The sequence below is a fragment of the Panthera pardus genome, unplaced genomic scaffold (genome assembly GCF_024362965.1).
Source record: "Panthera pardus isolate Hobbes unplaced genomic scaffold, ASM2436296v1 HiC_scaffold_27, whole genome shotgun sequence".
Classification (NCBI taxonomy): domain Eukaryota; kingdom Metazoa; phylum Chordata; class Mammalia; order Carnivora; family Felidae; genus Panthera; species Panthera pardus.
This window is the reverse complement of record NW_026526843.1, coordinates 61,122,561-61,194,649: the sequence shown is the minus strand read 5'-3', so window position 1 is coordinate 61,194,649 and position 72,089 is coordinate 61,122,561.

Below are 72,089 nucleotides of genomic sequence, written 5' to 3'. Positions count from 1 at the left end.
CAGTTGCAAGTTATGCCTCCACCACATCCAGGCATCAAGGACTCTCACTGAGGTGTATGAGGGAGAGCTAATCAGCATTAGGCTTTACCAGTTCCCTCCATGTGGACAGTCTATTGCAAGGACAACTTCCACTTCCATCTAGCATCAGTCAGACTAAATAAAAAGGTGTGTTACTCTACTTTTTCCCCACCTCTGGTGTCAATGGGGTCCAGTAGGAAGTTGAATTTTATTAAACAAGAAGCAATGAATCATACTTAGCATTCTTGTTTCCTCCTTTCCACTGTCAGTGGAATCCAATGTAGACCCAAACTTTGATTCTAACCTGTCATCAATGAGTTGAAATAAAGTGGTGGGAAGTGAATTAGTTGACAATCGATTTGCACTCTTTTATTATTAATGACAGCTCTTAGTGGAGAGCTGAGCTTCTGCACAACTGGGTAGCAACAAGCAGTGGGAATAAGCACTGCACTTCCTCCTCCACTTTAGATGCAATTGGATCTATTGAGATGCTGAGCTTATACCCTTATTCTGAGGCAATAAAACAGTGTAAGCCACAGTCGTCATTCAACAGAAAGGTCATCAGGTTTGAGGAGAGTAGAACTTTCACCCCACCCATCTCTAATGAGGCAGTATGACACTTTTGTTGAGGTGATATGAGCAGAACAAAGCAGAAAGATGATCATGACAATTACTTGATTCTTGTGATACACCCCAACAGGGAGGCGGACTACTAAAAACAGAAGAGCAAATAGAATACGTAGTCTCATAATACAATATTCAAATGCTGAGAATAAAATTCAAAATGACTAGCCAAAACTAAATTCAGGAAAATCACAATGTGATGGAGGAAAAACAATCAACACTTGTCAACATAGTAATTAATCATATTTTGGAACTCTCTGACAAAGACTTTAAAGAGGACATCATAAAAAATCTTCAGTAAGAAAATATAAATTTTCTTTAAATAAATACATAAAAATAGAAAAATATAAAGGAAATAGAGGTTATTAAAAACAGACAGAAATTATATAAGTAAAAAATAAGTGAAATTTAAGCAGATTTCAATGGGTTCAGGGGAACCTGCGCGGCTCAATATGTTTTGTGTTGGACTCAATTTCAGCCCAGGTCATGATGTCATGATTTGTGGGATGGAGCTCTGCACCAGGCTCTGTGCTGACAGCACATAGCCTGTTTGGGATTCTCTCTCTCCCTCGCTTGCTGTCCCTCCCCAGCTCATTCTCCTTCTCTCTCTCTCTCTCTCTCTCTTTCTCTCTCTCTCAAAATAAATAAACACACAAAAATTTTTAAAAATTCAAGGGGCTCAATACAATAATGCATGTGACAGAAGATAGAGTTATTGAATTTGAATAAATATAAATAAAATATAATAATGTGAGGAAGAGAAATAAAATAGAGTATAAAAACAGAAAAGAATCTTATGGGCCAGTGGAATAATAAGAAGCAACCAAATTTTCATTTTCTCAGAATCCTAGAAAGACAGTAGAAAGTGTGACTGAAAAAATATTGAAGGGATAATAATAAAATATTTTGATATATGGCAAAAAATATAAACTAAAGACTCAAAGCAAATTCCAAGTACAAAAAACCCAAATAATCTATGCCAATACACATATTAATAAAAATTTTAAGAGTAAAGACAGAGAAGAAATTTTGGAAGTATCCAAAGAGAAACCATGTGGCTTTAGGGTTATATCAGTTAGAATGACAGAGGACTTCTCATCTGAAACTAATGAGATCAGAAGAAGGTATTCTTAAATAACAAAGTGGAATATAAAGATATTCTCAGACAAAAGAAAATTGAGATAATTTGCTGCTAGCACAACTATTCTTTAAGAACAGCTAAAGAGATGGGATCCTGGGAAGATGGCAGCGTGGGAGGACGCTGGGCTCACCGCGCGACCTGCTGATCACTTAGATTCCACCTACACCTGCGTAAATAACAGAGAAAACTGCCAGAAGACTAGCAGAACGGAGTCTCTGGAGCCAAGCACAGACTAGAGGCCCACAGAAGAGGATCCATCCCTAAGGCGGGTCTGACTCCCGCCCGGTTCTGTAGGGCCCCTCCCAGAGTGGATCTCTGAAGGAAAAGCAAGCTGAGCCTGCCCCTCCAGCCCCTGTGCACACTGTCAATCCGCCCCAGCTAATACACCAGATCCCCAGCACCACAAGTCTGGCAGTGTGAAAGTAGCCCAGACGGGCCACACCACCCCACAGTGAACCCCGCCCCTAGGAGAGGGGAAGAGAAGGCACACACCAGTCTGACTGTGGCCCCAGTGGTCGGCTGGGGGCAGACATCAGATCTGACTGCGGCCCCGCCCACCAATGCAAGTTATTCAAGACAGCACTGGGGAAGTGCCCCGCAGTCCCTCACCACTCCAGGGACAATCCAAAATGACGAATGGAAGAATTCCCCTCAGAAAAACGTCCAGGAAAAAACAACAGCTAACAAACTGATCAAAAGTGATTTAAACAATATAACAGAAAGTGAATTTAGAATAATAGTCATAAAATTAATCGCTGGGCTTGAAAACAGTATAAAGGACAGCAGAGAATCTCTTGCTACAGATATCAAGGGACTAAGGAACAGCCAGGAGGAGCTAAAAAATGCTATCAACGAATTGCAAAATAAAATGGAGACAACTACGACGCAGATTGAAGAGGCAGAAGAGAGAATAGGTGAACTAGAAGATAAAATTATGGAAAAAGAAGAAGCTGAGAAAAAGAGAGATAAAAAAACCCAGGAGTATGAGGGGAAAATTAGAGAACTAAGTGATGCACTAAGTAGAAATAATATATGCATAATTGGTATTCCAGAGGAGGAATAGAGAGGGAAAGGTGCTGAAGGGGTACTTGAAGAAATCATAGCTGAGAACTTCCCAGATCTGGGGAAGGAAAAAGGCATTGAAATCCAAGAGGCACAGAGAACTCCCTTCAGACGTAACTTGAATTGATCTTCTGCATGACATATCATAGTGAAACTGGCAAAATACAAGGATAAAGAGAAAATTCTGAAAGCAGCTAGAGATAAACGTGCTCTAACATACAAAGGGAGACCTATAAGACTTGTGACCGATCTCTCTACTGAAACCTGACAGGGCAGAAAGGCATGGCAGGAGATCTTCAATGTGATGAACAGAAAAAAATATGCAGCCGAGAATCCTTTATCCAGCAAGTCTGTCATTTAGAATAGAAGGAGAGATAAAGGTCTTCCCAAACAAACAAAAACTGAAGGAATTTGTCACCACTAAACCAGCCCTACAAGAGATCCTAAGGGGGATCCTGTGAGACAAAGTACCAGAGACATCGCTACAAGCATGAAACCTATGGACATCACAATGACTCTAAACCCATATCTTTCTATAATAACACTCAATATAAATGGAATAATGCGCCAACCCTAAGACATAGAGTATCAGAATGGATAAAAAAACAAGACCCATCTATTTGCTGTCTACAAGAGACTCATTTTAGACCTGAGGACACCATCAGATTGAGAGTGACGGGATGGAGTACTATTTATCATGCCACTGGAAGTCAAAAGAAAGTTAGAGTAGCCATACTTATATCAAACAAACTAGACTTTAAATTAAAGGCTGTAACAAGAGGTGAAGAAGGGCATTATATAATAATTACAGGGTCTATCCATCAGGAAGAGCTAACAATTATAAATGTCTATGTGCCGAATACAGGAGCCTCCAAATATATAAAACAATTACTCACAAACATAAGCAACCTTATTGATAAGAATGTTGTCATTGCAGGGGACTTTAACACTCCACTTACAGAAATGGATAGATCATCTAGACACACAGTCAATAAAGAAACAAGGGCCCTGAATGATACATTGGATCAGATGGACTTGACAGATCTATTTAGAACGCTGCATACCAAAGCAACAGAATATACTTTCTTCTTGAGTGCACATGGAACATTCTCCAAGATAGATCATATACTGGGTCACAAAACAGCCCTTCATAAGTTTACAAGAATTGAAATCATACCATGCATACTTTCAGACCACAATTCTATGAAGCTTGAAATCAACCACAGGAAAAAGTCTGGAAAACTTCCAAAAGCATGGAGGTTAAAGAACACCCTACTAAAGAATGAGTGGGTCAACCAGGCAATTAGAGAAGGAATTAAAAAATATATGGAAACAAATGAAAATTAAAAGACAACAATCCAAACACTTTGGGATGCAGCAAAGGCAGTCCAGAGAGGAAAATACATTGCAATCCAAGACTATCTCAAGGAACAAGACAAATCCCAAATACAAAATCTAACAGCACACCTAAAGGAAATAGAAGCAGAACAGCAAAGACAGCCTAAAACCAGCAGAAGAAGAGAAATAATAAAGATCAGAGCAGAAATAAACGATATAGGATTTAAAACAATCTGTAGAGCAAATCAACGAAACAAAGAGTTGGTTTTTTGAAAAAATAAAAAAAAAATTGATACACCTCTAGCCAGGCTTCTCAAAAAGAAAAGGGAGATGACCCAAATAGATAAAATCATGAATGAAAATGGAATTATTACAACCAATCCCTCAGAGATACAAACAATTAGCAGGGAATTCTATGAAAATTTATATGCCAGCAAACTGGACAACCTGGAAGAAATGGACAAATTCCTAAACACCCACACTCTTCCAAAACTCAATCAGGAGGAAATAGAAAGCTTGAACAGACCCATAACCAGCGAATAAATTGAATTGGTTATCAAAAATCTCCCAACAAATAAGAGTCCAGAACCAGATGGCTTCCCAGGGGAGTTCTACCAGACATTTAAAGCAGAGATAATACCTATCCTTCTCAAGCTATTCCAAAAAATAAGGAAGGAAAACTTCCAGACTCATTCTATGAAGCCAGTATTCCTTTGATTCCTAAACCAGACAGAGACCCAGTAAAAAGAGAACTACAGGCCAATATCCCTAATGAATGTGGATGCAAAAATTCTCAACAAGATACTAGCAAATCGAATTCAACAGCATATAAAAAAATTATTCACCATGATCAAGTGGGATTCATTCCTGGGCTGCAGGGCTGGTTCAACATTCCCAAATCAATCAACGTGATACATCACATTAATAAAAGAAAAGATAAAAACCATATGATCCTGTCAATCAATGCAGAAAAGGCCTTTGACAAAATCCAGCACCCTTTCTTAATAAAAACCCTTGAGAAAGTCGGGATAGAAGGAACATACTTAAAGATCATAAAAGCCATTTATGAAAAGCCCACAGCTAACATCATCCTCAATGGGGAAAAACTGAGAGCTTTTTCCCTGAGATCAGGAACACGACAGGGATGCCCACTCTCACCGCTGTTGTTTAACATAGTGTTGGAAGTTCTAGCATCAGCAATCAGACAACAAAAGGAAATCAAAGGCATCAAAATTGGCAAAGATGAAGTCAAGCTTTCGCTTTTTGCAGATGACATAATATTATACATGGAAAATCCGATAGACTCCACCAGAAGTCTGCTAGAACTGATACATGAATTCAGCAAAGTTGCAGGATACAAAATCAATGTAAAGAAATCAGTTGCATTCTTATACACTAACAATGAAGCAACAGAAAGACAAATGAAGAAACTGATCCCATTCACAATTGCACCAAGAAGCATAAAATACCTAGGAATAAATCTAACCAAAGATGTAAAAGATCTGTATGCTGAAAAGTATAGAAAGCTTTTAAAGGAAATTGAAGAAGATATAAAGAAAAGGAAAGACATTCCCTGCTCATGGGTTGGAAGAATAAATATTGTCAAAATGTCAATACTACCCAAAGCTATCTACACATTCAATGCAATCCCAATCAAAATTGCACCAGCATTCATCTCAAAACTAGAATAAGCAATCCTAAAATTCATATGGAACCACAAAAGGCCCCGAATAGCCAAAGTAATTTTGAAGAAGAAGACCAAAGCAGGAGGCATCACAATCTCAGACTTTAGCCTCTACTACAAAGCTGTCATCATCAAGACAGCATGGTATTGGCAAAAAAACAGACACATAGACCAAGGGACTAGAATAGAAACCCCGAACTAGACCCACAAACGTATGGCCAACTAATCTTTGACAAAGCAGGAAAGGACAACCAATGGAAAAAAGACAGTCTCTTTCACAAATGGTGCTGGGAGAACTGGACAGCAACATGCAGAAGATTAAAACTAGACCACCTTCTCACACCATTCACAAAAATAAACTCAAAATGGATACAGGACCTGAATGTGAGACAGGAAACCATCAAAACCCTAGAGGAGAAAGCAGGAAAAGACCTCTCTGACCTCAGCCGTAGCAATCTCTTACTCGACACATCCCCAAAGGCAAGGGAATTAAAAGCAAAAGTGAATTACTGGGACCTTATGAAGATAAAAAGCTTCTGCACAGCAAAGGAAACAACCAACAAACCTAAAAGGCAACCAACGGAATGGGAAAAGATATTTGCAAATGACATATCGGACAAAGGGCTAGTATCCAAAATTTATAAAGAGCTTACCAAACTCCACACCCTAAAAACAAATAACCCAGTGAAGAAATGGGCAGAAAACGTGAATAGACACTTCTCTAAAGAAGACATCCGGATGGCCAACAGGCACATGAAAAGATGCTCAAAGTCGCTCCTCATCAGGGAAATACAAATCAAAACTACACTCAGATATCACCTCACGCCAGTCAGAGTGGCCAAAATGAACAAATCAGGAGACTATAAATGCTGGCGAGGATGTGGAGAAACGGGAACCCTCTTGCACTGTTGGTGGGAATGCAAACTGGTGCAGCCACTCTGGAAATCAGTGTGGAGGTTCCTCAGAAAATTAAAAATAGACCTACCCTATGACCCAGCAATAGCACTGCTAGGAATTTACCCAAGGGATACAGGAGCACTGATGCATAGTGGCACTTGTACCCCAATATTTATAGCAGCACTCTCAACAATAGCCAGATTATGGAAAGAGCCTAAATGTCCATCAACTGATGAATGGATAAAGAAATTGTGGTTTATATACACAATGGAGTACTATATGGCAATGAGAAAGAACGAAATATGGCCCTTTGTAGCAACATGGATGGAACTGAAGAGTGTAATGCTAAGTGAAATAAGCCATACAGAGAAAGACAGATAACATATGTTTTCACTCTTATGTGGATCCTGAGAAACTTAACAGAAACCCATGGGGGAGGGGAAGGAAAAAAAAAGAGGTTAGAGTGGGAGAGAGCCAAAGCATAAGAGACTCTTAAAAACTGAGAACATACTGAGGTTTGATGGGGGGTGGGAGGGAGGGGAGGGTGGGTGATGGGTATTGAGGAGGGCACCTTTTGGGATGAGCACTGGGTGTTGTATGGAAACCAATTTGACAATAAATTTCATATATTGAAAAAAAAGAAAAAAAAAGAAATTGTGGTTTATATACACAACGGAGTACTACATGACAATAAGAGTGAATGAAATATGGCCCTTTTATCAACATGGATGGAACTGGAGAGTGTTATGCTAAGTGAAATAAGCCATACAGAGAAAGACAGATACCATATGTTTTCACTCTTATGTGGATCCTGAGAAACTAACAGAAACCCATGGGGGAGAGGAAGAAAAAAAAAGAGGTTAGAGTGGAAGAGAGCCAAACATAAGAGACTCTTAAAAACTGAGAACAAACTGAGGGTTGATGGGGGGTGGGAGGGAAGATAGGGTGGGTGATGGGTATTGAGGAGGTCACCTTTTGGGATGAGCACTGGGTGTTGTATGGAAACCAATTTGACAATAAACTTCATATATTGAAAAAAAATAAAAAATAGAAAAAATTAAAAAAAACATAAAAAAAGAACAGCTAAAGAAATTTATCTAAAAAGAGAAAATTATAACAGAAAAAGGCTTAGAATTTCAGAAAAGACACATGTCAGAATGCATAAAATAGGAATAAACAGACCATCTTACTTTTTATGAATTTCTTAATTCTTGGTGATTGGAAAAAATGTATACTACCATCTGATGTGGTACTCCGTGTATGTAGAGTGAATATTTGACACAGTTGCAGTTACAAAGTAGGAAAGACAAAGAAACTTAAATGCAAATAATATTTCTACACTTGAAGTGGTAAAATACTGATACCAGTAAACTGTGATAGACTATGCATGTGTATTATAACATGAATAACCACTAAGAAACTATGCAAAACAAGATAAAAAATATGATAATTAAATCAAAATAGAATTCAAAGAAATCCTCAAATAATGTACACAGGATAAGAAAGAAAGAGAGAAAGAGGAGAAGATATCAAGGGACACAAACAAAAACAAAATAATAAACTGGCATACTTAAGCACTAGTATATGTATAAATACCTTAAACAAATGGCATAAATACATCAATTAAAGAAAAATTAATAGAATGGGTAAAAGCATTACCCAACGTTATCTGTATTTAAGAAATCCATTTTAGATATAAAAACATAGGTGTAAATTAAAATAATTAAAACTCACATCATGTATTCCTCAATTTAAAAAAGAAAACATGATTATATTAATATTAGATAAAGTATACAGAAGAGCAGATGAAAATACTAAGACACAGAAGATGATTAAATAATAATAATAATAATATTAATAATAATAATTATAATAAACAATTCACTATGAAGACAAAACAATCCTAAATATGTATACATCAAACAACAGAACCTCAAAAACATTAAGGAAAACCTAATAGAACTGAAAGGAAATAAATAGGATAATCCATAATTATAGTTGGGTACTTCAATGCACTCTCAGCAATTGATACATTTATTAAACAGGCAACGAGCAAAGATATAGAACTTAGCAAAATAATCAACCAGCAGGATCACATTAACATATATAGAACATTCCAAAAAAATGTTCAAAATATACATGTTTTTTCAAACATCTATGGAACATTCAAAAAGACAAATCATATAATGAGCCACAAAAAATCTTGATAAGTTTAAAATAATTTAATAATGCAGACTATGTTTTATTATCATAATACAATAAAATTATAAAAAGATAAATACAAAAATCTCTAAATACTTTTAAACTTAACAATACACTTCTATTGGAAGAAAAATTTGTATGTATCAAATCTTGTGGAACATAACTAAAGCAGTGGTGAGAGGTCAATTTATACTATTGATGCAAGCAAAAGGAAAGAAATAGCATCAAGAATAAAACAGGTTTGTCACTGCAGATTCTACAGTTATTTAAATGACATAATATCAATAACTTTGCATTCATAAGTTTGAAAACTTAGAAGAAATGGACCAAAGCTCATCCAAGATAAAACTGAAAACCTGAATACTTCTATAAGGATATAAAATTAGATTTGTAATTACAAATTTCTCTCCCCAAAATATCCAATCCCCAGTGATTTCACTGAATAATTCTACAAAATATTTACAGAAGAAGAAACATAAATTTAACACATGTATTCAAGAAAATATAAAAGCAGAGAGCAGCCAAGATAGCGGAACAGCATGGAAGTTTTTTGTGTGTCTCGTGTACATGAAATACAGCCAGACCAACACTAAACCATCCTACACACCTAGAAAACTGATTGGAGGATTAACACAATGATCTGCACAACCTGAACCAGTGTGGAGAGGTCAACTTGGGGAGCAAGAAGCCGCAGGAAGGGAGGTGCTTTTGTGGGTGGAGAGAGGACGGAGACAGGAAGGGGGGCGATATGGGAAAAGGATCCCTTACCCAAAGCAACTGGAGAGAAAGTGGAAAATTGGAAATAGCCAAAGAGACTAAACTAAAAAGGGAGAAAGGAGAAAGGAGACAGTTTAAATTCCATTAAGACTGTAAACAAGGGGAGCACAAAGGTTGCAACTTCGCAGCTCGATATCTGGTGGTGCTCTGGTAGTAAGGGTGAATCCCCAGGAACAGAGTGGGGTCTGGGAGGTTTTTGGGCCACAAGGGGAAAAGCGGTTCCACTGCTGGAAGGACAGTAGAGACTGTTGAATCCACCTGGTCCCAGCAGACCCCAGAAAATGGCCACATTCGCTGGTGCTGGAACAAGGTCCTTAAGGGGGAAGCCTGCTGACAGATGTGTGTTGTGATTTTCCATAATCCATGAAATGCTGCTGCTACACTATCTTGTGAACTTTTTCTGGGGAGGGCTGGCACCTGGCTGCAGTATCAGGGCACTGGCAGCAGCAGGGTCCAGCAAGCCTTCCCGGGTGCAGCCGGCATTCAGCCATTGCTCATTCAGCCATTGCTCAGTGAGACCCTCAATCAGAGGGGCGGAATGGGTCAAAGCTGCAGTCCTTCAGAAGTAAGGAGCCGGGGAAAACAGCCGCATCTAAGACAAAACTTGGGAGAGCAGTACTGCCTGGGGCTTGGTCATGGAGAGTGAAAAAGCAGGTAGTGGATGAGAGCTGAAGCCAGAGGACGGGTGCCCGACTGCTTATCCAGGAAAATAGACTGGGTAGCTGGGTAGCGCCATTTTCACTTCTCCCGCCCATGCTCATGGACACCAAAAAGCACCTCAACAATCCACCCCAGTAGGATAGCAGCACGATATAGTGGAGAGCAGAGCTGTTGCACTGAGCCCCACCCAACTGGGCCAACTTTGCTCTTCAAGAACACAGGTCTCACCTCCAGCTATAGTTTATGCACTATAAAGTGCTACATAGACTGACTTCTAGGGGAAAACGAAGAAATTTCAGTCTTACTTCAATCTATTAGCAGGTTCATCTATTCAATTTCCTTTCTTTTTTTTTTCTTTTACACTTCTTTTTCTTGAATACAGAAAGAGAAAAACTTCATTTTTATTTTCAATTTTTATTAAAAATATTTTTCTTTAATTTTTATTACTATATTTTTTACTTTTGTGTAAATTTTTCAAATTCTATTTCACTTCCATCATTTTTTTTAGTCTACTTCAGTGTATTCACCTTTTCAAATTTTAAAACAGTTTCCTTTTTTTCTTTATTTTTCTTTTTTTCTCTATTTTGTTTCGTTTCTTTTTCTTGAATGCAGAAAGAGAAAAACTTCATTTTTACTTTCAATTTATATCAAAAATACTTTTACTTAATTTTTTATTATATTTTTTGCTTTTATGTAAATTTTTTCAAATTCTATTTTACTTCCATCATTTTATTTTGGTCTACTACAGTGTATTCATTTTTTTTCAAATTTTCAAACAATTTCTTTTTTTTTCTTTTTTAAATCTTTTTTTATTTCTTTTCTCTTTTCCAGAATACAAAAAAGAAAAAAAATCATATTTATGTTTAACTTTTATTAAAAATATTTTTCTTTAATTTTTCTACTATTTTCTTTACTTTTGTGTATATTTGTTCAAATTTTAGTTTACACCCATCATCTCATTTTAGTCTATTTCAGTGTATTCGTTTTTTCAAATTCTCAAACAATTTCCTTTTTTGCTTTACCCCTCCCTTTTTTCTCTAATCAGTCAAACTACTTTCAACACCCAGACCAAAACACACCTAGCATCTAGCATCATCTATTCAATTTGTGTGTGTGTGTTTAATTTTTAATTTTAGTATTTTTTTAATTTTAATTTTTTTATTTCAATTTTTATACCTCATTAATTCCTTTTCTCCCTTCAAAATGACAAAACGAAAGAATTCACCCCAAAAGAAAGAGCATGAAGAAGCGAGAGCCAGGGATTTAACCAACACAGACACAAGCAAGATGTCTGAACCAGAATTTAGAATCACGATAATAAGAATACTAACTGGAGTCAAAAATAGATTAGAATCCCTTTCTGCAGAGATAAAAGAAGTAAAAAATAGCCAGAATGAAATTTAAAATGCTATAACTGAGCTGCAATGATGGATGGATGCAGCAGTGGCAAGGATGGATGAAGCAGAACACAGAACCAGTGATATATAGGAAAAACTAATAGAGAATAATGAAGCAGAATAAAAGAGGGAGATTAAGGCAGAAGAGCACTAATTAAGAATTAGAAAATTCAGTGACTCGTTAAAAAGGAACAACATCAGAATCATAGGGGTCCCAGAAGAGGAAGAGAGGGAAATAGGGGTAGAAGGGTTATGTAAGAAAATCATAGTGGAAAAGTTTCCTAACCTGGGGAAAGACACAGACATCAAAATCCAGGAAGCTCAGAGGACCCCCATTAGATTCAACGAAAACTGACCATCAAAAAGGCATACCATAATCAAATTAACAAAATATTCAGGCAAGGAGAGAATCATGAAAGCAGCAGGGAAAAAAAGTTTCTAACCTACAAGGGAAGACAGATCAGGTTTGCAGCAGGCGATTCCACAGAAACTTGGCAGGCCACAAAGGAGTGAGAGGATATATTCAGTTTGCTGAATCAGAAAAATATGCAGCCAATAATTCTTTATCCAGCAAGGTTGTCATTCAAAATAGAAGGAGAGATAAAGTTTCCCAGACATACAAAAATTAAAGAGTTTGTGACCACTAAACCAGCCCTGCAAGAAATTTTAAGGGGGACTCTCTGAGCGGAGAAAAGATGAAAAAATAAAAAGCAACAAAGCAAAAAAGCAACAAAGATTAGAACGGACAAGAGAACACCACCAGAAACTCCAACTCTACAAGCGTCATAATGGCAATAAATTCATATCTTTCAGTATTCCCTCTAAATGTCAATGGAATCAATCAAAAGACATAGGGTAAAAGAATGGATAAGAAAACAAGATCCATCTATATGCTGTTTACAAGAGACCCACTTTAGACATAAAGACACCTACAGATTGAAAATAAGGGATGGAGAACAATATATCATGCTAATGGTCAACAAAAAAAGCTGGAGTAGCCATACTTATATCAGACAATATAGAATTTAAAATAAATACCATAACAAGAGATGCAGAAGGGCATTATATCATAATCAAGGGGTCTATCCAACAAGAATACCTAACAATTGTAAACATTTATTTGCAAATGTGATAGAACCCAAATATATGAATCAATTAATCACAAACATAAAGAAACTCATTGATAGTAATACCATAATAGGAGGAGATTTCAACACCCCACTTACAACAATGGGCAGATCATCTAACCAAAAAATCAACAAGGAAATAATGGATGACACACTGGACCAGATGGACTTATCAGATATATTAGAATATTTCATCCTAAAGCACCAGAATATACATTCTTCTCCAGTGCACATGGAACGTTGTCCAGAATAGATCATATACTGGGACACAAATGAGCCCTATGTAAGTACAAAATGATCGAGATCATACTGTGCCTATCTTCAGACCACAATGCTATTAAACTCGAAATCAACCGCAAGAAAAAATGTGGAAAAGTAACAAATACTTGGAAACTGAAGAACATCCTACTAAAAAATGAATGGGCTAACCAAGCAGTTAAAGAGGAAGTTAAAAAGTATCTAGAAGTAAATGAAAATGATAACACCACAACCCAAAACCTCTGGGACGCAGCAAAGGCAGTCATAAGAGGAACATATATAGCAATCCAGGCCTTCCTAAAGGAGGAAGAAAGATCTCAGACACACAACCTAACCTTACACCTTAAGGAGCTGGAAAAAGAACAGCAAATAAAACCCAAAACCAGCAGAAGACAGGAAATAATAAATATTAGAGCAGAAATTAATGCTATGGAAACCAAAATAACAGTAGAAGAGATCAATGAAACCAGAAGCTGATTCTTTGAAAGAATTAACAAACTTGATAAACCACTAGCCAGTTTGATCAAAAAGAAAAAGGAAAGGACCCAAATGAATAAAATCAAGAATGAAAGAGGAGAGAACACAACCAACACAATAGAAATAAAAATAATAAAAATATTATGAGCAATTATATGCAATAAAATGGGCAAAATGGAATAAATGGACAAATTCCTAGAAATATATACACTACCAAAACAGAAACAGGAAGAAATAGAAAATTTGAACAAACACATAACCAGTAAGGAAATCGAATCAGTAATCAAAAATCTGCAAAAAACAAGAGTCCTGGGCCAGATGGCTTTCCAGGGGAATTCTACCAAACATTTAAGGAGAGTTAACACATATAATCTTGAAATTGTTCCAAAATATAGAAATGGAAGGAAAATTTCCAAACTCTTTCTATGAATCCAGCATTACCTTGATTCCAAAACTAGACAGAGACCACACTAAAAAGGAGAACTATAGAACAATTTCCCTGATGAACATGGATGCAAAAATCCTCAATAAGATATTACCCAACTGGATCCAACAATACATTAAAAAAATCATTCACCACGACCAAGCAGGATTTATACCTGTGATGCAGGGCTGGTTCAATATCCGCAAAACAATTAACTTGATTCATCACATCAATAAAAGAAATATGATCCTGTCAATAGATGCAGAGGAAGCATTTGACAAATACAGCATCATTTCTTGTCAAAAACCCTCAAGAAAGTAGGGATAGAAAGAGCATAACTCGAGATCATAAAAGCCATATATAAACGACCCAACGTTAATATCCTCAATGGGGAAAAACTGACAGCTTTTCCCCTAAGGTCAGGAACAAGACAGGGATGTCCACTCTCCCATCTGTTATTCAACATAGAATTGGAAGTCTTAGCCTCTGCATTCAGACAAAGGGAAAAAATCATCCAAATTGGCGAGAAGGAGGTCAAACGTTCACTCTTCGCAGATGACATGATACTCTATATGGAAAACCCAAAAGATTGCACCAAAAAACTGCTAGAATTGATTCATTAATTCAGCAAAGTTGTAGGATATAAAATCAACACACAGAAATTGGTTGCATTCGTATACACCAATAATGAGGTGACAGAGAGAGAAATCAAGGAATCCATCCATTTACAGTTGCACAAAAAACCATAAAATACTTAGGAATAAATCTAACCAACAAGGTGAAAAATCTGTACACTGAAAACTATGGAAAGCTTATGAAAGAAATTGAAGAAGACACAAAAAAATGGAAAAAGATTCCATGCTCCTGGATAGTTAGAACAAATATTATTAAAATGTCGATACTACCCAAAGCAATCTACATATTCAAAGCAATCCCTACCAAAGTAACACCAGCATTCTTCACAGAGCTAGAACAAATAATCCTAAATTTTGTATGGAACCAGAAAAGACCCTGAATAGCCAAAGCGATCTCGAAACAGTAAAACAAACAGGAAGCATCACAATCCCAGACTTCAAGCTATACTACAAAGCTGTAATCATCAAGACAATATGGTACTGGCACAGGAACAGACACTCAGATCAATGGAACAGAATAGAGATACCAGAAATGGACCCACAAACGTATGGCCAACTAATCTTTCACAAATCAGGAAAGAATATCCAATGGAATAAAGACAGTCTCTTCAGCAAGTGGTGTTGGCAATACTGGACAGCAACATGCAGAAGAATGAACCTGGACCACTTTCTTACACGATACACAAAAATAAACTCAAAATGGATGAAAGACTTCAATGTAATACAGGAAGCCATCAAAATCCTAGAGGAGAAAATAGGTACCAACCTGTTTGATCTTGGCTACACTATCAACAATGGCCAAAGTATGGAAAGAGCCCAAATATCTGTTGGTGGATGAATGTATAAAGAAGATGTGGTATATATATATATATATATGTGGTATATATATATATATATATATATATATATATATACACAATGGAGTATTATTCAGCAATGAAAAAGAATGAAATCTTGCCATTTGCAACTACGTTGATGGAAATGGAAGATATTATACTAAGTGAAATTAGTCAGTCAGAGAAACACAAAAATCATATGACTTCACATATATGAGGACTTTAAGAGATAAAACAGATGAATATAAGGGAAGGGAAACAAAATAATATAAAAACAGAGAGGGGGACAAAACATAAGAGACTCTTAAATATGGAGAGCAAATATAGGATTAAGGGAGGGGTTATGGGAGGGTGGATGTGCTAAATGGGTAAGGGGCACTATAGAATCTACTCCTGAAATCATTGTTGCACTATATGCTAATTTGGATGTAATTAAAAAAAAAAACTAAAATTAAATAAATAAATAAATAAATAAATTTAAAAAGTAAAAAAAAGCAAGAAAGTATAAAAGCAGAAATCACTCTTCAGCTCATTTGTGAGCCTGGTATTACCTACAAACCAAAATAAGGATAGTAGAAAAAAAAAGACCACTATATTTCATTAAATTAGACATAAGTATGCTGGAGAAAATTTTAAAACAAAAAATCCAAGAAAATGTAAAAATTAGGAACTGTGATCAAGTATAATTTATTCCAGATTTGCAATGATGACTTAACATTTGCAAATTAGTCATTACAGTGCACTATATCAATGAGGTAAAGTAGAAGAAAATCATGTTTGTTTGTTTGTTTTTTTGCATTAAGCATCATTAGCTTATTTTTAAATTGAAAAACATTTGAAACACAAAATTTTATGAATTTATGCTGTACAACATGTTGATTTAATACATTTATATATTATAATATGGTTGCCTTTGTAGCAACAATTAGTGCCTATTTTATATCACATAAGTATACTTTTTCCTTTTTGCTTCTTTATCCATCTAATTTTTAATTTTTTAAACTGTAATGTTCATTGATTTTATGAAAGTTAGAGCATGAGTGTGGGAGGGGCAGAGAAAGAAAGAGGGAGACACAGATTCTGAAGCAGGCTCCAGGCTATGAGCGGTCAGAACAGATTCTGAGGCTGGGCTTGAACCTGTGAACTGTGAGATCACGACCTGAGCCAAAGTTGGATGGTTAATGGACTAAGCCACCCAGGCACCCCTATTTTTAAATTTTAATCCTTGTGCACTTAAAATACACTGTTATAATATTTTCAGCTGTGCAACATAGTGATTGGACTACTCCAGATATTACTCAGTGCTCATCAAGATAAGCGCAAGATAATTCCCTTCACCGATTTCACCCATCCCCCTTCCAACAATCACCCTATCCAGCAATCATCTGTACTCTATAGTTAAGGGGCTGTTTTTTGGTTTGTCTCTCTTTTCTTTTCCTTTATTCATTTGTTTTGTTTCTTAAATTCCAAATATGAGTGAAGTCTTAAGGTATTTGGCTTTTTCTGACTGAATTATTTTGTTTAGCATTATACTCTATGGATCAATCTATGGTGTCACAAATGGCAATAGTTCACTTTTTATGGATGAATAAAATTTCATTGTATATATACACCATATCATTTTTTAACCATTCATCTATTGATGGACATGTGGGTTGCTTACACAGTTTTTTGGGTTTTTTTTTAAGTTTTTGTTTAAATTCCAGTTAGTTAACATACAGTGTAATATTAGTTTCAGGTGTACAATAGAGTGATTCAATGCTTCCATACAGCATGCTCTGCTCATCACAAGAGCACTCCTTAATCCTCATTACCTATTTAATCAATTCCCCACCTGCCTTCCCTCCGGTAATCATCGGTTTGTTATCTATAGTTAAGGGTCTGTTTCTTGGTTTGCCTCTCTCTCTCTCTCTCTCTCTCTCTCTCTCTCTCTCTCTCTCTCTCTCTCCATTCCCCCCCATGCTCATTTGTTTTATTTCTTAAATACAGCTTCTTAAATACAGCATATGAGTAAAACTGTACGGTATTTTTCTTTCTTTGACTTATTTCCCTTAGCATAATGTTCTCTAGGTCCAATCATGTCCTTGCAAATGGCAATATTTCAGTCTTTTTTAATATTTGAATAATATTCCATCATATATATATTCTATTATATATATCTATATCGATATAGATAGAGATAGAGATAGAGATGATATAGATATAGATATAGATGATATAGATATAGATATAGATATAGATATAGATATAGATATAGATATAGATATAGATATAGATATAGATATAGATTAGATATAGATATAGATATAGATACAGGACACTTGGGCTGTTTCCATAATTTGGATATTATAGATAAGGCTGCTATAAATATCAGGGTGCTTGTATCCCTTTGAGTTAGTATTTTTGTATTTGACAAAGTACAACACATAGTCATGATAAAAACCCTCTAAAGCAGGTTTAGAGGGAAGATACCTCAATATAAAGGCCATAGATGAAAACCCACAGCTAATATCATACACAAGGGGGAACAACTGAGAGATTTTCTTCTACAGTCAGTTTAATTTTTTTGTTTTTATTTATTTTTGAGACAGAGAGAGCATGAACAGGGGAGGGGCAGAGAGAGAGGGAGACACAGAATCTGAAGAAGACTCCAGGCTCTGAGCTGTCAGCACAGAGCCCGATGTGGGGTTCAAACTCACCGTGAGATCATGACCTGAGCTGAAGTCGGACACTTAACCTACTGAGCCACCCAGGCACCCCTAGATTTTCTTCTACAGTCAGGAAGAAGACAGAGATGTCCAATCTCATCGCTGTTATTTAACATAGTATTTAACATAAGTACTACCCACAGCAAACACAACAACAACAATAACAAAAAGCATACAAATCTGTAAGGAAGAAGTAAGTTTCACTGATTGCAGAAGACATGGAAACCCAAAAGACTCCACCAAAAAATGCTAGAACTTACACATGAACTTTATAAGTCACAGGATATAAAATACACCTACAGAAATCTGTGGCATTTCTGTACACCAATAATGAAGTAGCAGAAAGGGAAATTGATGAATCAATTCCATTTACAATTGCACAAAAATAATACCTAGCAATAAACCTAATCAAAAAGTGAAGGATCTGTATTCTAAAAACTACAGAACACTGATGAAAGAAATTAAAGACACAAAGTAATGGAAACATTTCTATGCTTATGAATTGGAAGAACAAATATTGATAAAATGTCTATATTACTTAAAGAAAAATACACATTTAGGGCAATCTGTATCAAAATACCAACAGCATTTATCAAAATACCAACAGCATTTTTCACAGAGCTAGAAAAACAATTCTAAAATTTGTATGGAACCACAAAAGACCCTGCATACCCAAAGCAATCTTGAAAAAGAAAAGCAAAATATGAGGCATCACGATTCTGGACTTCAAGATCTATTACAAAGCTGTAGCCAAGATAACAGTATGGTACTGGCACAAAAATAGATACATGAATCAATAGAAAGAATAGAAACCCAAGAAACAAGCCAACAACTACATGGTGAATTAATTTTTGACAAAGAAGGAAAGGATATCCAATGGAAAAAGACACTCTCTTCAACAAATGATGTTGGAAAAACTGGGCAGCAACATGCAAAAGGATGAAACTGGACCACTTTCTTATGCCATACACAAAAATAAACTCAAAGGGATAAAGGGCTTAATATCAGGCAGTAAATCATCAAAATCCTAGGGGAGAACACAGACAGTAACATTTTGATATCAGCCTTAGCAACTTCCTACAAGGTACGTCTCCTGAGACAAGAGAAACAAAAGCAAAAATGAAGTATTTGGACTTCATCAAAATAAAAAGCTTCTGAACAGTGGAGGAAAAAAATCAACAAAACTAAAAGGCAACCTACAGGGACACCCAGGCGGTTCAGTCGGTTAAACGTCTGACTTTGACTCAGATCATGATCTCATGGTTCATGAGATGGAGCCTGCATTGGGCTCTGTGCTGACAACTCAGAGCATGGAGCCTACTTTGGATTCTGTGTCTCCCTCTCTCTCTCTCCCCCTCCCCTGCTCTCTTTCTGTCTCTGTCTCTCAAGAATAAATAAACATTAAAAAAATTAAAAGGCAACCTACAAAATTGGAAATGATATTTGCAAATGACATCTGAAAAATCGTTAGTATCCAGAATATATAAATAACTTTTATAGCTCAACACCTATAAAACAAATAATCCAATTAAAATCAGAAAATGGACATTTGGGCTCTTTCCTTAGAGTGGTTATAGTTTATAATGTTGCTATAAACTTCAGGGTGCATGTGCCCCTTCTAATCAGTATTTTTGCATCCTTTGGGTAAATACCGAGTAGTGCAATTGCTGGTTCATAGGGTAGTTCTATTTTTAGCTTTTTGTTATATGTTAACTAACTAGAATTTAAATAAAACTTGAAATAAAAAATATTTTTAAAAAATGGGCAGAAGACATGAATAGACATTTTTCCAAGGAAGACAAAGAAATGGCCAACCAACATATGCTCCATAGTTTTGCTATTGTAAATAATGCTGCAATAAATATAGAGTTGAATTCAAATTAACCCTTTGAATTACTGTTTTTGTATTATTTGAATAAATATCTAGTAGTTCAACTCCAGGATTGTAGGTAAGTTTGATTTAAAAATTTTGAGGAAGCCAGCAATTGCACTACTAGGTATTTATCCAAGGGATACAGGTGTGCTGTTTCAAAGGGACACATTCACCCCCATGTTTATAGCAGCACTATCAACAATATCTAAAGTATGGAAAGAGCCCAAATGTCTGTTGATGGAAGAATGGATAAAGAAGATGTGGTATATATATACAATGGAGTATTACTCAGCAATCAAAAAGAATGAAATCTTGCCATTTGCAACTACGTGGATGGAACTGGAGGATATTATGCTAAGTGAAATTAGTCAGAGAAACACAAATATCCTATGACTTCACTCACATGAAGACTTTAAGAGACAAAACAGATGAACATAAGGGAAGGGAAATAAAAAAATATATAAAAACAGGGAGGTGGACAAAGCATAAGGGACTCATAAATATGGAGAACAAACAGGGTTACTGGGAGGGGTTGTGGGAGGTGGGATGGGCTAAATGGGTAAGAGGCATTAAGAAATCTACTCCTGAAATCATTGTTGCACTATATGCTAACTAATTTGGATGTGAATTAAAAAAAAATAAAATTAAAAAAAACCTCACATGTAGGAGAAAAAAAAATTTTGAGGAACCACCATACCTTCCACAATGTCTGCACCAGTTTTCATTCCACCAACAGTGCAGCAGGGTTTCACCACATCTTCCCCAATGCTTTTTGTTTCTATAGGTTTTGATTTCATCCATTCTGACAGGTGTAAGGTGATACCTTACTTTGGTTTTGATTTGCATTTCCCTGATGATTGGTGATGTTCAGCATCTTTTCATGTTTCTATTGGCCGTCTGGATATCTTATTTGGAGAAATATCTGTTCTCATATCTTCAGGCCATTTCTTAATTTAATTATTTGTTTTTTTGGTTGTTGAACATTATCAGTTATACACATATTTTGGACACAAACCCTTTTTTTAAATATAATTTATTGTCAAATTGATCTTCATACAACACCCAGTGCTCATCCCATGTCATTTGCAAATATTTTCTCCCATTTAGTAGGTTGTCTTTCAGTTTTATTGTTGGCTTTCTCTGATGAACAGAAGTTTTTATTTTGAGGTAGTCACAATAATTTATTTTTTAAAATTTTTCCCTAGCCAAAGGATACATAAATAGAAAGATGTTGTTACTTCTGATGTCATGGAAATTACTCTGTACTCTTCTGGGAATAAAATGGATTCAGTTCTCACATTTAGGTCATTAATCCATTTTTAGTTTATTTTTATGTATGTTTAAGAGAATGCTGCAGTTTCATTATTTTACATGTAGCTGTACAGTTTTTCCAACTTCATTTGTTGAAGAGACCTCCTTTCCCAATGGATATTCTTTACTGCTTTGTCAAATATTAAGCAACCATGTGATTATGGGCCTATTTATGGGTTTCTATTCTGCTTATTGATCTATGTGACTATTTTTGTGTCAATGCCATTTGTTTTGATTACTACTGGTTCTTAATATAACTTGACATCTGGTATAGTGATATCTCAAGAATTGTGGTGTGTTTTTTTTTTTATTTTTCACATTTGCTTTGGCTAATTGGGGTCTTTTGTGATTCCATACAAGTTTTAGTAAGTGTTATTCTAGTTCTGTAAAAAATGCTATTTGTATTTTGGTAGGCATTGCATTAAATATGTAGATTGCTTTGTGTCATATAGACATTTGAACAATATTCTTCCAATCCATGAGCATGGAATATCTTTTGTTTTCTTTGTGGTGTCTTCAGTTTCTTTCATCAGTATTTTTATCATTCAGAGTGCAAGTCTTTCATCTGTTTTGTTAAGTATATTTCTAGGTATTTTGGTACAATTGTAAACTGGACTATTTTTTAAATTTCTCTTTATCTTACTTCATTATCTGTGTATAGAAAGGTGATGGGTTTCTGAATGTTACTTTTATCTTAAGTCCTTACTGAATTCATTTATCAGTTCTAGTTGATATTTTGGTGGAGTCCTTAGGGTTTTCTACATATAGTATAATGTCATCTGCTAATAGTGAAAATGTTACTTCTTCTTTACCAATTTGGATGCCTTTTATTTCTTTTGGTTGTCTGATTTCTGTGGCTAAGACATCCAGTGCAATGTTGAATAAAATGGGTGGGAGTGGACATCCTTGTCTTGTTCCTGGCCTTAAAGGAAAATCTGTAGGTTTTTCTCCATTGAGTATGAAGTTTACAGTGGTTTTTTCAGGTATAGACTTTATTCTGTTGAGGTACGTCCCCTCTAACCTACTTTGTTGAGGTTTTTTTCATGAATGGATGTTTTACACTGTCAAATGCTTTTTCTGCATCCATTGAAATAATGATATGTCTTTTATCCATTCTATTATTGATGTGATGCATCACATTAATTGATTCACAAATACTGAACCATTCTTTGTCCTAGGAAAACATCCCACTTGACCATGGTGAATGATACTTTTCATGTATAATGGGATTTAGTTTGCTAATATTTTGCTAAAGAGTTTTGCAACTTGTTTATGAGAAGTTTTGGCCTGTAGTTCTCTTTTATTTTAACGTTATTTATTTATTTATTTATTTATTCATTCATTCATTCATTCATTCATTCATTTTGAGAGAGAGAGAGAGAGAGAGAGAATGAACGGAGGAGGGGCAGAGAGAGAGGGAGAAAGAGAATACTAGGCAGGCTCCGCACCATCACAAACTGCAAGATCATGACCCGAGCCAAAATCAAGAGTCAGATACTTAATGGACTGAGCCACCCAGGCACTCCTGTAGTTGACTTCTTTAGGGTTGTATTAACCAGTTTTTGGTATCAGGGTAATTAAGGATGGAGTCATAAAATGAATTTGGTGGTAGTCATATCTCTTCTATTCTTTTGAATACTTTGAAAATAGATATTAAGTCTTCTTTAAATGTTTGGTATAATTTGTCTGTGAATCTGTCTGGTCCTGGACTTTTGTTTCTTGAGAGTTATTTTTATTACTGATTCAATGAATTGTTAGTGATTGGTTTGTTCATATTTTGTATCTATTCCTTATTCTATTTTGGTAGGTTATATGTTTCTAGAAATTTACCTACTCCTTCTAGGTTGTCCAATTTGTTGCCACACAATTTTTCATAATAATTTTTCTTTTATATTCATTTTTATTTTTGTGGTGTTAGCTGTTATTTCTCTTCTTTCACTTGTGAGTTTATTTGAGGTTTTGCTGTTTATTTTTGTTGAGTTTTGTTGGAAGTTTTTCGATTTTGTTGATCTTTACAAAGAACAAGCTCGTGATTCCATTGATCTGTTCTATTCCTTTTTTAGTTTTTACAACTTTTATTTCTGTTCTACTCTTTATTATTTCTTTTCTTCTGCTGGTTTTGTGTTTTGTTAATTCTTTTTCTTGCTTTTTAAGGTGTAAATTTAGTTTGTTTATTTGATATTTTTCTTACTTCTTGAGGTTGGCCTGCATATAAACTTCACTCTGAAACCACTTTTGTTGCCTGTCAAAGAGTTTGGACCATTTTCTCTTCATTGCCATTTGTTTCCATGTACTTTTTGATTTCTTCATTGATTTCTTGGTTGACCCATTTATTTTTTATACTATGTGAGCCTCCATGTGTATGTGGTCTTTCTAGCCTTTTCGTTGTGGTTGAATTCTAGTTTCACAGTGTTGTGGTCCAAAAAGATGCATCATATGACCACATTTTTAAAATTTGTTGACACCTGTTCTGTGGCCTAATATGTGATCTATTACAGAGAATGTTACAAATGATATTGAAAATAATTTATGTTCTGGTGTTTTAGGATGGAATTTTTGAATATATCTCTTAAATTCATCTGGTTCAGTGTGTCATTCAAAGCGAATATTTCTTTCTTGATTTTCTCTTTGGAAGTTCTCTCTATTGACGTAAGTGGGTGTTAATGTCCCTAATATTACTGTATTATTTTTCTAAAGTTTTTATTTAAATTCTAGTTAGTTAACTTTTTTTTCCATTGGATACTCTTTCCTGCTTTGTCAAAGATTAATTTTGAGCAAGTCCTTGGCTGTGATTTCCTCTTGGCCTTTCTTTTTAGGAGAATTCTTCAATCTTGTTATTTTGACTAACTTTCTGTGTTTTACATGTTTTCAAAGCTTGTTATGTTTCCTGTACCTGACAGTAATGCTATATTTAAAAAGGAGTCTTACACTGTCCAGAGCCTGGCCAGTCAGGAAGTGTTTCTGGTGTACACTGTGTGCATTCAGCTATTGCATTTTGGTTGCTTTTTTTCCCCTGGTCAGTGGTCTGCAGAGGTTCTTGTTTGCAGTGGGGAGTGTTTGGACCTTAAACTAAGTGTGCTTTGATTTGTTAAAATAAGTCTGTAAAAAATATAAATAAATAAAAATATAAAATCCCAATTAAAAAAGAAAGAGAAAAGGAAAAGGAAAAACAAAAACAAAAACCAAAAAATCAAAAGAGACAAGCAAAAAACTATAAGCCTGAAATGAAATAAAAAGAAAGGGAAAAGAAAAAGAAAGCGAAAGTTAAGAACACAGAAGCCGGATTCTCCCCCAAAAGAGAAAAGGAAATGAACAACAAAACAAAACAAAACAAAAAACTATAAGCCAAGTTTCAAAGGAAAAAAAGAAGAAGAAAGATGAGAAAAAGTAAGCCTGGTCCTATTACCACTAGAACTGCAGGTGACACTTTGAAGCACTCTATTGCAGTATACTTTGTACATACTGGATGCTGCCTGAGCTAGATTTTCTGGAGGAGAGTCTCACTGTACTGACTCAGTTTTGCCCTAGTAAATATGCAGTTGCCAGGCACAGGGAGGCAGGGTTTTGTGTAAGAGGTCTCGCTTCCACTGGGGGCCACTCTGTTGTTCTCTGAACACTCACTGTGGTGGTGTTGTTGGAGAAAATATTGCCACCCCACTTTCTCATCCACGGACAGGCGATTTCACACCTCTGCTGTTCAGGAAGACCTCATAGAATAGTGAGGGCAGTCAGTATGCCTGGCGCCACAGTTCTCCTCTGTTTTATCTTTGGTATATGGCTTGGATTCAAAACTTGAAACTTTAATGGACCCAGCATACTCTTCTCCCCTTCAGGAGTAGAGACGGTCCACAATGTGTCTGATGTCCTTTGTCCCAAAAAGATAGTCTTATGCCTGCATTATGCATGAAATCTATGGTATAGCACTGTGGAAAGCATCAATCAGGTTATCTACCCTCTGTGGATGCCTCTGTTACTTGCCAATGAAAGATCTTTTCTTAGCCCCCGGATCACTTGTCCTTAGAGTGGCAATATTACCTCTCCCAAATGTACTCCAAAAAGGGGAATGTTCTCTTTCAGTGCAACCCAGGAGACCCCTACACCATGCTATGCACTCCAAGACCCGCACCTTCCTCTCAAGGTGTGCACACTACATCTCCACTCCATAGAAAGTTGTGCACTTCCAAAACCTCATAGTTTGAGCTTCACATGCTGTTTGTAAGATACCTGTGGCACTCAGTATCTCTCCCTCCCCAGTCTGTGGTCTGGAGAGGTTTTCTTGTGTAAACCTGACACCACACTACTCTTTTAACCCCTCTTTCTTTCTTTCTTCTTTCTTTCTTTCTTTCTTTCTTTCTTTCTTTCTTTCTTTCTTTCCCTTTTGTCTCCCACAGAGTTTTTCCCCTCCTCAGCACCACCTCTTTTCTCTCCCCCAGTTCACTTGCATGCACCTCACACCTGTCACACTGTCTCCCTCCAACCGTGGATATCCTTCTGCCAGTTCTCAGATTGATTTCCTGGGTGTTCCAAGTGATCTTACCTCAATATAGCTGTATTTGTGGGAGAGGAAAACCCATGGTCCCATACTTCTCTGCCATCTTAATTCCTCCCCCAGTCAAAGCAATCTTGAAAATGAAAAGCAAAGCTGAAGACATCACAATTCCAGTTGTCAAATTATAATACAATGCTGCAGTAATCAAAACAGTATGATGCAATGAGACACATAGATCAATAGGACAGAATATAAAATCCAGAAATGAACCCACAACTATATGGTCAATTAATTTTTGATCAAACAGGAAAGAATATCCAATGGGAAAAAGAATGTATTCAACAAATGATGTGGGGAAAATTGGACAACAACATGCAAATGAATGAAACTGGACCACTTTTTTATACCATACACTAAAATAAAATTGAAATAAATTAAAGACCTAAATTTGAGACCTGAAACCATAAAAATCTTACAAGTGTATATAGGCAGTAACTTCTTTGACATCTGCCACATCAAATTATGTTTTAGATATGTTTCTTGAGGGAAGGGAACAAAAAAGCAAAAGTAAAGTACTGGGACTACATCACAATAAAAATCTTCTGTACAGCAAATGAACTTAAATACAACCACAACTTAAATATAACCTACAGAATAGGAGAAGATATCTGCAAATGACCTATATGATAAAGTAATAGTGTAAAAAAATATAAAAAGAACTTATATAACTCAATACCCCCCAAAAAATCATTCAATTATAATTTTGGCCCAAGACATGAGCAGATACTTCTCCAGAGAATATATCCAGATGGACAGCAGACTCACAGAAATATGCTCAAGATCACTTACCATAACGGAGATGTAAATACAGACTACACTGAGATACCATCTCCACTTAGCAGAATGGCTAAAACCAACAACACAAAAACAACAGGTGTTCATAAGGATGCGGAGAAAAAGAACCTTCATGTACTGTTGGTAGTAATGCAAACTGGTGCAGTCATTGTGGAAAAGAGCACGGAGTTCACAAGAAATTTAAAAGAATATTACCTTATGATCCAGCAATTACATTACCAGATATTTACCCAAAGAATATGAAAACACTAATTAAAGGGGATACTTTCAATGTTATGTTTATACCAACATTATTTCAATAGCCAAGATATGAAAGCATCCCAATGTGTCCATCCATTGATGAATGGATAAAGAAGATGTAATATATATATATGTGTATATATATATATATATATATACACATGAATATATATATATATACATACAAGTGTATATATATACATACATGTGTATATATATATATATATATATATATATATATATATACATGAATTACTCAGCCATAAAAAACAATTAAATCTTGCTAGTTGCAAAGATATCCGTGGAACTCAAGAGTATAATGCTAAGTGAAATGTCAGCCAAATATCACATAATTTCATTCATATGTAGAATTTAAGAAACAAAACAAATGAGCAAGTTTTATTTTTTTTATTACTTTTTCTGGGAATTTATTGTCAAATTGGTTTGCATACAACACCCAGTGCTCATACCAAAATGTGTCCTCCTCAATACCCATCACCCACACTCCCCACCCTCCCACCCCTTCTTAACCCTCAGTTTGTTCTCAGTTTTTAAGAGTCTCATATGGTTTGCCCTCCTCCCACTCTAACTTATTTTTTCCTTGCCCTCCCCCATGGGTTTCTGTTAAGTTTCTCAGGATCCACATAAGAGTGAAAACATATGGCATCTGTATTTATCGGTATGGCTTATTTCACTTAGGATAACACTCTCCAGTTCCATCCATGTTGCTACAAAGGGCCATATTTCATTCTTTCTCATTGCCACTTAGTACTCCATTGTGTATATAAACCACAATTTCTTTATGCATTCATCAGTTGATGGACATTTAGGCTCTTTCCATAATTTGGCTATTGTTGAGAGTGCTGCTATAAACCTTGGGGTATAAGTGCCCCTATGCATCAGCACTCCTGTATCCCTTGGGTAAATTCCTAGCAGTGCTAATTCTGGGTCATAGGGTAGATCTATTTTTAATTTTTTGAGAACCTCCACACTGATTTCCAGAGTGGCTGCACCAATCTGCATTCCCACCAACAGTGCAAGAGGGTTCACATTTCTCCACATCGTCGCCAGCATCTATAGTCTCCTGATTTGTTCATTTTGGCCACTCTGACTGGCATAAGCTGATATCTGATTGTGGTTTTGATTTGTATTTCCCTGATGAGGAGCGATGTTGAGCATCTTTTCATGTGCCTGTTGACCATCCAGATGTCTTCTTTAGAGAAGTGTCTATTCATGTTTTCTGCCCAATTCTTCAATGGGTTATTTGTTTTTCGGGTGTGGAGTTTGGTGAGCTCTTTATAGATTTTAGATACTAGCCCTTTGTCTGATATGTCATTTGCAAATATCTTTTCCCATTCCGTTGGTTGCCTTTTAGTTTTGTTGATTGTTTCCTTTGCTGTGCAGAAGCTTTTTATCTTCATAAGGTCCCAGTAGTTCATTTTTTCTTTTAATTCCCTTGCCTTTGAGGTTGTGTCGAGTAAGAGATTGCTGTGGCTGAGGTCAGAGAGGTCTTTTCCTGCTTTCTCCTCTAGGGTTTTGATGGTTTCCTGTCTCACATTCAGGTCCTGTATCCATTTTGAGTTTATTGTTGTGAATGGTGTGAGAAGGTGGTCTAGTTTTAATCTTCTGCATTTTGCTGTCCAGTTCTCCCAGCACCATTTGTGAAAGAGACTGTCTTTTTTCCATTGGATGTTCTTTCCTGCTTTGTCAAAGATTAGTTGGCCATATGTTTGTGGGTCTAGTTCTGGGGTTTCTATTCTATTCCATTGGTCTATGTGTTTTTTTGTGTGCCAATACCATGCTGTCTTGATGATGACAGCTTTGTAGTAGAGGCTAAAGTCTGGGATTGTGATGCCTCCTGCTTTGGTCTTCTTCAAAATTACTTTGGCTATTTGGGGCCTTTTGTGGTTCCATATGAGTTTTAGGATTGCTTGCTGTAGCTTTGAGAAGAATGCTGGTGCAATTTTGATTGGGGTTGCATTGAATGTGTAGATTGCTTTGGGTAGTATTGACATTTTGACAATATTTATTCTTCCAATCCATGAGCATGGAATGTTTTTCCATTTCTTTATATCTTCTTCAATTTCCTTCATAAACTTTCTATAGTTTTCAGCATACAGATCTTTTACATCTTTGGTTAGATTTATCCCTAGGTATTTTATGCTTCTTGGTGCAATTGTGAATGGGATCAATTTCTTTATTTGTCTTTCTGTTGCTTCATTATTAGTGTATAAGAATGCAACTGATTTCTGTACATTGATTTTGTATCCTGCAACTTTGCTAAATTCATGTATCAGTTCTAGCAGACGTCTGGTGGAGTCTATTGGATTTTCCATGTATAGTATCATGTCATCTGCAAAAAGTGAAAGCTTAATTTCATCTATGCCATTTTTGATGCCTTTGATTTCCTTTTGTTGTCTGATTGCTGATGCTAGAATATCCAACACTATGTTAAACATCAGCGGTGAGGGTGGACATCCGTGTCATGTTCCTGATCTCAGGGAAAAAGCTCTCAGTTTTTCCCCATTGAGGATGATGTTAGCTGTGGGCTTTTCATAAATGGCTTTTATGATGTTTAAGTATGCTCATTCTATCCCGACTTTCTAGAGGGTTTTTATTAAGAAAGGGTGCTGAATTTTGTCAAAGGCCTTTTCTGCATCAATTGACAGGATCATACGGTTCTTATCTTTTCTTTTATTAATGTGATGTATCACGTTGATTGATTTGCGAATGTTGAACCAGCCCTGCATCCCAGGAATGAATCCCACTTGATCATGGTGAATCATTCTTTTTATATGCTGTTGAATTCGATTTGCTTGTATCTTGTTGAGAATTTTTGCATCCATATTCATCAGGGATATTGGCCTGTAGTTCTCTTTTTTTACTAGGTCTCTGTCTGGCTTAGGAATCAAAGTAATACTGGCTTCATAGAATGAGTCTGGAATTTTTCCTTCTCTTTCTATGTTTTGGAATAGCTTGAGAAGGATAGGTATTATCTCTGCTTTAAACCTCTGGTAGAACTCCCCTGGGAAGCCATCTGCTCCTGTACTCTTATTTGTTGGGGGATTTTTGATGACTGATTCAATTTATTCGCTGGTTATGGGGCTGTTCAAGTTATTTCCTCCTGATTGAGTTTTGGAAGTGTGTGGGTGTTTAGGAATTTGTCCATTTCTTCCAGTTTGTTGGCATAAAATTTTTCATCATATTGCCTGATAATTGCATGTATCTCTGGGGGATTGGTTGCAATAATTCCATTTTAATTCATGATTTTATCTATTTGGGTCATCTCCCATTTCTTTTTGAGAAGCCTGGCTAGAGGTTTATCAATTTTGTTTATTTTTTCAAAAAAAAAACAACTCTTGGTTTCATTGATCTGCTCTACAGTTTTTTTTTTTAGATTCTATATTGTTTATTTCTCCTCTGATCTTTATTATTTCTCTTCTTATGGGTGTAGGCTGCCTTTGCTGTTCTGCTTCTATTTCCTTTAGGTGTGCTGTTAGATTTTGTATTTGGGATTTTTCTTGTTTCTTGAGATAGGCCTGGATTGCGATATATTTTACTCTCAGGACTGCCTTCGCTGCATCCCAAAACGTTTGGATTGTTGTAGTTTCATTTTAGTTTGTTTCCATATATATATTTTTTAATTTCTTGTCTAATTGCCTTGTTGACCCATTCATTCTTTACTAGGGTGTTCCTTAACCTCTATGCTTTTGGAAGTTTTCCAGACTTTTTCCTGTGGTTGATTTCAAGCTTCACAGAATTGTGGTCTGAAAGTATGCATGGTATGATCTCAACTCTTGTATACTTCTGAAGGGCTCTTTTGTGACCCAGTATGTGATCTATCTTGGAGAGTGTTCCATGTGCACTCAAGAAGAAAGTATATTCTGTTGCTTTGGGATGCAGACTTCTAAATATATCTGTCAAGTCCAGCTGATCCAATGTATCATTCAGGGCCCTTGTTTCTTTATTGGCTGTGTGTCTAGATGATCTATCCATTTCTGTAAGTGGGGTGTTAAATTCCCCTGCCATTACCACATTCTTATCAATAAGGTTGCTTATGTTTGTGAGTAATTGTTTTAAATATTTGGGGGCTCCTGTATTCAGTGCATAGACATTTATAATTGTTAGTTTTTCTTGATGGATAGACCCTGTAAATATTATATAATACCCTTCTTCCCCTCTTGTTACAGCCTTTAATTTAAAGTCTAGTTTGTCTGATATAAGTATGGCTACTCCAGCTTTCTTTTGACTTCCAGTGGCATGATAGTTCTCCATCCCCTTACTCTCAATCTGAAGGTGTCCTCAGGTCTAAAATGAGTCTCTTGTAGACAGTAAATAGATGGGTCTTGTTTTTTTATCCATTCTGTTACCCTATGTCTTTTGGTTGGCACATTTAGTCAATTTACTTTCAGTGTTATTATAGAAAGATATGGGTTAGAGTCATTGTGATGTCTGTAGGTCTCATGCTTGTAGTGATGTGTCTGGTACTTTGTCTCACAGGATCCCCCTTAGGGTCTCTTGTAGGGGTGGTTTGGTGGTGACCAATTCCTTCAGTTTTTGTTAGTTTGGGAAGACCTATATCTCTCCTTCTATTCTAAATGACAGACTTGCTGGATAAAGGATTCTCGGCTGCATATTTTTTTCTGTTCATCACATTGAAGATCTTCTACCATTCCTTTCTGGCCTGCCAAGTTTCAGTAGAGAGATCAGTCATGAGTCTTTTAGGCCTCCTTTTATATGTTAGAGCACGTTTATCTCTAGCTGCTTTCAGAATTTTCTCTTTTTCCTTGTATTTTGCCAGTTTCACTATATGTCGTGCAGAAGGTCGATTCAAATTACGTGTGAAGGAGTTCTCTGTGCCTCTTGGATTTCAATGCCTTTTTCCTTCCCCAGATCTGGGAAGTTCTCAGCTATTATTTCTTCAAGTACACCTTCAGCACCTTCTAGTTCACCTATTCTCTCCTCTGCCTCTTCAATCCGAGCTGTGGTCGTCTCCATTTTATTTTGCAGTTCATTTATAGCATTTTTTAGCTCCCCCTGACTGTTCCTTAGTCCCTTGATCTCTGTAGCAATAGATTCTCTCTGTCCTCTATACTGTTTTTATGACTATTATTCTAAATTCACTTTCTGTTATATTGTTTAAGTCCTTCTTGATCAGTTCGTTAGCTACTGTTATTTCCTGGACGTTTTTCTGAGGGGAATTTTTCTGTTTCATCATTTTTGATAGAACTGCAGGGCACTTCCCCTGTGCTGTCTTGAATAACTTGCATTGGTGAGCGGGGCTGCAGTCAGACCTGATGTCTGCCCCCAGCCCACCGCTGGGGCCACAGTCAGACTGGTGGGTACCTTCTCTTTCACTCTCGGGGTGGGATTCACTGTGGGTGGCTTGACTCGCCTGTGCTACTTGCACACTTCCAGGTTTGTGGTGCTGGGGATCTGGCGTATTAGGGTGGATTGGCAAGGTGCAAATGGAGGGAGGGGCAGACTCAGCTCGCCTTTCCTTTGGTGATCCACTTCGGGAGGGGCCCTGAGGCACCAGGAGGGTGTCAGACCAGCCAGAGGGATGGATCAGCAGAAGCACAGTGCTCGGTGTTTGCGTGGTGCAAGTTTCCTGGCAGGAACTGGTTCCCTTTGGGATTTTGGCTGGGGGGTGGGGGAGGGAGATGGCGCTGGTGAGGGCCTTTGTTCCCTGCCAAGCTGAGCTCTGTGGTCTGGAGCTCAACAACTCTCCCTCTGTTGTCCTCCAGCCCTCCCGCTCTCTGAGCAGAGCTGTTAACTTATAACCTTCCAGATGTTAAGTCCCGCTTGCTGTCAGAACACAGTCTGTCTGCCCCTCCGCTTTTGCATGCCAGACTTGGGGGCTCTGCTTGGCCGGCAGGCTGCCCTTCTGTCCCGCCTCCTTCCGGCCAGTCCGTGTAGCATGCACTGCCTTTCTACCCTTCCTACCCTCTTCCTTGGGCCTCTCGTCTGCACTTGGCTCCAGAGAATCCATTATGCTAGTCTTTGTGGTTTTCTGGGTTATTTAGGCAGGTGTGGGTGGAATCTAAGTGATCAGCTGGACGTGGTGAGCCCAGAGTCCTCCTACACTGCTATCTTCCTCCCCTGAAACAGTTTCAATGAGCAAGTTTTAAAAAGAGCAAGAGAAGGATAGAGAAACCATGAAACAGTCTCTTAAGTATATAAAAGAGACTAATGGTTACCAGAGTGGAGTGAGTTGTTTAGTTGATGAGGATTAAGGAGTGCCCTTTTCATGATGAGGACCTGCTGATGTAGGGAATTTTTACATCACTATATTGTATACCTGAAACTGATAGAACACTGTATGTTAACTAACTGGAATTAAAATAAAAACTTTTTAAAAAGAAGAAATAAATGAAATAAAAACTAAAAAATAGAACTGATAAATAAAAACTGGAGCATTTTTTGGAGAATACCCACAGCATTGTTTTATCCTTACCCACACTAGTCAAGAGAAAAAGAGAGAAGATCCAAATACATATCAGAAATGAAGAAAAATAAGTAACAATTGATGCCACATAAATACAAAGAAGTATAAGAGAATATTATGAAAATTTATGTGCTTACAAATTGGAAAACCTAGAAAAAAGAGATAAATTCCCACAAACGTATAAGCTTCCAAAAACTGAATCAGGAAACAATAGGAAATGTGAATAGATTGAGTGCTAGCCTTGAAATTGAATCAGTAATAAAAAAAAAAAAAACTCACAACAAAAGTCCAGTACTAGATGACTTCACAGGTGACATCATCAAAACATTGAAATAAGAGTTAACACATATTCTTTTCAAGTTATTGCACAAAGTAAATGAGAAAGTAAAACCTCCAAATTCATTCTGCAAGGCCAGACTTAACCTTATACCAAAAGAAGCAAAACAAAATTTCCAAAAAAACTACTGGTTAATGTATCTGATAAACTTAGATGCAAAAATCCTAAAGAAGATATTAGGAAAACGAATTCAACAATACAGTAAATAAATAATTCAGCTTATAAAGTGAGATTTATTCCAGGAATACAATGTAGGTTCAATATTCACAAATCAGTCAACGTGATATATCACATTAAGAAGAGAAGGATAAAAACCATATGGCCATCTGAATGGATGCAGAAACAAAATTGAAGAAATACAAAGTCCATTTGATCAAAACTATCAACAAAGTAGGTTTAAAAGGAATACATTTCAACATAATAGCTATATATGAGAAACCCATAGGTAACAACATAATGGTACCAAACTGAGAGCTTTTTCTCTCATATCAGGAAAAGGCAAGCATGTTTACTCTCACAAGCATTATTCAATATAATAATGGATGCCTTAGCTACAGCAATCAGGGAAGAAAAAGAAATAAAAGATATCAACATTAGTAAAGAAGAAGTAAAACTGTAACTATTTGCATATACAAAAAACCCTAAAGACCACACACATACGTGTATGCCCACACACACATACACACACACACAGAACTGATAAATGAATTCAATAAAATCGCAGGATACAAATTGAACATAAAAAATTATTGCTTTTATCTACACTAATAACTACATAGCAAAAAGAAAAATTAATAAAACAATCCCAATTACAATCCACCAAAAATAAAATAGGTAGGAATATACTTAGCTAAAAAGGTGAAAGACCTGTATTCTGAAAACTATAAATCACTAATGAAAAAAAAATGAAGATTACACAAATAAAAAGAAAGATATTCCATGTCCATGAATAGGAAAAATGAATTTTGTTAAAATGTGCATAGTACCTAAAGCAATCTACACATTTAAGGCAATCCATATCAAAATACCAACAACATTTTTCACAAAACTAGAACAAATAATACTGAAATTTGTATGGAACCCCAAAGATTCCAAAAATGCAAAGCAATATTGAAAATGCAAAACTGGAGATATCACATTCCCAGATTTCAGGATATAGTAATGTATCAAGATAAAGCTGCAGTAATCAAACCAGTATTCTCCTGACACAAAAATAGACATGTAGATCAAAAACAGGATAAAGAACCCAGAAATAGACTCATATCTATGACAAAGGAGGCATAAATATACAATGGAGAAAATAGTATTTTCAATAAATAGTCCTGGGAAAACTGGACAGCTACATGCAAAAGAAGTAAATTGGACCACTTTCTTACACCATACACAAAATAAACTCAAAACATAATAAAGTCCTATATGTGAGATTTTAAAACATAAAAATCCTAAAAATAAAATTCGGCAATAGTTACTTTGAAGTTGGTTGTAGAAATTTTTTCTAGTTATGTTTCTTCAAGCAAGAAAATCAAAACCAAAAATGAACTCTTGGGACTAGACCAAAATAAAAAAAGCTTTTGCACAATGATAGAAACCATCAACAAATTGACAAAGCAACCTAATGAAGAGAAGAAATGTATCTAAATGATATGTTCAATAAGGGGTTAATATCCAAAATATATAAAGAACTTTTATAATTCAACACACACACACACAAAAAAAACAAAACCAAACTTATCCATTTTAAAATGGGCAAATACCTAAATAGACATTTTTCCAAAAAAAGGCATACCAATCACCAAAAAAAAAAAAAACCCCACATGAGGAGATACTCAACATCACTAGTCATCATGGAAATGTAAATCAAAACCACAATGATGTATTACATTTATCCTGCCATAATGGCTAAAATAAAAAGACAAAAAATAACAGGTGTTGCAGTGGTTGTGGAGAAAAAGTAGTCCTTGTGCACTGTTTGTGGAAATACAAGTAAGTGCAGTCACTTTGGAAAAAGTAAAGAGTTCCTCAAATAATTAAAAATGAAAATACTGTATGATTCAGTAATTCCACTACTGTATTTATAAAAAGAAAATAAAAGACTAATTCAAAAAGATATATATGCATCCCTATGTTTACTTCAGCATTATTTACAATATCCAAGATGAGAAAGCAAGCCAAGTGTCCACTTATAGACAAATGGATAAATAGTATTTTATATTTGTATACATTATATATGATATACACTGGAATATTATTCAGGCATAAAAAGGAATGACATCTTCCATTTGAAAATATATGGTTGGATCTAGGGGTATATACCCAATAAAATAAGACAGACAGAGAAATACAAATGTATGATTTTATTCATATGTGGGATTTAAGAATCAAAACAAACAAAAAAAAAGGTAAAAAATCAAATAAAAATAGACTCTTAAATACAGAGAACAATCTTGTGGCTGCCAGAGGGGATATGAATGGATAGATGGCTGAAATAAATCAAAGGGGATTAAAGACACAAACTTCAAGGTATTAAAAAAAAAAACACTCATGGAGATGAAAACTACAGCATTCAGAATACAGTCAATAAGATGTCAATAACACTATTTGGTGACATATGGTGACTACACCTATCATGGTAAGCAGTCAATATTGTATAGAATTATTAAATCAATATGTTGTACCCCTGAACTAATGTAACATTGTATGTTAGCTATACTTCAATAATAAAAATAAATGTAGATGAAAGTATAAAAATATTTCAATAATAATTGCAAATATATAGTAAAGGCAGTGGATTAGCCACTTAAAAACCTAATATAAGCTCTATAAGTAAAGAAAAGTTATAAATTAACTAAAACTATAATTCTTAATTAACATTTGCAGAACATGAAAAGATATAAAATAGAACATCAAAAATAGAATATGTGGGGGATAAAAATGCAAAGATTTTAGAATGTGCTCAAAATTAAGTTGCCATCAACTTAAATTATCTTTCCCTCTCTTTCACTGATGAAATAAACAATCTAATTCTATACCTAAAAAATACATAAAAAGAGTAACAAACAAAGCCCAAATTTAGTGAAAGGAAAGAAATAATAAAATTGAGAGCAAAAAAATAGAAACTAAAAAAACAATAGAAAATTAATGAAACTAGAAGCTCATTTGATGAGAAGATAAACAAAATTGTCAAACCTTTAGCTAGAATCATAAAAGGGGGGAGGGCTCAAGTAAATAAAATCAAAAATGAAAGTGGAGAAATTACAACTGGATATCACAAAAATACAAAGGGTCATAAAAAACTACTATGAAAAATTACAAGCAAATAAATAGGATGACCTAGAAGAAATGGATAAATTCCTGGAAACATGCATCTTCTAATAATGTATGAGGAAGAAATAGTAAATAAGAATAGACCAATTACTACTAAAGAAATAGAATCAGTAATCAAAACTTCATCATATGAAACATATCAAAGTCCAGGACCAGTCAACTTCACCGATGATTTCTCTCAATGATTCAAAGAAGATTTAATACCAATCCTTCTAAAAGTCTTCAAAAATTTGAAGAAGGTGAAAGGCTTCCAAACTCATTTTATGAGGCAAGCTTTACCCTGAAACAAAAACAGATAAGGAACAACAACAAAAGTTACAGGCCAATACCTTTGATAAACATAGATGCAAAAATCCTAAGCAAAATATTAACAAACTGAATTCAATAATACATTAAAGTCATCATACACCATGATCAAATGGGATCAATTCCAAAGATGAAAAGATGGCTTAATATCCACAAATCATTCAATGTGATACACCACATTAACAAAATGAAGGATAAAGTAATATAATCATTCCAATAAATAAAGAAAAAGCATTTCAAAAAACTCGGCATCTATTTATGATTAAAACTCTCAATAAAATGGATATAGACGGTATATATTTCAATACAATAAAGGCAATCTATGACAAAACCACAACTAACATAGTACTCAATGAGAAAACGCTGATATATATATTTTTAAGACCAGAAACAAGATCAAAATGTCCACACTCACCACTTTAATTCAACATAGTAATGGAAATTCTGACCACAGCAATTAGGCAAAAAAAATGTCATCCAAACCATAAAAGAAAAATTAAAACCGTCATTATTTGCAGATGACATGATACAGTTTATAGAGAATCTTAAACACTCCAACAGAATAACTGTTAAAATAAATATACAGATCTATTGTGTTTAAATACACTAATAATGAACTATCAGAAAGTGAAATTAAGAAAATAATCCCCTAACAATTGTATTAAGATGAATAAAATATCTAGGAATAAATTTCACCAAGCAGGGAGGGGGTGAAAGACCTGTACACTTAAATTAAAAAAAAAAAAACAGATAAAATAAATTGAAGAAGAAATAAATAAATTGATAATTATTCTGTGCTTAATGGATTGGAAGAATTAACATTGTTCAAATGTCCAAACCAATCTACAGACTCACTGAAATCTCTATAAAAAGCTCAATGGCATTTTTTTTCAGCATTAAAACAAAAATTTATAATAGCCAAAGAGATCTTGAGAAAGAAGAATAAAGCTGGAGGTAGCATGGCCCTGATATCTAACTATATTACAAAGCTGCAGTAGCCCAAAGAGTCTAATATTGGCATAAAAACAGAAAAGGGTGAATGGAACAAAAAAGAGTACTTAAAAATAAACCCACACATATATGGTTAGTTAATTTATGACAAGAGAAACAAGAATATATAATTGTGATCTCATACCAAAGACAAGAGAAACAAAAGGAAAAATACATGAGATTATATCAAATTAAAAGATTTTGCACAGTGAAGGACACACACACACACACACACACACACACAAACAAAATGAAAAGGCATCCTGCTGAATGCAAGAATATATTTGAAAATCATATATCTGATACAGTTTTAATACTTAAAATATATAAAGAACTCATACAACTTGACAATAAAAAACCAAGGGCGGAGGATCTAAATAGGTTTTTTTTCAAAAAAAATATAGAGAGAGATGGCGGCATAGGAGGACTCTGGGCTCACCGCGCATCCTGCTGATCACTTAGATTCCACCTACACCTGCCTAAATAACCCAGAAAACCTCCAGAGGATTAGCAGAACGGTGTCTCCGGAGCCAAGTGCAGACGAGAGGCCCACAGAAGAGGGTAGGAAGGGCGGTGAGGAGGTGCGCGCTCCAGGGACTGGCAGGAGTGAGACCAGGCAGAGGGGCAGCCCGCTGGCCAAGCAGAGCCCCCAAGTCTGGCTTGCAAAAGTGGAGGGGCCGGAGGGAGTGTGTTCCGACAGCAAGCTGGACTTAGCATCTGGGAGGTCATGAGTTAACAGCTCTGCTCCGAAAGCAGGAAGGCTGGAGGACAAAGGGAGGGAGAAATGCTGAGCCCCAGGACGACAGAGCTCAGTTTGGCAGGGAACAAAGGCGCTCTCCAGTGCCATGTCCCTCGCCCATCCCCCAGCCAAAATCCCAAAGGGAACCAGTTCCTGCCAGGGAACTTGCTCCCTCCTCACAAACAACCAACCCTGTGCTTCTGCGGAGTCACCCCTCCGGCAGAGGGTCTGACTCCCTCCTGCTGTCACAGGGCCCGTCCAGAAGTGGATCACCTAAGGAGAAGTTAGCTAAGCCTGACCCTCCTGCACCCGGCACCTTGCCTACCCACCCAGCTAATACGCCAGATCCCCAGCACCACAAGCCTGGCAGTATGCAAGTAGCCAAGATGGGCCACGCCACCCCACAGTGAATCCCACCCCTAGGAGACAGGAAAAGAAGGCACACACTAGTCTGACTGTGGCCCCAGCGGTGGGCTGGGGGCAGACATCAGGTCTGACTGCGGCCCCACCCAACAACTCCAGATATACACAGCACAGGGGAAGTGCCCTGCAGATCCACACTACTCCAGGTACTATGCAAAATGACCAAACGGAAGAATTCCCCTCAGAAAAATGTCCAGGAAATAACAACAGCCAATGCACTGATCAAAAAGGATTTAAATAATATAACAGAAAGTGAATTTAGAATAATAGTCATAAAATTAATCGCTGGGCTTGAAAACAGTATAGAGGACAGCAGTGAATCTCTTGCTACAGAGATCAAGGGACTAAGGAACAGTCAGGAGGAGCTGAAAAACGATTTAAACGAAATGCAAAACAAAATGGAAACGACGATGACTCGGATTGAAGAGGCAGAGGAGAGAATAGGTGAACTAGAAGATAAAGTTGTGGAAAAAGAGGAAGCTGAGAGAAAGAGAGATAAAAAAATCTAGGAGTATGAGGGGAAAATTAGAGAACTAAGTGATACACTAAAAAAAAATAATATATGCATAATTGGTATCCCAGAGGAGGAAGAGAGAGAGAAAGGTGCTGAAGGGGTACTTGAAGAAATAATAGCTGAGAACTTCCCTGAACTGGGGAAGGAAAAAGGCATTGAAATCCAAGAGGCACAGAGAACTCCCTTCAGACGTAAATTGAGTCGATCTTCTGCATGACATATCATAGTGAAACTGGCAAAATACAAGGATAAAGAGAAAATTCTGAAATCAGCAAGGGGTAAACGTGCCCTCACATATAAAGGGAGACCTATAAGACTCGTGACTGATCTCTCTTTTGAAACTTGGCAGGCCAGAAAGGATTGGCACGAGATCTTTAATGTGCTGAACAGGAAATATATGCAGCCGAGAATCCTTTATCCAGCAAGTCTGTCATTTAGAATAGAAGGAGAGATAAAGGTCTTCCTAAACAAACAAACACTGAAGGAATTTGTCACCACTAAACCAGCACTACAAGAGATCCTAAGGAGGATTCTGTGAGACCAAGTACCAAAGACATCACTACAAGCATAAATCACACAGACATCACAATGACTCTAAACCCGTATCTTTCTATAATAACACTGAATGTAAATGGATTAAATGCGCCAACCAAAAGACATAGGGTATCAGAATGGATAAAAAAACAAGTCCCATGTATTTTCTGTCTACAAGGACTCATTTTAGATCTGAGGACACCTTTAGATTGAGAGTGAGGGGATGGAGAACTATTTATCATGCTACTGGAAGTCAAAAGAAAGCTGGAGTAGCCATACTTATATCAGACAAACTAGACTTTAAATTAAAGGCTGTAACAAGAGATGAAGAAGGGCATTATATAATAATTATAGGGTCTATCCACCAGGAAGAGCTAACAATTATAAATATCTATGCACCGAATACCAGAGCCCCCAAATATATAAAACAATTACTCATAAACATAAGCAACCTAATTGATAAGAATGTGGTCATTGCAGGGGACTTTAACACTCCACTTACAGAAATGGATAGATCATCTAGACACACGGTCAATAAAGAAACAAGGGCACTGAATGACACATTGGATCAAATGGATTTGACAGATATATATAGAACTCTGTATCCCAAAGCAACAGAATATACTTTCTTCTCGAGTGCACATGGAACATTCTCCAAGATAGATCATATACTGGGTCACAAAAGAGTCCTTCATAAGTATACAAGAATTGAAATTATACCATGCATACTTTCAGACCACAATGCTATGAATCTTGAAATCAACCACAAGAAAAAGTCTGGAAAACCTCCAAAAGCATGGAGGTTAAAAAACACCGTACTAAAGAATGAGTGGGTCAACAAGGCAATTAGAGAAGAAATAAAAAAATATATGGAAACAAATGAAAATGAAAATACAACAATCCAAATGCTTTGGGATGCAGCGAAAGCAGTCCTGAGAGGAAAATACATTGCAATCCAGGCCTATCTCAAGAAACAAGAAAAATCCCAAATACAAAATCTAACAGCACACCTAAAGGAAATGGAAGCAGAACAGCAAAGGCAGCCTAAATCCAGCAGAAGGAGAAAAATAATAAAGATCAGGGCAGAAATAAACAATATAGAATCTTAAAAAACGGTAGAGCAGATCAACAAAACCAAGATTTGTTTTTTTGAAAAAAATAAACAAAATTGACAAACCTCTAGCCAGGCTTCTCAAAAATAAAAGGGAGATAGCCCAAATAGATAAAATCATGAATGAAAATGGAATTATTACAACCAATCCCTCAGAGATACAAACAATTAGCAGGGAATACTATGAAAAATTATATGCCAACAAATTGGACAACCTGGAAGAAATGGACAAATTCCTAAACACCCACACACTTCCAAAATCAATCAGGAGGAAATAGCTTGAACAGACCCATAACCAGCGAATAAATTGAATCAGTCATCAAAAATCGCCCAACAAATAAGAGTACAGGAACATATGTTTTCCCAGGGGAGTTCTACCAGACGTTTAAAGCAGAGATAATACCTATCCTTCTCAAGCTATTCCAAAACATAGAAAGAGAAGGAAAAATTCCAGACTCATTCTATGAAGCCAGTATTACTTTGATTCCTAAACCAGACAGAGACCCAGTAAAAAAAGAGAACTACAGGCCAATATCCCTGATGAATATGGATGCAAAAATTCTCAACAAGATACTAGCAAATCGAATTCAATGGCATATAAAAGGAATTATTCACCATGATCAAGTGGGATTCATTCCTGGGATACAGGGCTTGTTCAACATTCACAAATCAATCAACGTGATACATCACATTAATAAAAGAAAAGATAAGAACCGTATGATCCTGTCAATTGATGCAGAAAAGGCCTTTGACAAAGTTCAGCAACCTTTCTTAATAAAAACCCTCAAGAAAGTCAGGATAGAAGGAACATACTTAAAGATCATAAAAGCCATTCATGAAAAGCCCACAGTTAACATCATCCTCAATGGGGAAAACCTGAGAGCTTTTTCCCTGAGATCAGGAACGCGACAGGGATGCCCACTCTCTCTGCTGTTGTTGAACATAGTGTTGGAAGTTCTAGCATCAGCAACCAGACAACAAAAGGAAATCAAAGGGATCCAAATTGGCAAACATGAAGTCAAGCTTTCACTTTTTGCAGATGACATGATACTATACATGGAAAATCCGATAGACTCCACCAGAAGTCTGCTAGAACTGATACATGAATTCAGCAAAGTTGCAGGATACAAAATCAATGTACAGAAATGAGTTGCATTCTTATACACTTATAATGAAGCAACAGAAAGAGAAATAAAGAAACTGATCCCATTCACAATTGCACCAAGAAGCATAAAATACCTAGGAATAAATCGAACCAAAGATGTAAAAGATCTGTATGCTGAAAATTATAGAAAGCTCATGAAGGTTATTGAAGAAGATATAAATAAATGGAAAGACATTCCCTGCTCATGGATTGGCAGAATAAATAATGTCAAAATGTCAATACTACCCAAAGCTATCTACACATTCAATGCAATCCCAATCAAAATTGCACCAGCATTCTTCTTGAAACTACAACAAGCAATCCTAAAATTCATATGGAACCACAAAAGGCCCCAAATAGCCAAAGCAATTTTGAAGAAGACCAAAGCAGGAGGCATCACAATCCCAGACTTTAGCCTCTACTACAAAGCTGTCATCATCAAGACAGCATGGTATTGGCACAAAAACAGACACATAGACCAATGGAATAGAATAGAAACCCTAGAACTAGACCCACAAACGTATGGCCAACTAATCTTTGACAAAGCAAGAAAGAACATCCACTGGAAATAAGACAGTCTCTTTCACAAATGGTGCTGGGAGAACTGGACAGCAACATGCAGAAGGTTGAAACTAGACCACTTTCTCACACCATTCACAAAAATAAACTCAAAATGGATAAAGGACCTGAATGTGAGACAGGAAACCATCAAAACCCTAGAGGAGAAAGCAGGAAAAGACCTCTCTGACCTCAGCCGTAGCAATCTCTTACTCAACACATCCCCAAAGGCAAGGGAATTAAAAGCAAAAATGAACTACTGGGACCTTATGAAGATGAAAAGCTTCTGCACAGCAAAGGAAACAACCAACAAAACTAAAAGGCAACCAACGGAATGGGAAAAGATATTTGCAAATGACACATCGGACAAAGGGCTAGTATCCAAAATCTATAAAGAGCTCACCAAACTCCACACCCAAAATACAAATAACCCAGTGAAGAAATGGGCAGAAAACATGAATAGACACTTCTCTAAAGAAGACATCCGGATGGCCTACAGGCACATGAAAAGATGCTCAAAGTCGCTCCTCATCAGGGAAATACAAATCAAAACCACACTCAGATATCACCTCACGCCAGTCAGAGTGGTCAAAATGAACAAATCAGGAGACTATAGATGCTGGCGAGGGTGTGGAGAAACGGGAACCCTCTTGCACTGTTGGTGGGAATGCAAACTGGTGCAGCCACTCTGGAAAACAGTGTGGAGGTTCCTCAGAAAATTAAAAATAGACCTACCCTATGACCCAGCAATAGCACTGCTAGGAATTTACCCAAGGGATACAGGATTACTGATGCATAGGGGCACTTGTACCCCAAGGTTTATAGCAGCCCTCTCAACAATAGTCAAATTATGGAAAGAGCCTAAATGTCCATCAGCTGATGAATGGATAAAGAAATTGTGGTTTATATGCACAATGGAGTACTATATGGCAATGAGAAAGAACGAAATATGGCCCTTTGTAGCAACATGGATGGAACTGGAGAGTGTGATGTTCAGTGAAATAAGCCATACAGAGAAAGACAGATACCATATGTTTTCACTCTTATGTGGATCTTGAGAAACTTAACAGAAATCCATGGGGGAGGGGAAGAAAAAAAAAAAAAGGTTAGAGTGGGAGAGAGCCAAAGCATAAGAGACTCTTAAAAACTGAGAACAAACTGAGGATTAATGGGGGTGGGAGGGAGGGAGGGTGCATGATGGGTATTGAGGAGGGCACCTTTTGGGATGAGCACCGGGTGTTGTATGGAAACCAATTTGACAATAAATTTCATATATTGAAAAAATAAATAAATAAAAATTAGAAAAATAAATAAATAAAAATACTTCCTTAAACTATAATTAAAAAAAATATATATATATATATACATATATATATATATATATATATATATGGTGGACAGGAAGATGAAATGTGTTCAGTTTCACTGATTATCAAGGAAATGCAAATGAAAACAATGAGTTATCATTTCACACCTGTTAGAATGGTTATTTTCAGAATGACAGAAATAACTGCTTGAGAAGATGTGGAGAAAGGGGAATCTCTGTACCTTCTCAGTGGAAATAGATTTGGTATAGCCTCTATGAGAAAAAGTATGGAGATTCCTCAAAAAATTAAAAATAGAAGGGTGCCTGGGTGGCTCAGTCGGTTAAGTGTCTGAGTGGCTCAGGTCATGATCTCATAGTTTGTGGGTTTGTGCTGACAGCTCAGAGCCTGAAGCCTGCTTCAGATTTGTGTGTCCCTCTCTCTCTTCCCCTCTCTTGCTCTCTCTCTCTCTCAGAAATAATAAGTAAACATTTAAGTTTAAAAAAAATTAAAACTAGAACTACCATATGATCCACCTATTTCATTTCTGGGTATTTATCTGAAGAATACATAAAAACGAATTTCAAAAGATACATATGCTTCTATGTTCATTTCAGTATTATTTTTAATAGCTAATATAGGGAAACAAACTAAGTTTCCATCACGGACGAATGGATTCAGAGGATGTGATATATATTTTTTCAATAGAACACTACATATATATTCAATAGAATACTACTTGACCATAAAAAGAGGTAATTCTTGCAATTGAATGTACCTTGAAAGACATTATGGTAAGTGAAATAAGTCAGATGGAGTTAAATACTGTATGATTTCATTCATATGTGGAATCTAAAAACAAAACAGTTAAATAAATAAACAGAAACTATGTCATAGATACAGTGAACTGATTGGTGGTTACCATAGGGGAAGGGGGATTAGAGATAGATAAAATTGATATGTAGTTTAAGTCCATGGTCATGAATTGTGGTGATCACTTGGTGTGTATAATAAATATAGAATTATAATATTGTACACTCAAAATATACATTGTATACCAATTTTACCTCAAAAAGGAATGTCTTATTAATCTTTTTCTTGTTCCTTTTTAGCAATTTCTATGCTTTCACCCCCTACCCAGCATTGTTTAATCATTAGGTCTTTAAATAATATTGTTTTAGATGGTGACAAAACAGGTGAATTCAACATACAGTGGTGACACATAATATAGTTGATATATAAAAGGGAGAATGTTTACAGTCCTCGACATGCACAAAAACATTGAGATCATACCATGAATATTTTCAGATCTCACACTATGAAACTTAAAATCAACCACAAGAAAAAAAAAAGGAAAGCCCCAAATCCATTGAGGTTAAAGAACATCCTACTTGAGAATGAATAGGTTAACCTGAATATTAAAGAAGAAACTAAAAAATACATGTAAACAAATGAAAATGAAAAGATGACAGTCCAAACCTTTTGGTATGCATCAAAGGCAGTCTTAAGAGGAAAATACATTGCATTTCAGGCTTATCTCAAGAAGTAAGAAAGGTCTCAAATACACAACCTAACCTTACACCTAAAGGAGCTAGAAAAGCAGCAGCAAATAAAGCTCAAAGCTAGCAGAAGGGAAATAATAAAGATTAGAGGAGAAAAAAACTGACATAGAAATAAAAAAAAAAACAAGTAGAACAGATCAGTAAAACTAAGAGCTGATTTTGAAAGAATAAACAAAGTTGATAAACCTATAGCCAGACTTCTCAAAAAGAAAAGACAGAAGACCCAAATAGATAAAATCATGAAAGAAAGAGGAGAGATCATAACCAACACCACTGAAATACAAACAATTATAAGAGAATACTACGAAAAATTTTTTGCCCACAAGCTGGACAATATGGAAGAACGGGAGAAATTGCTAGACACACACTACAAAAACTCAAACGGGAAGAAATAGAAAATTTGAACAGAACCAAAACCAGTAAAGAAATTGAATCAGTTATCAAAATTCACCCAACATATAAGAGTCCTGGGCCAAATGGCTTCCCCAAGGAATTCTGTCAGACATTTAAAACAGAGTTAAAACCTATGCTTCTCAAACTTTTCCACAAAATATAAATGGAAGGAAAGCTTCCAGACTCCTTCTATAAAGCCAGAATTACCTTGATCTCAAAACCCTACAAAGACCCCACTAAAATGGAGAATTACAGGCCAATATATCAGATAATTTAGATGCAAAAATTCTCACACAGACAATAGCAAATCAAATTCAACATTACATTAAAAAATATTAACATGATCAAGTGGGATTTATTCCTGGGTTACAGGACTGACTCAATATTCACTAATCAATCAACGTCATACACCACATTAATAGAAGAAAGGATAAGAACCATTTTATCCTTTCAATAGATGCAGAAAAAACATTTGACAACACACAGCATACATTTTTTTTTAAAGACCCTCAAGAAAGTCGGGATAGAATAAACCTATCTCAACATCATAAAAGCCATATATGAAAGTCCCACAGCTAATATTATCCTCAATGGGGAAAACCTGAGAGCGTTTCCCCTAAAAACAGGAATATGACAGTGATGTCCACTCTTACCACTGTTGTTCAAAATAATATTGAAAGTCCAAGCCTCAGCAATAACAAAAGAAAAGAACAACAAAAAGAAAGAAAAAGCATCCAAGGGATAAAAGGTATCCAAATTGCAAATAATAAGCCAAACTTTCGCTCTTTGCAGATGACATGATAGTCTACATGGAAATCTTGCAAGACTCCACCATGAATTTAGTAAAGTCACAGGACATAAAATTGATGTACAGAAATTGGCTGCATTTCTATACACCAATAAAGAAGGAACAGAAAGATATCAAGGAATTGATCCAATTTATAATTGAACAAAATCCATAAGATACTTAGGGATAGACCTAACCAAAGAGGTAAATATGTATGCTAAAAAAATATAGAAAGCGTATGAAAGAAATTGAAGGAGAAACAAAGAAATGGAAAAAAATATTTTATGCTCATTGTTTGGAAGAACAAATATTGTTAAAATATCTATATTAACCAAAGAAATAAACACATTCAATGCAATCCCTATCAAAATACCAAAACCATTATTCACAGAGCTAGAACAATCAATCATAAAATTTGTATGGAACCACAAAAGACCCTGAATAGCGAAAGTAATGTTGAAAAAGAAAACCGAAGCTAGAAAGACCAGAATCCCGGACTTTAAAACTCTATTACAAAGCTATAATCATCAAGACAGTATGGTATTAGCACAGAAAAAGACACCTAGATTAATGGAATAAAGAACCTAGAAATGGACCCACAAATATGTGGCCAACAAATTTTTGGCAAAGCAGGAAAGACTGTCCAATGGAAAAAAAAAAAAGACAGTCTCTTTATCAAATGGTGCTGGGAGAACTGGACAGCAAAATGCAAAAGAATGAAACTAGACTCTTGTCTTACACCAAACAGAAAAATAAATTCACAATGGGTGAAATGCCTGAATGTGAGACAGGAAACATCAAAATCCTACAAGATAAAACAGTCAGCAACCTCTTTGACCTCGGCTACAGCTCCTTCTTACTTGACATGTCTCCAGAGGCAAGGAAAACAAAAGCAAAAATGAACTTTTGGCACCTTATAAAGATCAAAAGCTTCTGCACAGCAAAGGAAATAATCAACAAAAACTAAATGGCAACCAACGGAATGGGACAGGATATTTGCAAATGACATATCGGTTAAAGGATTAGTATCCAAAATCTATAAAGAACTTGTCAAACTCAACACCCAAAAAAGCAATGATCCAGTCAAGAAACAGGCACAATATATGAATAGACCCTCTTCCAAAGAAGACATCTAGTAGGCTAACAGGCACATGAAAAGATGTTCAACATCACTCACAATCAGGGAAATACAAATCAAAACCATGATGAGATACCACCTCACACTAGTCAGGATGGCTAAAATTAACAACTCAGGAAACAACAGATGTTTGTGAGGATGTGGATAAAGGGGAACCCTTTTGCATTGCTGGTGGAATGCAAACTGGTTCATCCACTCTGGAAAATAGTATGGAGGTTCCTCAAAAAATTAAAAATAGAACTACCCTACGACCCAGCAATTACACTACTAGGTATTTATCCAAAGAATTCAAAAGTGTTGATTCTAAGGATCACATGTACCCCAATGTTTATAGTGGCACTATCAACAATAACCAAATTATAGAAAGATCTTAAATGTCCTTTGACTGATGAATGCATAAAGAAGACGTCATACATATATAAAATGGAATACTACTTGGCAATGAGAAAGAATGAAATCTTCCCATTTGCCAAAACGTGGATGAAACTGGAGGGTATTATGCTAAGCAAAATAAGTCAGTAAGAGAAAAATATTCTATTATTTCTCTCATATGTGGAATTTGAAACACTCAACAGATGAACACAGGGGTAGGGAAGGAAATTAAGATAAAAACAGATAGGGAGAAAAACCATAAGAGACTGTTAAATACAGAGAACAAACTTAGGGTTGCTGGATGGGAGGGTAGGTGGGGGTGGTTTAAATGCGTCATGGGTATTAAGGAGGGCACTTTTCGGGATGAGCACTGGGTGCCATATGTAAGAGATGAATCACTGGTTTCTACTCCTGAAGCCAAGACTACATCACATGTTAACTAACTTAAATGAATAAATAAATAAATTAATTAATTAACTAATTAAGGGAGAATGTTTAGTATTAATGGAAAACTCTTACTTCTCCACCCTCTCTCCTAAAATTAAAAGGGAATTTGCAGGGTTCTAGAATTTGACTTTTTTATGTTACCTTTTCAACTTTTGTCATCCTTTGTATCTTAATTTTTCTTAAGTTTATTCATTTTTGAGAGAAAGAGAGAGACAGAGCGTGAGTGGGGGAGGTGTAGAGAGACAGGGAGACACAGGATCTGAGGCAGGCTCCAGACTCTGAGCTATCAGCTCTAACCCACGAACCTCCAGATCATGACCTGAGCCGAAGTGGGATGCTTAATCGACTGAGCCACCCAGGGGCCCCTGTCACCCTTTGTATTGTTTGTCACCTCCAAGTATGTACAGAACAATGAAAGAAAGAGAAAGAGAAAAGTAATCTCACGTTATATAAGGGAGAAAACAAAGTAGGGAAACAAATCTGGGTAACTCTGTAACATGAAAAGCAATATGTTTACCGCATGAAAAATCCCCAAATGACACAAATTGTATATTCTTTCTATTGTCCTTTGAGAAAGCCAGTTAACAGAAGAAACATGATAGAATCACTGCAGTCAATGAGAAAAGAAAACAAAACAAAAGCCTTTATACTTTTTTTTTACTTCCTCCTTTAAAACCTATCTGTTTGGCCTTTTAAACTGTGTGTTTTCCTTTGTGTTTGACAGTGATGCTGGGGTGCCTGGATGTCTAGGTCGGTTATGCATCGGACTTCAGCTCAGGTTATGATCTCACAGTTGGTGAGTTTAAGCCCTGCATCTGGCTCTCTGCTGTCAGCACAGAGCCCTCTTCAAATCATCTGTCCTCTCTCTCTCTGCTCCTCCCCTAAGTGCACACTCTTTTTCTCATATAAATAAACATTAAAAAAAGAGAGAGAGAAAGGAAGTGGTGCTTATAACCACATGAGTACATCCATTTGCTGTGTATTTTGGCCAATGTTTCCAGGAGTGCCTGAAATTAGGTTTTTTTTTTTCCTTCCGGGTGCTACATTAGACTAGAAACTGTTCATATCTACAGAAAAGAATGACTTCTGTTTTAGTGTGGCCTGAATGAACTATATTCTCCCATTCCAATTGTTCTTAAGAAAAACTACACAGAACCTACCCACATCAGTAAACTGACTGTAAGCCAAACAGAGCAAATAGCTGAAGAAATATGAGGATTTTATAAGAATGTATAAAGATTATACCATGAACAATCCTGGTATTTATTTCTTTTGTGCTTCACTTTGGCCTGACTTCAATTTATTAATTAGGTTACTTGGTTCACCACAGTCCTGGTGAGTTATTTCTAATTTTGACAGTGCTACTAAAACTCCAGAAAAATGAATGTCTTTTTCATAGCAGCTGATTCACATGTATTAATTGGCCTATCTTCATTTTATTCTACTTCAAAAACATTTCAAATTCAACGACTTCAAATTCCTACTACCACATCCTTATTTCAGGTTTACATGTGACCTACTACAACAGTCTTATCTCTCCTACAATCCATTCTATATACAACAGCCAGAGTAAGTGCCTCAGAATAAAAAATCAGCAATGTAACTTCTTTGTTTAAAATTCTATGCTGGTTTCAGGGCGCCTGGGAGGCTCAATCAGTTAAGCGTCCAACTCTTGGTTTCAGCTCAGGTCATGATCTCACAGTTCTTGAGTTTAATCCCCACATCGGGCTCTGTGCTGACAATGCAGAGCCTGCTTGGGATTCTCTCTCCCTCCTCTCTCTGCCATAACCCGGCTCGTGATATCTCTTAAAATAAACTTAAAAAAATTCTTATGCTTGTTCTAATTTGTGGATCTAATCTTTATAGCTTCATCTTGTACCCCTTCCCTTCTAACTACTCTACGGCCACACTGATCTTTTAATTTTGTGAACAAGCCAAAATCTTTCTGACTTCAAAATCTATGGAATTATTTTTTGAGTCTTATGCATTCATTACCTTATTTTTAAAAATTATTTTTGGGGCGCCTGGGTGGCTTGGTCGGTTAAGCACCCAACTTTGGCTCAGTCATGATCTCTCGGTCTGTGAGTTTGAGCTCCATGTTGAGCTCTGTGCTGACAGCTCGGAGCCTGGAGCCTGCTTCAGATTCTGTGACTCCCCCTCACTCCTCCTGCCCTTACCCCATTCACACTCTCTCAAAAATGAATAAATGTTTAAAAAAACTTAAAAATAATAAAATTATTTTTAGGTGAGGAATATATTTTTATTTTATGTTATGTCATGTTATTCCAGTATAGTTAACATAAAGTGTTATATTAATTTCAGGTGTACAATACAGTCATTCAACATCCACTCATCACCCAGTGTCCATCACAAGTGGACTCCATAGTCCTCATCACCCATTGCTCTGTTTTTTAAATGAGTAGCTTCATCTCATTTTTTGCTTTCAATTTTATGACCTCTTCAGACCACTTCATCCAAAGTGGGTATCCAAACCATTCCCTTCATGTTATTTTCCATTTGTCAATGGCCTTGTTTCCATTACTGAAGTTAGTGTAATCTGTATTTATGGTATTTTTATTTATTTTTTTTGTTTTGTTCTGTTTTGGTTTGTTTTTATCCATCACTAAATATTAAGCTCCATTAAGACAGGGATATGTCAGCCTTGATGACTATTATAAATGGCACAGTTTCTGGCACATGGTAAATAATATTTGTTTTATGAAATACCAAGCTTTCTTTTAACCCACAATTATGAGTTCAACTGAAGTAACTGAATTGCTACATTAATCTGACCTATTTGTCCATTCTACTACAGGCTTAATTTTTTGAGTTATGTTTTTATTTTCACATTTTTATTATGAAAAATTTCAACCATACATAAAGGTCAAAAATAATACAATAACTATAAATATTAGTAATCTAGATTAAACTGTTAGTAACATTTTGTTATATTTGCTTCATCTTTATTTGCTTTGAAATATTTTTTGTCTTTTCTTAATCTTTTGAAAATCCACTACAGACATCATGGCACTAACACTAAATACATCAACACACCATTACTAACAATAAGACCATTCTCTTATATAATTGCACCTAAGAAAATAAACAATTCCCTAAGGATAATCCAATATCCAGTTCATATTTGAAACCAACTAACGGTTCCACAAATATAATTTATAGTTGATTTTCTTGAGCCAGGATTCAATATTGCATTGATTGTTATGACTTTTTGGAACTTATTAATAGAGAAGAGTGTCCCTATCCATTTCCCCCGTGAAAGTGACTTTTAAAAGAGAGTAGAAACTTCCAGACTCATTCTATGAAGCCAGTATTACTTTGATGCCTAAATCAGACAGAGACCCAGTAAAAAGAGATAACTACAGGCCAATATCCCTGATGAATATGGATGCAAAAATTCTCAACAAGATACTAGCAAATCGAATCCAACAGCATATAAAAAGAATGATTCACCATGATCAAGTGGGATTCATTCCTGGGATGCAGGGCTGGTTCAACATTCGCAAATCAATCAATGTGATACATCACATTAATAAAAGAAAAGATAAGAAACATATGATCCTGTCAATCGATGCAGAAAAGGCCTTTGACAAAATTCAGCACCCTTTCTTAATAAAAACCCTCGAGAAAGTCAGGATAGAAGGAACATACTTAAAGATCATAAAAGCCATTCATGAAAAGCCCACAGCTAACATCATCCTCAATGGGGAAAAACTGAGAGCTTTTTCCCTGAGATCAGGAACACGACAGGGATGTCCACTCTCACCGCTGTTGTTGAACACAGTGTTGGAAGTACTAGCATCAGCAATCAGACAACAAAAGGAAATCAAAGGCATCAAAATTGGCAAAGATGAAGTTAACCTTTCACTTTTTGCAGATGACATGATATTATACATGGAAAACCTGATAGACTCCACCAGAAGTCTGCTAGAACTGATACATGAATTCAGCAAAGTTGCAGGATACAAAATCAATGTACAGATCAGTTGCATTCTTATACATTAATAATGAAGGAACAGAAAGACAAATAAAGAAATTGATCCCATTCACAATTGCACCAAGAAGCATAAAATACCTAGGAATAAATCGAACCAAAGATGTAAAAGATCTGTATGCTGAAAACTATAGAAAGCTTATGAAGGAAATTGAAGAAGATATAAATAAATGGAAAGACATTCCCTGCTCATGGATTGGCAGAATAAATAATGTCAAAATGTCAATACTACCCAAAGCTATCTACACATTCAATGCAATCCCAATCAAAATTGCACCAGCATTCTTCTCGAAACTAGAACAAGCAATCCTAAAATTCATATGGAACCACAAAAGGCCCTGAATAGCCAAAGCAATTTTGAAGAAGACCAAAGCAGGAGGCATCACAATCCCAGACTTTAGCCTCTACTACAAAGCTGTCATCATCAAGACAGCATGGTATTGGCACACAAACAGACACATAGACTAATGGAATAGAATAGAAACCCTAGAACTAGACCCACAAACGTATGGCCAACTCATCTTTGACAAAGCAGGAAAGGACAACCAATGGAAAAAAGACAGTCTCTTTAACAAAAGGTGCTGGGAGAACTGGACAGCAACATGTAGAAGGTTGAAACTAGACCACTTTCTCACACCATTCACAAAAATAAACTCCAAATCAATAAAGGACCTGAATGTGAGACAGGAAACCATCAAAACCCTAGAGGAGAAAGCAGGGAAAGACCTCTCTGACCTCAGCTGTAGCAATCTCTTACTTGACACATCCCCAAAGGCAAGGGAATTAAAAGCAAAAATGAACTACTGGGATCTTATGAAGATAAAAAGCTTCTGCACAGCAAAGGAAACAACCAACAAAACGAAAAGGCAACCAATGGAATGGGAAAAGATATTTGCAAATGACATATCAGACAAAGGGCTAGTATCCAAAATCTATAAAGAGCTCACCAAACTCCACACCCAAAAAACAAATAACCCAGTGAAGAAATGGGCAGAAAACATGAATAGACACTTCTCTAAAGAAGACATCCGGATGGCCAACAGGCACATGAAAAGATGCTCAACATCGCTCCTCATCAGGGAAATACAAATCAAAACCACACTCAGATATCACCTCACGCCAGTCAGAGTGGCCAAAATGAACAAATCAGGAGACTATAGATGCTGGCGAGGATGTGGAGAAACGGGAACCCTCTTGCACTGTTGGTGGGAATGCACACTGGTGCAGCCACTCTGGAAAACAGTGTGGAAGTTCCTCAAAAAATTAAAAATAGACCTACCCTATGACCCATCAATAGTACTGCTAGGAATTTACCCAAGGGATACAGGAGTACTGATGCATAGGGGCACTTGTACCCCAATGTTTATAGCAGCACTCTCAACAATAGCCAAATCATGGAAAGAGCCTAAATGTCCATCAACTTATGAGTGTATAAAGAAATTGTGGTTTATATACACAATGGAGTACTACAGGGCAATGAGAAAGAATGAAATATGGCCCTTTGTAGCAATATGGATGGAACTGGAAAGTGTTATGCTCAGTGAAATAAGCCATACAGAGAAAGACAGATACCACATGTTTTCACTCTTATGTGGATCCTGAGAAACTTAACAGAAACCCATGGGGGAAGGGAAGGAAAAAAAAAAAGAGGTTAGAGTGGGAGAGAGCCAAAGCATAAGAGACTCTTAAAAACTGAGAACAAACTGAGGGTTGATGGGGGTGGGAGAGAGAGGAGGGTGGGTGATGGGTATTGAGGAGGGCACCTTTTGGGATGAGCACCGGGTGTTGTATGGAAAGAAATTTGACAGTAAACTTCATATATTGAAAAAATAAAATAAAATAAAATAAAATAAAATAAAATAAAATAGCAGATATTCATAGTTGTAAAAACAGTCCAGTCCCCTGAGGATCCAGCAAGGAATAATACCACCTATTCCCTCAGTGAAATGTTGGCCAACCATAGGTCCATAGGCTTATCTGGAAGTAACCACATTACCTGGGTCCAGCCCTATTTGATAGTAATACCACAGGCAGTTCCATCAGTCCAGAGTCCTGACAAGGGAAGGCCTTTACTTGCTCAAAACAGTCTATAAAGATATGAAGAGGTGACTTCATAGTCACCTTTTCTCCTGAAAAGGTGCAGACATCAATGAAAGACTACACAGATCATAAAAAATATGACAGCAAAGATGACATCACCAAAGGAAAACAATAAAGCTCTAAGAAATTACTCGATAAAATTAAGTTTTATAAATTGCCTGACAAAAATTCAAACTAATTATTCCACAGAAGTTCAGAGAGCTATAGAAAACACAGAGAGACATCTCAACAAAATCAGTCAGTAGAGCATGGAGCTGGTTCAGTCAGTAGAGCATGCAGCTCTTGATCTCTGGGTCATGAGTTTGAGCCCTGTGTTGGATGTAAAGATTGCTTCAATAAATAAACTTATAAAAAATCAGAAAAATAATATCTGAACAAGAATAATGATAAAGAGAAAAAAAAGTATGGAAAATAACACCCAAAGACTGAAAGAGAGAGGATGGAAAAAGAGCTTCCATAAAAATGGAAAAGAAAAAAAAAGCTTGTGTAACTACACTTATGTCAGAAAAAAATAGACCTTAAAACAAAGACTGTAATAAGAGACAAAGAACAGCATTACAGAATGATAAATGGGTAAATGCAAAAGAGTATATAACATTTGTAAACATTTATGCATCCAACATACAGACTCCTAAATATATAAAGCAAATATTAACAAATCTATAGGAATAAATATATAAAGCAAATCTTAACAAATCTATAGGAAAAAATAAATAGTAACACAATAATGGTAGGGGACTTTAATACCACACTTACATCAATAGATCATCCAGACAGAAAATCAAAAAGGAATCATTAGCCTTAAATGACACATTAAACCAGATGGACTTAACAGATGTATTTAGAGCATTCCATCCAAAAGCAGCAAAATACACATACTTCTCAAGTGCACAGGAAACATTCTCCAGAATAAATTATGTTAGGCCAAAAAAGTCTAAATAATTTTTAAAAAGACTAAAATCTTTTGAAGCATCTTTTCTGACCAGAATGTTCTTAACCTAAAAAGAAGAAAGCTGGATTTCATAAATATGTATAGATTAAACAATATGCAACTTAATAACTTATGTGTCAATGAAGAAATAAAAATTTAAAAAAAGCTTCAGACAAATTAAAATACAGCAGACCAAATTAAAATACAGCATACCAAATCTTACAGGATGCAGCAAAACCAGTTTTAAGATATGTTTATAGTGATAAATCCCTACATCAAAAAACAATTTAAAAAAATAAGAAAAATCTGGTGTCTTAAGATGGCAGAGGGGTAAGAGGACCCTGAGCTTGCCTTGTTCCTCAAACACAGCTAGACAAATATCCAATTACTCTGAACACCCAAGAAATTGATCTGAAGAATAAGAGAACAAAACTGCACATCTACAGTAGAAAAATGACAACCTCATGGAAGGTAAGAGCTGCAGAGAGTTAATTTGGGAGAGAAAAGAACTTTGGTTGCTGTGGAGGAGAGGAAGCCCTGATTATGAAGGGAGGAGCAAGAGTGAGAGCAAGAGGGAGAGCTCGAGAGAGATGCCTCAGGCAGGGATTTGCATAAGAGAAACTCTTCCCCAAAACAATTGACTGAAAAAGGAAAGGGGCTGACTACCACAAGTTATCATAAGCAGTGGAGTACAGAGTCTGAAGTTTTAGCAGTCTGCACCATCACCTGAGTCAGCCTGACAGGTTTAGCAGTGCTCCTCTGGGGAAGGAGGGTGGAGACCCAGGAGCGGGCAGTGTGGTCTGAGGATCCCCTGGGTCACATGGGGAGAACAGTTTACCTTCTTAGAGTGTATCTGGGAGTGGTGGCATCGCCTCTCTAGGCATGAAAGAACTGGCAGTGCCAATATGATTCCCTGTACCCTACCATAGGAACAGAGACACCTGCTGAAGGCAGCAAAAATTGGTGCTAGCTTTTTACTGTGCTTTACATACTCTCTGAAACCCTGAGTGGTATGCAACCACTTTTCTGGGACAAATCCTCAAACCACAACAGCATGGCGAGATCCTCCCCAAGAGGATCAGTGGGGGTCCCTGCCCCACAGGTCGCTAAAATTTTGAGATTTGAAACCCAGCCACGTGCCTGAGATACAGCACAGGAGTATTGTGTGATCTGACAGATGCACAGCTCAGAGAGAGAAAGGGCACAGGCAAGGATATGAGGTAAGCTGGAAACACAAGAGGAGTGATTGCTTTTTGTGAGGACTTCCTGAAGATCAACGGTCATGAGCTCCCTTGTCACTGGAGGAGAGAGCAGGGCTATGCCATTCTCCCTCCTCCCAGCCCCACCCATCAGCACTGACCTACTTCAGTGAGCAACACAGCACCCTCCTTTGGAGACCAGAGACGTTTACACGAAGCCATGCTACCTTCATCCTGCAGGTGCATCTTCACTAGGGCAAGCCCACCTGAGAACCATTGCAGTCAGCCCCTCACCTAGAAGACCAGCACAAACCCCTCCCATGCACCAAGTCCACTGATCATAGAGTGCTGGAAATCTTTAGCTCTAGGGGAAAGAGAATAGTTTCTTCTTTTTGTTGGGGAGGGAGTGTGTCTAGTTTCTATTAACAAGACCAAACACTCCTAGTTAAAAATTGCCACACAGTGGACATCTTCCAAACAACCCCCACTTCGGGCAAGGAGGATCTTTACAAACAACTGAACTGAGGGTAAGAGCAGCCAAAACACAATAGCAAAGTGCATATAGAACCCCTGTTTTAAATTTATATTTTTTGGACCTCTTTTTATAATAGCCATTACTCTCAGGAGCAGAAAACATAACAGGTTTTCCTGACAATCACACACAAAAAATACTGACTCAGGCAATATGTCAAGAGAAAAGAATTCTCCCCAAAAGGGGGGGAAAAAACAGGAAGAAGTCACAACCAGGGATTTAATCAATACAGATATGTTAGATGTCTTACCTAGAATTTAAAACAACAACATCGCTTCTCGGCCTTTTGGCTAAGGTCAAGTGTAGAATTTAAAACAACAATTATAAGGATACAAGCTGGACCTTTGAAAAAGCATAAAAGACACTAAAAAATTCCTTACTGCAGAGATAAAAGAGCTAAAAACTAGTCAGGCTGAAATTAAAAATCCTATAACCAAGATGCAAACCCAATTGAATGCAATGGCAAGGAGAATGGACAAAGCAGAGGAACTAATCAGTGATATAAAAGATAAAATTATGGAAAATAATGAAGTGTAAAAAGGAGGAAAGGAAAGTTTTTGGATCATGAATGTAGACTTAGGGAACTCAGTGACTCCTGAAAGCTAATATCATTCATATCATAGAAGTCACAGAGGAAGAAGAGAAAGAAAAGGGGGCAGAATGCTTATCTGGGCAAATTACAGCTGAAAACTTTCATAATCTAGGGAACAAAACAAACATTGAAATCCAACATGCACAGAGAAATCCCATTAAATTCAACAAAAGTCAGCATCACCAAGACATGTCATAGTCAAATTCACAAAATATACAGGCAAGGAGAGAAACTGGAAAGCAGGAAGGGAAAAAAGTCTTTAACCTACAAGGGAAGACAGATCAGGTTCACAGCACATGTGTCCACAAAAACTCGACAGGCCAGAGGGGAGTGGCATGATATAATCAATGTTATAATGGGAAAAATATGCAGCCAAGAATACTTTATCCAACAAGGCTATCATTCAGGCTAGAAGGACAGATAAAGATTTTCCCGGACAAACAAAAAATTAAGGTATTCGTAATCACTAAACCGGCCTTGCAAGAAATATTGAAGGGGACTCATTGAGTGGGGGATAAAACACCCAAAGCAAAAAATACTAGAAGGGAACACAGAAATTACCAGAAACACCAACTTTACAGGTAAGACAATGACACTAAATTCATATTTCTTAATAATCACTGAAAATAAATGGAATAAATGATACAATCAAAATATAGAGTATCATAATGGATTAAAAAAAAAGACTCATCTATATGCAGCCTACAAGAGGCTCATTTTAGACACCTGCATAATGAAATGAGGGGATAACGAACCATCTATCATGCTAAAGGATGCCAAAAGAAAGCCATAATATCCACACTTATATCAGACAAACTACGTTTTAAACTAAAGACTGTAACAAGAGTTGAAGAAGGCATTATATCACAATTAAAGTGTTCATCCATCAAGAACATCAAACAATTGTAAACATTTATGTCTCTAACTTGAAAGAAACCAAATATATGAATCAATTAATAACAAACATAAAGAAGATTATTGATAATAATACAATATTAGTAGGGGACATTAACACCCCACTTACAACAATGAACAAATCATCTAAGCAGAAAATCAACAAGGAAACAATGGCTTTGAATGACACATGGGACCAAGTGGACTTAGCAGATATATTCAGAACATTTCATGCTAAAGCAGCAAAATACATATTCTTTTCAAGTTCATGTGGAACGTTCCAAAAATAGATGACAAAGTAGTTCAATAATCAACCCTAAACAAGTATAAAAAGATTGAGATCATACCATGCATATTTTGAGAACACAATGTTAGGAAACCTGAAGTTAACCACAAGAAAATATTTGGAAAGACCACAAATACATGGAAGATAAAGAACATGCTACTGAAAAATGAATGAGTTAACTATGAAACTAAAGAAGAAAATAAAAAGTACATGGAAACAAATGAAAATGAAATTGCGACAGCCCAACATTTGGGATGCAGCAAAAGTGGTCTTAATACAATACCTGCAATATAGGTCTATATCCAACAAAAAACAAAACAAAACAAAAAAAAAACACAAAAAACAGAAATGTCTCAAATTCACAGCTTAACCTTACACCTAAAGGAAGTAGAAAAAGAATAACAAGTAAAGCCTAGAGACATCAGACGATGAGAAATGACAAAAATTAGAACAAAAATAAACAATATAGAAATGAAAAAAATAGTGGAATATCAATAAAACTAAGAGTTGGTTCTTTGAAAGAATTAATAAAATTGATAAGCCCTAAGCCAGACTTATAAAAAGTATAGAGAAGGGACCAAAATAAATAAAATCAATAATGAAAGAGGAGAGATGGCAAAAAAAAAAAAAACACCACAGAAATACAAGTAAATTTAAGAGAATATTATGATAATTTATATGCTAACAAACTAGGCAATCTGGATGAAACATACAAACATATCAAAATTGAAACAGGAAGAAATAAATAATTTGAACAGATGCATAATCAGAAAGAAATGGAATCAGTAACCAAATATCTCTCAAAGAACAAAAGTCCAAGGGCAGATGGCTTCCCAGGTAAATTCTACCAGATGTTTAAATAAGGGTTAATATCTATTTTTATCAAACAGATCCAAAAAAATAGAAACGGAAGTAAAACTTCCAAACTCATTCTACGAAGCCAGCATTACCTTGATTTCAAAACCAGAAAAGGAATCCAGAAAAAAGGAGATAACAGGCCAATATCCCTGATAATCATAGATGCAAAAATTTTCAGCAAGATACTGCAAATCAAAACCAACAGGACATTAAAAGAATTACCACCATTGGGGCGCCTGAGTGACTCCCTCAGTTAAGCGTCTGAGTCTTGATTTTGGCTCAAACCATGATCTCACCATTTGTGAGAGCAAGCCCTTCATCAAGCTCTGTGCTGTCAACACAGAGACTACTTTGGATTCTCTCTCTTCTCTCTCTGCCCCTTCCCCACTTGCATGTGCACACATGCACACACACACACTCTCAAAATAGATAAATCCTTTTTAAAAAGAATTATTCATCACAAACAAGTGAGATTTATTCATTGGGTACAGGGTTGATTCAATGTTTGCAAATCAATAGACATGATACACCAAGTTAATAAAAGAAAGGGTAATAACCATGTAATTCTCTCAATAGAGGCAGAAAAGGCATTTGACAAACTACAGTATTCATTCTTGATAAAAACCCTTAACATAATAAGACTAGAGGGAACATACCTCAACATAATAAATGCCATATATGAAATACCCACAGCTAATATGTTTCTCAATGTGGAAAAACTGAGAGCTTTTCCTCTACAGTCAGGAACAAGACAGGGATTTCCATTATCATCATTACTATTTAAAATAATACTAGAAATCCTAACGTCAGCATTCAGACAACAAAAGGAAATAAAAGGCTTCCAAATCTGTAAAAGAGAAGTCAAATTTTCACAACTGACAGACAACATGATACTCTATGTAGAAAACCCAAAGAATTCCATTAAAAAAAATGCTAGAACTGATACACGGATTCAGCAAAGTCACAGTATAAAAAAATCAATGTACTGAAATTTCTGGCATTTCTATACACCAATACAGAAACAGCAGAAAAAGAAGTCAAGGAATCAATCCTGCTTCCAATTGCATCAATAACCATAAGATACCTAGGAATAAACCTAACAAATGAGGTAAAATATCTCTACCCTGAAAACTATAAAATACTGATGAAGGAAATTGAAAGTGACAGAAAGTAATGGAAAGACTTTTCATGCTAATGAGTTGAATGAACAAAACATTGTTAAAATGTCTTTACTGCCCAAAGCAATCTACACATTCAATGCAATCCCTATCAAAATAACACCAGCATTCTTCAGTGAGCTAGAACAAAGAATCCTAAAATTTGTATGGAACCACAAAAGAACCCGAATAGTCAAAGAAATTCCTGAAAAAGAAAGCCAAAGCTGGATCATCACGATTCCAGACATGAAGCTATATTACAAAGTTCTAGTCATCAAGACAGTAAGGTACTGGCACAAAAACAGACATATAGATCAATGGAACAGAATAGAAAACCCAGAAATGGACCCACAGCTCTATGGTCAACTAATTTATGGCAAAAAAAGAGGAAAGAATATCAAATTGATAAATGACAGTCTCTTCAACATATGGTTTTTGGAAAACTGGATAGCAACATCCAAAAAAATGAAACTGGACCAGTTTCTTACACTATACACAAAAATAAATTCAAAATGGATGAAAGATCTAAATGTGAGGCAGAAAACCATCAAAATCCTAGAAGAGAACACAGGCTGCAACCTCTTTGACCTCTGCCAAAGCAAATGCTTACTAGACACTTCCACAAAGGCGAAGAAAACAAAAGCAAAAATGAACTATTGGGACAAAAGAGTTTCTGCATAGCTAAGTGAACAAAACACAAAAGTGAAAGGAAGACTACAGAATGGGAGAAGATATTTGCAAATGACTTATTTCATAAAGGCTTACTTTCCAAAATTTTAAAAGAACTTAACAAAGTCAACATCCAAAACACAAATAATCCAGTTAAGAAATGGGCAGAAAATGACATGAATAGACATTTTTCCAAAGCAGACATAAAAATGGATAACAGACAAATGAAAAGATGCTCAACATCACACATCATCAGAGAAATACAGATTGAAACCATGGTGAGATTCCACTTTAGCCCTATCAGAATGGCTAAAATTAACAACACAGGAAAAAGTACATGTTGTTGGCAAGGATGTGGAGAAAGGGGAACCTCCTTACACTGATGGTGGGAATGCAAACTAGTGCAGCTACTGTGGAAAACATATGAAAGTTACTCCAAAAATTGCAAATAGAACTTCCCTGCAACCCAGCAAATTCACTACTAGGTTTTTACCCAAAAGATACAAAAATATTGATTTAAAAGGGTACATGCACCCCGATATTTATAGCAGCATTGTCAACAATAGCCAAACTATGGAAAGAGCCTGAGTGTTCATCAACTGATGAATTGATAAAGAAGTGAATATATTTATATTTATATTTATATTTATATTTATATTTATATTTATATTTATATTTATATGTAATGGAATATTAGCCATCAAAAAAATGAAATAGTGCCATTTTCGAGAATGTGTATGGAGCTAGAGTGTATCATACTAAGCAAAATAAGCCAGTCAGAAAAATACAAATATCATATGATTTAACTCATATGTGGAAACAAAACAGATGAACATATAGGCAGGGGAAAAAAGAGAAGGAAACAAACCAGTAGATACTCTTAATGATAGTGAACAAACTGAGGGTTTATGGAGGCATGTGGGTGGGGGATTGGATAAACTGGTGAAGATTATTAAGGAAAGCATTTTTTAAGATAAGCACTGGGTAATACATGTAAGTGATGAATCACTGAATTCTAGTTCTGAAACCAATATTGCACTATATTTTAACTAACTAGAATTTAAATAAAAATTTGTAAAATAAAAACAAATTGCAATAGGTGCTAGGAAGGAATAGCTCTGAGAACAGTGAGAGAAAATAACAAGGCTGGTGCAATCACTTTTAATGTCATGTGTATATCAGTATTACCCTTAATTATCACCACTAAAAGTAAAGCAATAATACACAAAAGGTTGACAAGATACTGCAAAGAGGAGAAGTCAGCTAGAGCTCCCTTTCTTGGCTACTTCAGTCAAAAAATAGTAGCAATAATTTCCAAGAAGGAGGGGCAGAATTTGAAGTAGAATAGGCAAGGTAAGAGAAAATTTGAAATGATGTTGATATCGATAAGGTTAAAAGATATTGCACCAGACAAAAAAAGAATATGCCCAGAGCTCCTTAGGAAATAGCTGAGAAACAAAAATTTTATCTGAGTTCCTTTGAGACAACTTGAACCTATTTTTTTCTCAAGAAGCCTCTAATTGCATATGTGCTATCTATCTATCTATCTATCTATCTATCTATCTATCATATAACATCTATCTGTCTATATACCAAGGAAATATTGCTCAGCCAAAAAATAATGAAATCTTGCCATTTGCAATCACATGGATGGAGCTTGAGAGTATTATGCTAAGAGAAATAAGTCAGTCAAAGAAAGGCAAAAATCATATGATTTCACTTATATGTGGACCTTAAGAAACAAAAGAAATGAGCATAGAGGAAAAAAGAGAGAGAAGCAAACCAAGAAACAGACTCTTAACTATAAAGAACAAATTGATGGTTAACAAGGGGAAGTGGGTAGAGGAATGGATGAAATAGATGATAGGGATTAAGGAGTGCACTTGTGATGAGCACCAGATATTGTATGGAAGTGCTGAATCAATATATTGTACACGTGAAACTAATATTACACTGTAGGTTCACTAATTGGAATTTACAAGGAAACTTAAGAAAGAAAGAAAAATAATAAGACAAATCTCACATAAAAACCCAAATTTATAGCCCATGAAACTAGCAAAAATAAATTAGTAGAAGGAAGGAAATAACAAAGATTATAGTGGAGGAAAAATGAGGGATTTAACATATAACACAAAAGATTGATTAAATTAAAAAGCTACTTATATAGAAAGATAAAACTGACAAACATTTAGTTAGACTAACCAAGGAAAAAGAGATTTAAAAGGATACTACAAAGGATTCCACAGAAATACAAAAGAAGATAAGAAACTACTATTAACAATCTCTGGCCACCTAGTTGGAAAAACTAGAAGAAATAGATATATTTCAGAAACATACAACCTTTCAACACTGAATCATGAATAAATAGAACATCTGAATACAATGGTTACTAATAAGAAGATGAATTAAATAATCAAAAATCTTCCAACAATAAAAATACAGGACCTGATGGCTCCACTGTTGAATTTTACCATTCAATGAAGATTTAATACCAATCTTTCTCAAATACTTCCAAAAAATAGAAGAAAAGGAATATTTTCAAAGTCATTTCATGAGGCCAGCATTACCATGATACAAAGACCAGGCAAACATCCACCAGAAAAGAATATTACAGTACGATTTTCCTAATGAACATAGATGCAAAATTTCTCAACAAAATATTAGCAAACTGAATTCAACAATACATTAAAAATATCATACACCATGATCAAGTGAGATTTACTTCAAGGATACAAGGATGTTTCAACATGAATCAACAAGATACACTATATAACACAATATAAAAATTATATAATCATCTCAATAGTTGCAAAACTTCAGTTGACAAAATTCAGCATCTATTTGTGACAAAACTTTCAGCAGAATGGGTGTGGAGGGAATGTACATCAATATAATAAAGGCCATATATAAAAAATTTACACCCGAGAAACTTAAGACCATGGGAGAGGGGAAGGAAAAAAAAGGTTAGGGAGGGAGCCAAACCATAAGAGACTCTTAAAAACTGAGAACAAACTGGGGATTGATGGGGGGGGTGGGAGGGAGGGGAGGGTGAGTGATGGGTATTGAGGAGGGCACCTGTTGGGATGAGCACGCGGTGTTGTATGGAAACCAATTTGACAATAAATTTCATATTAAAAAAAATTACAGTTCTTGATGGTGAAATCTGAAACTTTTCCTCTGAGATCAGAAATAAGACACTTTCACCACTCTTATTTATCGTCGTATTGGAAGTCTTAGGGCAATTAAGTAAGAACATGTAATAAAAAAAAAATCCAAATTGGAAAGGAAGATTTGTAGATGACATAATATTATATACAGGAAACATTGATTCCATCAAAAACTTTTAGAACTAATAAATGAATTAAGTAATGTTGAACAGAAAATCAACATATAAAATTTGTTCTGTTTTACACACTAATAATGAACTATTAGAAATAGAAATTCATAAATCAATCACACAATTGCATCAAAAAGAAAAAAAAACTGGGAATAAATTTAACTAAGGAGGTGAAAGACCTGTATACTGAAAACTATATAACCTTTATTTTAAAAAAAAATGAAAAATGCAAAAATAAATGGAAATATATTTCCCACTCATGTATTGGAAGAATTACTACTGTGAAGATATTTATGCTTTTCAAAGCAATGTACAGATTTAATCTAGTTCTTATCAAAATCCCAATGGCAGCTTTCAGGGAAATACAATAAAAAATTATAAAATCAGTATGGAACCACAAAGATTCTGGATAGCCAAAGCAATCTTGATAAAGAAGTACTAACATGGAGATATTAGACTGTCTGATTTCAAATTATATTACAAGGCTATAATAATCAAAATGGTACTGATTGACATAAAAATAGTCATAATCAAGATAACAGAAGAGAGAACACAGAAATAAACCCATGAATATATGGTCAATTAATTTGTGATAAAGAATCCAAAAATTTTAATGGGGAAAGAAGAGTCTTTTCAATAAATATTGGTAGAAAATATGAAGAGTCACATGCTAAAAATGAAATTAGATAACTATTATACACCACATGCGTATAGTAACTCAAAATTCACCAAAGACTTTTATGTGAGATTTGAAAAGGTCCTTGTAAGCTCCTTGATATAGATCTTAGTGATATATTTTTTTAGATCTCATACAAAAAGAAAAGGCAAAAAATGAAAAACTAAACAAATGGTACTATATCAAACTAAAAAGCTTCTTCATGGCAAAGGAAATCATAAACAAAACAAAGAAAGCAACTTGATGAATGGGAGAAAATATTTGTAAATCATATATCTGATAAGGGGTTAATACCCAAAATGTCTAGAAATCACATAAAACTCAAAAGCCAAGAAAAAGTAAGAAGGAAAGAGAGAAAGAAAAGAAAATCTAATTAAAAATGGGCAGAAGGTCTGAATAGACATTTTTCCAAAGAAGATATTTTGATGGTCAACAGCTACGTAAAAGGATGCTCTATATCACTAATCATCAGAGAAATGCAACTCAAAACCACAAGGGATGTCACTTAACACACTGTTAGAACGGTTATTATCAAAAAGACAGGAAATCATAAATATCTACAAGGATATGGAAAAAAGGGAACCCTTGTGCAGCATTGATAAGAATGTAAATTGGTGCAGGCCCTGTAGAAAAATGTATGGGGATTTCTAAAAAAAGTTAAAAATTGAACTACCATATGATCCAGCAATCTCACTTCTGGGTAATTATCTAAATGAAACAAAACGAACAATTTAAATATATATACACCATCATGTTCATTGCACAATTATTTACAATAACTACAATATGAAAATAACCTAAATATCCATAAATGGATGAAAAAGATATATATGCAATGGTATACTATATGTTGAGAATAAAATTTTGCCATTTGTGATGAGATGGATGTATCTTGAGGGCATTATGGTACATGAAATAAGTCAGACAAAGGCAAATACAGTATGACCTCACTTATATTTGGAATTTTAACAACAATAACAAAACCCAAGCTTATAAATAGAAAACTGATAATTGCCAGGGGTGAGAGATGTGGAGTGGGCAAAATGGCAGGTGGAAGTCAAGAGGTACAAACTTTCTGATATAAATCAAATAAGTTATGGGAGTGTAGTGTATAGCATAGTGACTATAATTAACAATATTGTATAGAATATTGAAAATTGCTAAGATTGTAGATATTAAAATGTTCATCACAAAGGAAAAATTGTAACTATGTATGATGCCAAATGTTAACTAGATTTATTGAGGTAATCATTTCACAATATATACAAATAATAGTAGTACCTCAATTAGAAAAAAAAATTAGTTATAGGGGAACCTCAGTAGCTCAGTTGGTTAAGCATCCAACTCTTGGTTTTGGCTCAGGTCATGATCTCATGGTGGGTGATTCTGAGCCCCACATCAGGCTTCATGCAGTCAGTGCGGAGCCTGCTTGGGATTCTCTCTTTATCCCTCTCTCTCTGGCCCTCCTCTGCTTCTCTCTCTCTCTCTCTCTCAAAATAAATAAATAAACTTAAAAAAAGCTTTTAGTTATAAAAAATTAAAGGGAAATTGTGGAAGTGAAGAATACAATGAAATAAAAATGCAACAAAAAGCTTTATCAGCAGACTTAATCATACAGAATAAAGATCTGTGGACTCAAAAACAGATTATTTGAAATAATTTAGTCAGGTGGAAAAAGAAAAACCAATAGTGATAAAAAAGCCTACAGTACAAATGGATACAATCGGAAGAAGCAATAACTGCATAATGGAAGTCCAAGAAGGAGAAGAGAGAGAGAAAAGGGCTAGAAAGCTTATTTAATGAAATAATGGCTGAAAACATTACAAATCTTGACAGAGACATGAATATATGAATTCATGAATCTCAAAGGTCCCCAGAGAGGAAAACCCCAAGGATAATTAAGCCAAGACACAATTTTATTCATTTCAAAATATTCTGTAGTAACTTCTTTCTAGATGTGTCTGCTGAGGCATGAGAAACAAAAACAAAAATAAAACATTGACACTCCATCAAAATAAAAAGCTTATTCACCATGAAGAAAATAATCAACAAAACTGAAAGGCAACTTATGGAATGGAAGATACTTGCAAATAAATATATAAAGAACTTATAAACCTCAACACTCAAAAAATTAATAATGTGATTAAAAATAGTCAGATGACATGAATAGAAATCTTTCCAAAGAAGACATCCAGGTGGCCTACAAACACATGAAAAGATATCCAACATTACACATCATCGGAGAAATACAAATCAAAACAACAATGAGATATCACTTCACACCTTTCAGAATGACTAAAAACCACAACACAAGAAACAACAGGTGCTAGTGAGGATATGATGAAAGGGGAACCCTCTACACTGTTGGTAGGAATGCAAACTCATGCAGCCACCCTGGAAATCAATATAGAGGTTCCTCAAAAAGTTGAAAATACAACTACCATAAGGTCCAGCAATTGCACTATTAGACATTTACCCAAAGAATACAAAAATACTAATTCAAAGAGATACATGTACTCTGTTTTTTATAACAGTACAATATACAATAGCCAAATTATGTAAAGAGTCCAAGTATCTATTGACTGATGTATGGATAAAGAAGAAGTGGAATGTATACACGATGAAATGTTACTCAGCCATAAAAAGGAATGAAATCTTGCCATTTCAAGGACATGGATGGAGCTAGAGAGTATTATGCTAAGTGAAATAAACCAGTCAAAGAAAGACAAATACCATACAGCTTCACTCATATGTGGAATTTAAGAAATAAAACAAATGAGCAAAATAAAAAAAAAAGAGAGGAAAACCAAGAAACAGACTCTTGACCGTAGAGAAGAAACTGAGGGTCCCAGAGAGGAGGTGATTGAGTGGATATGTAAAATAGATGATGGGGATTAAGGAGTGCACTTGCTCTGATGACCACCAGGTGTTGTATGGAAGTGTTAAGCCACTATATTGTACACCTAAAACTAATATTATACTGTATGTTAACTAACTGGAATTTAAATAAAAATTTAAATCACTGGCAAAGAATTTTGACAAAGAATCAAAGACAGAATTTTGATAACAGAAAGAGAAAAGTTACTCATCACATACTAGGAAACTCCCATAAGGCTATCAGAGAAAGCAAGCAGGGAAAGGACAGAGAGAGAGGGAGAGACAGAGAATCTCAAACAGGCTCTGCACTGTCAGTGCAGAGGCCAAGTGGGGCTCAAACTCATGAACAATTAGGTCATGACCTTAGACGAAATCAAGAGTTGGACACTCAACCGACTGAGACACACAGGTACCCCAAGAGTGGAAAGAATACTTAAAGAAAGAAAAATGACCAACAAAAATTACATTACCTGGAAAAGCTGTCCTTCAGAGGGAATAAAGACTTTCTAAGACAAAATCTGAGGGAGTTCTTCACTACTAGAAATGACTTAACAAGATATGCTAAAGGGAGTTTTTCAAGTTTAAATGAAGGACGCTAATTAGTAAAGTGGAAAGCACATGAGAGCATAAAATCCACTGGTAAAGATAAGTATGGAACAAAATTCAGAATAATCTTACACTTTGCGATTTATAAATCACTCTAAGTACAAAGGTTAAAAGTATTAAAATAATTATATATACAATACTTTGATAACAGATACAAAATATTAAAAATGTACATTATTATATCACTAACATGGAATGTGGTGGAGAGAAAAGTTAAACAGTAGAGCTTTGTATGCAAATAAAGGTAGGTTGTTAAGCTTAAAACAGACTGCTTTACATATAAGACATTTTATGTAATTCTCACCAATAATTACATGTAAAAGGATGAAACACTCTAACCAAAGACACATAGTAGCCAAATAAATAAATAAATAAAACACTTCCCAACAATAGGCTACCTTGAAGAGACTGACTTTATCTTTAAGGACAAACATAGGCTGAAAGATTAGGAATGTAACAGTATATTTGATACTAATGGTAACCAAAAGAGAAAACGTGTGGCAAGAGTTAAATCAGATAAAATAGACTAAATAAAAACCTGTCATAAAACAAATAAAAAAAGTAACTAAAGAATGTTAAAAGAACCAATTCAAATAGAAGATAAGACAAAGGGAAATACGCATGCACCGAACAAGAAAGCACCTAAATATATAAAACAAACACTGACAGTTGTGAAGTGAAAAATAGCAATGCTAGCAAAAATAGGAGACTTCAATACCCCACTTTCTATAATTGGTAGATCATCCAGACGGAAATTAATAAGTAAATACAAGGAATGAATAATACTACAGAGTAAATTGAGAAAACATATATACAGAACATTCTACCCAACAGAAGAATAAACATTCTTTTTTAAAAAATGTTTAAATTCAAGTTAGTTAACATACAGAGTAGTATTGGTTTGAGAAGTAGAACTCAGTGATTCATCACTTACATATAACACCAAGTGCTCATTCCAAGTGCCCTCCTTAATGCCCATCACCCTTTTAGCCCAGCCGCCAACCCACCTCCCCTCCAGCAAACCCTATTTGTTCTCTATATTACGATTTGCTTCCTTCTCTATTTTTCTTATTTTTCCTTCCCTTCCCTATGTTCTTCTGGTGTATTTCTTACATTCCACATATGAGTGAAATCGTGTATTTGTCTTCCTCTGACTTATTTTGCTTAGAATTATACACTCAAGTTCCATTCATGTTGTTGCAAATAACAAGATTTCATTCTTTTTGATTGCTGAGGAGTATCTCATTCTCAATACATGTGCCACCTTTCTTTACCTATTAATCAATTAATGGACATTTTTTCTCTTTCCAAAACTTGGCTATTGTTGATAGCACTGCCATGAACATAGGGTAGGGGTACATGATCCCCTTTCAGTCATCATTTTTTATACTTTAAATGAATACCTAGTAGTGAAATTGCTGAGTCTTGGTGTAGTTATAATTTTATTTTTTTGGAGAACCTCCATTGTGTTTTCCAGAGTGGGTGCACCAGTTTGCATTCCTACAAAGTGCAAAAGGGTTCCCCTTTCTCCGCATCCTTGCCATTGTCTGTTATTTCCTGAATTGTTCATTTTAGCCATTCTGACAACTGTGAGATGATATCTCACTGTGATTTTGATCTGTATTTCTCTGATGATGAGTCATGTTGGCATATTTTCATGTGTCTGTTAACCATCTGGATGTCTTCTTTGGAAAAATGTCCATTCATGTATTCTGCCCATTTCTTCACTACATTATTTGTTTTTTGGGTTTGGTTGATAAGTTCTTCATAGATTTCGGATACTAACACTTTATCCTATATGTCATTTTCAGACATCTTCTCCCATTCCGTCGGTTGCCCATTACTTGTGTTGATTGTCTCCTTCACTGTGCAGAAGTTTTTATGTTGATGAGTTTCCAA